Raw genomic sequence first — 72,089 nt, forward strand, 5'->3', positions numbered from 1 at the left:
TAAGGCCCTAACCTAACATAACCATAACTGTAGCAGTGCGAGAACCACTGATAGTTTACACAACATTGGGGAGGGGAAAACATCATCCTCGTGAGATTTTTTATATTTCCCATGCTGTGGAGACAGGAAAATATGGTTCCTGCAAATAGAGACAGAGAATAATGTTGAGGAGGACCCTGATTATGAGGCATCCTCCTCTGATGAGAATGAGACCCTCAGTGTTGACCCTTCTTTTGTCTCTCAACCACCAGCAAACACACTACCTTCCAAAAATGAAAAGTTATTATGGTTTGTCTCCCCACTTGAACAACAGGGTAGACTTAGTGCTGCTAATGTCATCAAAATGGTTCCAGGCCCCACCAAATACGCTGTATCAGCATAATCAGCATTTGGGCTCTTCATAACACCATCAATGAAAAGGATATACTTGAGATGACAAATTTAAAGGGGAGGTGTGTGTATGTGGACAGTTGGAAAGACTTGGATGTGACCCACCTGTAAGCCTACACTGGGTTGCTCATTTTGGCAAGAGTGTACAAGTCAAAAGGCGAAACAACATCAAGCCTTTGGGCTGCTGACACTGGAAGGGCAATATTTCCAGCCACCATGTCTCTAAACACATTCCATGTTTTCTCCCTTGGCATATGCTTTGATGACAGAGAAACAAGGCAGGGTCGACGAGAGCGTGACAAACTTGCAGCAATATGGGATGTATGGGACAAGTGGGTTCAGCGATTACCCGTTCTTTACAATCCAGGCCCCCATGTGACTGTGGATGAAGGTCTGGTTGCATTTCATGGGCTCTGTCCCTTCAGACAATACATGCCGATGATGATGATCTGTTTTACAAATAAAATCCTTCTAAATGTTTTAAATTGTTACTACACAATACATGTTACTACTACCAAATGTTATAGATAACAAAAATATGTTAGAAATTATATAAAGCCATTAAAAAATCAAAAAGATCTCTACGTCCAATTTTAGGTCAGTCAATGAGATTTTATAGTGATCTGCATATTTCTCCATAGTCGCGCAACAGGTATTCTGGATGTATGAGGGGGGGTGGAGGCTATTAAAGTTGTCAGTGAACAAGTATGTGACATAAACTTGGGTAACAATTTTAATTATAATCATTTTATGGAGGTTTAAATTGCTGGGGTCAAACTGACCCCAAGGATAAAAGATGTTAGTAAATTTGAAGGTAATAGGAGGGTTAAACAATTTATGCAATTTCTGCATCTGTTTTTTTTTTTTTTGTATTTACTGTAAGTGACTGATTGAACATGTTTCATTGTACAAAAGTTTTACTTATATTGTGTCATGTTGCACTGTATGTGGTCCGTGTTGAAATGCCACATTATAATATTTTTCAAACACTTAATTTAGGCATTCCCGTTGGATGTGATGGTTGTTGAACAAGACTCCAAGAAACCTTGTTGTTTATTTGATTGTTCTTGTACAGGAACCGTTATGATGATTTTGACTGTTGAGAGAGTGGATACCAGTGTGTTTTGAGGCACTTCTCCATAGATGGGTAAGACTTCTCAAGGCCAATGAGGGGCAACCTAAGGCAGGAGGGTGTCGACCACTGAGTGCCACTCAGGGCAAGTGTGTGTGGTAAGCAGTTGTGATGCTTCAGGGCCAAAAGCATCAAAGGGGTGACTGTAAGAATTACAACATGGACCCAATGATAACTAGTTAACCCCACTGCACTCAATGGCATTATTATCATAATCAAACGTGTATACCAGGGTGTCTCTTCCTGAAGTTGGGAACCACCTGGCTTAGTTTAGCACATGAAACAAGAACAGCAGAGACAGTTCTCACAGGTTCTAACCAACTTGAAAGGGATTATTATAATGAGTATTCAACAACCATCACAGAGGGAATCGGCCTAGACATGAAAGTGAAAAAAAAGCGCAAGCAAAAAAGTGCAAGCATAGTCATTATAGTGTTAAAGACAATTAGAACAATTAGGATTGAGGTGACAGTTCCATCTTGTCTGCACTGCTTTTGGGGTAATACACATCTGATACAGGAAACTCCTAAAAAGGCTAACGTAGGAAGTCCATATATGGTTCTTCTTAAATGTATATAGGTTGTGTGTTTTAACCATGAATTGTTCAGTCTAGCTTTGCTGTTCCCGAGAAACTGTCTATATAGGCAATATTAACTTGTAAATAACTTACAATCTGGTCAATAAAAAAGTTCTTTATTTGAAGCACAATTCTACAAGAAAGGGGGGAGGCACGGTGGCTAAGTGGGTAGCATGGTTATCTCACAGCAAGAAGGTCCTGGGTTTGATCCCCAGGTGGTGCTGTCCTTTCTGTGTGGAGTTTGCATGTTCTCCCCATGTCTGTGTGGGTTTCCTACGGATGCTCCCGTTTCCTCCCACAGTCCAAAGACGTGCAAGTGAGGTGAATTGGAGATACAAAATTGTCCATGACTGTTTGTAATAAACTTGTGTGAAATGATGAACCTTTTGTAATGAATAACTACTGTTCGTGATTAATGTAACCAAAGTGTAAAAAACATGACATTAAAATCTTAAGAAAAAGAAATTAATTTTTCATCCATGGGAGACACATTTGATTAGTTTTGCTGACTACACAGAAACACACGTTTAATGTTATCCAGATTAAAAATAGGGCTAACTGTGAAGATAAATCGGTGACTAAACAATGGCTGCTGTTATAGTATGTGTGTGTCTTTAAGAAAGGTGTCGGAGATGCTCTGTTCACAATGTCGCTATAAGTGAGTCATGAGTTGATTCATAAGATGTGAATCGTAAGTTTCTTTTCACAGTTATCTCTTTTACTGTTATAATGAATGTCGCTGTTTTAAAGAAACACTAGTTACCGGAACATTCTGTGTGACTCTCTTACCTTATAAAGCTCAGGCTTAATTAAACTGGTTATTACCACAGATCTGGAACCGAGTCAGACTTGTTCTGTCCATGGAGCTAAAAGTTTTCTGTCAGTCAGAGCAGATTTTTGCGCATGTGGGTGTGTGTATGTGTGTGCAAGATTGCGGTCGGCACATGTAGAGGGGCGCATGTCCCAAAAGGTTGAAAGCCCCTGGTTTAGACCACGATATGGGCCTAATGTGTGTCTGTTGTTGAACCACAGGAAGACTTTCAGAGTCGCGGACACTTTTGTTCCCCTCGAACGGCTGGTCGCACCGGTGTGACCTCAGATTTTTTTAGTCACACCATTGAGAAATTAGGTCGCACATGCAACCAAATTGGTCGCACTCTAGTGCCCTGCCTAGAAAAGCTCACAATTTGTGCATTATAGAGTTGCCTCGCTATGTCTACAGCATTAGATCCAGTCCCTTTTCTTTTTTTTTTTTTTTCTTTTTTTTTTTTTTTTTTTTTTTTTTTTGGGGGGGGGGGGGGGGGGGGGGGGGGTGTAAATTCCTGGTAAATTCCTGATAATAATATGGCTGATCTCTGTTCTAGTTTCCTTAATTTCACCTCCTCTTTTCTGTACCTTAAACAATAAGATTGTTACTGGTTTCATCTGAATCCCTCCCAGAAATGGTGCTTTACCACTACCAGTTCCAAATTGTCCGATTCTGACCAATCAGAGTAGTTGCATTACCCGGGGAGATTGCAGCTAATTCTGGATACGAGCTGTGTGATGCTGGAGGATCCTCCTCCTCTGTTACTATTTCACATCTACCAGTGATCAGTGAAGTCTCTCACATGCTTTCTGGCCATTTACAGTAACTCTTTTATGCTTATCTACTAATACTCACTCATACTCATTATGACTCTACTAATACTCACTCATGCTCATTATTACTCCACTAATACTCATTATTACTCCACTAATACATACTCATTATTAATCCAGTAACACTCACTCATACTCATTATTACTCTACTAATACTCATATTTATTATTTCTCCACTAATACTCATCCATACTCATTTTCACTCTACTAATACTCACTCATACTCATTATTACTCTACTAATACTCACTCATACTCAGTATTACTCCAGTAATACTCACTTATACTTATTATTACTCCACTAATAATGGGTCAGTGATAGCTCAGTGGTTAAGGTACTGGACTAGTAAACAGAAGGTTGCCGGTTCAAGCCCCGCCACCACCAAGTTGCCACTGTTGGGTCCCTGAGCAAGGCCCTTAAACCTCAATTGCTCATTGTGTAAGTCGCTTTGGATAAAAGCATCTGCTAAATGCTGAAAATGTAATACTCACTCATTCATTAATACTCACTCATACTCATTATTACTCCATAATACTCACTCATTATTATTTCCAACAAGAGATGTGTGAGGGAAGCCAGCAATATATCCTCTGACCCCACACACCCCAGCCACCTCCTGTTTCAGCCACTGTCATCTGGAGAGAGGTACCGTAACATCCGAGCCAGAACCACCAGATTTAAGAACAGTTTTTATCCATGAGCAGTTAAACTGTTCACACCTGCAATACCAAGCAGAACATGAACATACACAATACTATCTGTTACAATCCAACCCTGCACCCTAAATGTTACAGTTACTTAACATCTTTACACACCAAGCTCCACCAGCTCATGGAACTTTATATCTGAGCCGTATTTTAACAGAATCAAGTGTGTGTCTGTATGTAAAAGGGTTCTTCAAAAAGTTTCTGCACTTTTTAAAACTGTATTTATTTAAAATATAAAAAAACAAATAACATCACTTTTCTACAGTCACCTTCTGATGCATTTTTCCCAGCGTCGTAGCAACTTTTTAATGCCATCAGCAAAAAATGTTTTTGGTTCAGTGTGTAGCCACTGATGCAGCGCTGCTTTCACTTCATCACATGAAAATCCGCTTCCTCTTAAAGCTTCTTTGAGTGTCCAAAAAGATGGAAATCAGATGGTGCTAAATCCAGACTATAAGCATCTCTCAGTCTTGCAGACACGACTGATTACTACTCCTCCCACACTGTTTTCAGTATAAATTAAATGTGTGGAAACTATTTGAAGATCTCTCGTATGTATCTATGTGCTGGACAACACTCACAAATAAATAAGTAAACCCTGTATAAGCTTTGGTAATAGGGATTCAAACCCACAAATACAAAATTCAGCAGAAATTTTTAGAATTTACTTTGAATCATCAATTGAGTCAAAACAATTATGGCCAATTGTTAACAGTGTAGCTCCATCCAGTCTTTTGGATAACCTTAAAGGTGTAGTGGAGGTGTGATGGTGGTGATTCTTTTGAATTCTGCATTTATCTGAAAATAAGTAAAGATAAGCATAAAGGATATCAGGGTAAACATCAGAGAGAAAGCCATCATCACACATAGCAGACCAGGGGGGTATTCCAGAAAGTGGGTTTAACAAACTTCAAACTTAAACCTGAACTCCGAGTTGACTGATCTCACCGTGTCATAGCCGGAGTTTTCTGTTCCAGAAAAGCGGATCAGTGTTAGATTACTCAACTCTGAGTAGATTGAACCCAGCAGAAGCGCGTTCACGGTTAACTATAAACAGACATTCTCAATGGAGTGGCGATAAATGGATTCATCATGGACGTGAATGAAAGAAAAAGTAGTGCGTCATATTTTACACCAACAGAACTGTTCATTTTAATGTTTGCGTGTGCAGATCATGAAAATATTTTAAATGTAAAAGTAATACAGCAGTGTCCGTAAAAAAAGATGTCGCAAATGGCAAAAAAAAAAGTTAGTTAAATGTGAGTTAATGTGTGAGTTTAAATTCAATAAAAAAAACTTGTTGAAACATAATTCAACATTTAGCAGAAAGCTAGGGCAAAATGTTTAATATGTCAGTTTGTCACGATTTTACATGTTTTTTCCCTTTCATTTAATCAATCTAGGCGTAATCCAAGTGGAATCAGATCCCAGCTAGCAAAAAATGTATGGCCCAGTTCTGGGCCATATTCGGCATGCCGGAACTTTTTGTGTCGGCCCACATCCGGCAGCCAGATCTGGCCCAGTGTCAAAATGAATGACGGTTAGACCGTGGCCCGTATACGGCTGCCCGGATCCCAGCCATGACTGCCAGCAATATGCCAGCACTTAACCACCTGCTAGCCAGAACAACCATTATCGGGCCAATAATGGCCCAGTTCTGGCCTGCAGTAGATTTTTAAAAAGGCTTTCCCCAGCCATATGTAACCTTTAATGGTCACTGGGACTACTTCAAATGTTCTTGCTCTTTATTAATAAGTACAACTATTGCAAATAATGTATTAATAAGAAGACAAAGGTGAAGAATAAGAATAATAGTAACAAAAATTTACACATGTTTAACATATATGTATGTATGTCTTAAAAAAATGTCTTAAATAGTACTATATAGTACAGTTAAACCAGTAACAGAAAAAAAACTAATGTACACCAACATTTTTATCAAGTATTTTTATTTATTATAAGTTAATAATAAAAAATAATTATATAATAGCCATAATTTCCTGCCTCACACTGGTCTTCAATTCTGAAATGAAACCAAAAACAGAAATGAAAAACGTTGAATGTTGAAGAAAATAATGCCACAAGCATTATCCAGAACAGTACTTTAGCAAAACAGTGTCTTCAGTAGGTTGAATAACATAAGCACAAACTTAAGTTTGCCTACAAACTAGGGCCACTGTAAAAAAAAAAAAAATAAAAAAAAAAAAATATATATATATACGTATATATATAGTATGTAAGTTTCAGTTTTGAGAATAAAGTTGAAATGATTATAAGAATAAAGTCTAAAATATTTCGAGAATAAAGGTGAAATTATTATGAGAATGAAGTTGAAATATTATGGCCAAAGAGTGGTTGTTTGTATTGTACACTTCCACCCACATGACATTATGACTAAACCCGTCAATGCAACCATTTATAGCGATGCTGATCGGCTTTAGTTTATCGTACAAGTCCATAAGGCTCGAATTAAAATACTGGTGATGACGCAGACACCAAGCACACCGGTGGCGCACGTTCTTCTAAATAAATACAGTTTATTGCAAAGCTGTTTCATTGTCCTTTTACCAGGGGCGTCGTAGTGGGGTGAAAAGTGGGACTGAGTTACCAGGGTTCCAAGTCGGGGGAGGGCCCTTGAGGAGTCTAGAAAGAGTCTGGACTGAGGTGGAGGGGGCCCATGGGCACTGCTTGTGCATAGGGCCCAGAATTTGGTGCTACGCCCCTTACTTTTATTCAAACAAATTGGTGCTGATGTGCCAGGAGATCATGAACATCTCTCATTTTAACACAAGAAAGTTGCTATGGCCATAATATTTTGACTTTAATCTCAAAATAATATCAACTTTATTCTTGAAATAATATCAACTTTATTCTCAAAATGGAAAATTTTCTTTAAAGTGGCCCTATTGTATTTTATGTCCATATCATGCACCCCTATTTTTCAGTCCCTTGACATGCAGTGTTTAAGATATTTCATTTACTTACATTGGTTTGAGAAGATCAGTTCAGATGATTAAACAGGAAGTTGAAGCTGCTGATGAAAGAAGGACAGGTATAAGTACAGAAGGTAAAATAGGTGTATTATCAAATGATATAATTGCAAATTACTGTTTAAAAAGATACACAGTGGTATCAGGCAATCTACCTCATGTTTGACATCTGTACTATATTTGATCATTTAATTGATAATGAAGTCACTTACTTCAGGAAAGTGAAAATTTTGATGACAGGCAAAAAAGATAATAGATAGGATATTGCAGTTGTAATTGTATATGAGTCATAATTATTTATGTTTACTGTAGAAAAAAACAGATATTTAATACATTGAATGCATTTAATTAAAAACAATTCTCAGCAGTAAATGAACAATTACTAAGCAATAAACAGTTAAAATTTATTATAGTCAACTAAGGCCTTTAAAGTAAATGTGTAAAATATTCTGAACCAAATAAATAAGAGCAAAAGATACACTGTACTGATATTACTGTAATATTGTATTTACTAATCTAACACATTGAAAGTAATCGCTATTATATATCATTGTATTAAAAAAACACACTGTCATATAATTGTATTCCATAAATTACACGTTAAATTAATTAAAACCTTTCACTTGAAACAAAAAAATATATAATACAATTTTAAAAAATAATATATGGATACTTAATGAGTTAATGCAATTTAAATAGTTTTCATATTTTTTCATTGACATTTTTTTATTTAAGCTAGATAAACCCAATTAATTTCTTGTTAAACCCTTGTCTTTTTGTAGTGAAACTTCATTCAGTAACTTGACTATTCCTTTCATGTCTCTTTTCTCTGTCCTTTCTTCCTCCTTCCCTGTCCCCAGAAAGCTGAAGCCACCTTTTTATGTGTTTTTCTATTTCCCCATCCGTTGCGTTTGCAGTGAAACTGTTTCTCCTGACAGCAGCTAAAACATATTGGAAAACATACATAGTATACAAAAAGAACACAGTGTATCAGGTATATCTACACTGTGGCTACATTGTATTAAAACAACACCATCATTGACCATTTTGTCAGGTACACAGAAGGTGGATGAGTGAACTAGACTCAGGAGTGATAAACAATTATAGTCTAAAGCTCATTTGTTCCTGCACAATTTATCAGCCCCTCACATTCTGCTGTAACGTTTATAACATCTATGGTAGGGGTATATGATAAAATGACACCTCAGTGTATATAAATATTCTTTTAGTGCTCATTTTGTACTGTATATGTTCCAGTATGTATAAATATGTAAAATATTCTGTCTTTTACCCTGCCAAAACAAAGTCTTTTAAAACTTTTAAATTATGAATATTAATAAAAAAAAAAACCTACCCAAGATTATATCTTTCAGTTTGGTCGATTTAAATGGATTTTTTTCATTTGCTCCTGTCCAGTTTATTTTTTTTGCCAGGTCATTTGTTTTTGCATAATTCTCCAAACAGTTTCCTTCACAGTCATACCTCCAGAAAAACCAAAACACTCAATCTGTAAAAGAAAAAAAAACATTATTTTTTTATTTCAATAAACTGAAATTAAGAATGCGTAAATTTGACAAGTTTCTAAGATCGCCAAATATAATCCAAATTATCCCTAATTAACCCAAATGTAATCCATACTGCACATTCACTGAGCTAAACTGCACACAGAAATGGGTGATTGTCTGTTACTGCACCACAGTCAGTATACATACTGTAACCAAACGTATTTGGACACTTTACACCACACACTACACACACACACACACACACACACACACACACACTTTGACAAACACCCAGGACACAAAAGCAACAGTCTAATGGCACTTTAGCAACCATTTTAACATTATTAGCTGCATATTATAATTATTTCTTATAATGCAAAACATTTTACAGCTTTTATAGAAATATAAACAAATGCAATGTTTTACATTTTCTAATGTTGTGCTCACTAATAAAAGTCAAGAAGTTTTAAGTAAAAACAAAGTTATCTGCTCTTAAACATAGTAGAGGGTCACTTAAGAACACACCATGGTTAAGTAAATTGTCAAATTGTATCTTTTAAAGGTACTATAACAAAGTACATACATAACACGTAAAATTTAACATAGAAAGCACTTACTAGTCTCTTCTGAAGATCAGAGTCTGCCTTGAGGTTAATGTCAAATTGTCTGAACTGGGATTCGTTTGCAAGTGGAGCAGTAAATTCCTCAATTTGTTTTGGATGATTTTTTCCTAATGCAATTGTGATGGACCTAAGTAGGCCTAGCATTTCATTTTGTTGTTGTCGCAGAATCTCTAATACAGTTAAAATTTCCCTCCCGATTACTGTTAGTAAAAAATAACTTACAGTTAATAATTTCAATTTCTAAATACACACACACACACACACAAATTGTAAAACTACAAAGTGCTTCTATATGGTAAGTGGAGCTGATAAAATGGACAGTGAGTGTAGAAACAAGGAGGTGGTTTTAATGTCATGGCCGATCAGTGTATATCTACTGTATATACACAGTATATATATTATATATATATATATATATATATATATACAGTGTATCACAAAAGTGAGTACACCCCTCACATTTCTGCAGATATTTAAGTATATCTTTTCATGGGACAACACTGACAAAATGACACTTTGACACAATGAAAAGTAGTCTGTGTGCAGCTTATATAACAGTGTAAATTTATTCTTCCATCAAAATAACTCAATATACAGCCATTAATGTCTAAACCACCGGCAACAAAAGTGAGTACACCCCTTAGTGAAAGTTCCTGAAGTGTCAATATTTTGTGTGGCCACCATTATTTCCCAGAACTGCCTTAACTCTCCTGGGCATGGAGTTTACCAGAGCTTCACAGGTTGCCACTGGAATGCTTTTCTACTCCTCCATGACGACATCACGGAGCTGGCGGATATTCGAGACTTTGCGCTCCTCCACATTCCGCTTGAGGATGCCCCAATATGTTCTATTGGGTTTAGGTCTGGAGACATGCTTGGCCAGTCCATCACCTTTACCCTCAGCCTCTTCAATAAAGCAGTGGTCGTCTTAGAGGTGTGTTTGGGGTCATTATCATGCTGGAACACTGCCCTGCGACCCAGTTTCCGGAGGGAGGGGATCATGCTCTGCTTCAGTATTTCACAGTACATATTGGAGTTCATGTGTCCCTTAATGAAATGTAACTCCCCAACACCTGCTGCACCCATGCAGCCCCAGACCATGGCATTCCCACCACCATGCTTGACTGTAGGTATGACACACTTATCTTTGTACTCCTCACCTGATTGCCGCCACACATGCTTGAGACCGTCTGAACCAAACAAATTAATCTTGGTCTCATCAGACCATAGGACATGGTTCCAGTAATCCATGTTCTTTGTTGACATGTCTTCAGCAAACTGTTTGTGGGCTTTCTTGTGTAGAGACTTCAGAAGAGGCTTCCTTCTGGGGTGACAGCCATGCAGACCAATTTGATGTAGTGTGCGGCGTATGGTCTGAGCACTGACAGGCTGACCCCCCACCTTTTCAATCTCTGCAGCAATGCTGACAGCACTCCTGCGCCTATCTTTCAAAGACAGCAGTTGGATGTGACGCCGAGCACGTGCATTCAGCTTCTTTGGACGACCAACGCGAGGTCTGTTCTGAGTGGACCCTGCTCTTTTAAAACGCTGGATGATCTTGGCCACTGTGCTGCAGCTCAGTTTCAGGGTGTTGGCAATCTTCTTGTAGCCTTGGCCATCTTCATGTAGCGCAACAATTCGTCTTTTAAGATCCTCAGAGAGTTCTTTGCCATGAGGTGCCATGTTGGAACTTTCAGTGACCAGTATGAGAGAGTGTGAGAGCTGTACTACTAAATTGAACACACCTGCTCCCTATGCACACCTGAGACCTAGTAACACTAACGAGTCACATGACATTTTGGAGGGAAAATGACAAGCAGTGCTCAATTTGGACATTTAGGGTTGTAGTCTCTTAGGGGTGTACTCACTTTTGTTGCCGGTGGTTTAGACATTAATGGCTGTATATTGAGTTATTTTGAGGGAAGAATAAATGTACACTGTTATATAAGCTGCACACAGACTACTTTTCATTGTGTCAAAGTGTCATTCTGTCAGTGTTGTCCCATGAAAAGATATACTTAATTATCTGCAGAAATGTGAGGGGTGTACTCACTTTTGTGATACACTGTATATATATATATATATATACACACACACACATTTACATTACATTTTCAGCACTTAGCAGACTCCCCGGCAACCTTCAGATTACTAATCCAGTACCTTAACCACTAGGCTACCACTGCTCTCTCTCTCTCTCTCTCTCTCTCTCTCTCTCTCTCTCTCTCTCTCTCTCTATATATATATATATATATATATATATATATATATATATATATATAATTTATTGGATATTGTGAGTATGTGACACTTACCTGCACATACTGGGCTTGGTTGTTCCTGAACGGTTTGCTGGTGAATGACTGAAGGTATTAAAACTGAAGTGACAGGCCTATTCATGTCTGGTGGAGTCACCTGTGGTGCCTCTGCAAAGTGAGGCCTGGCTCTTTTGGCAGGAGGTTTATAAGCTTTCTTTTCACCTTCACTTTCACTGTCAGATTCGAGAAATCTTCTATTTATCCTACAAATTAAGGTTTATTATTTATTAAGTACATATTTTCAGTATTCACGTATAATTGAACTTACATAGTAGACATACTACTACATACACATTGCTTGCAAAAACAAAATGTTATACAGTAACTCCAAATACAACCTGTACACTACAGCAATTACAGTGTGGCCATTGAACCATATATCTTGTAATGCATTTTTATATGTGCCCCTGAAACATTAATCATTATAAGAGTACCTTCTGATTCTTTTTTTTACAGCAGGTACATTATCTTCTTCTGCTGTCTGTAGATCTGACACAATTTCTGCTCTTGGCAGCTTGCTTCTAGCAGCTTGGAAAGACTCTAATAAAATAGAAAAATATATGTAAATTATGTGGACAAAGATTCACTATATATATATACTTTTTTTTTGTAAATATTTTTAAATCCAGATATATAGCATATATGTCACAACAATGATTTCATAACTAGTGATTATTTAGTTGTAGAAATGGGGTCAGAACTGGTTATATGTAATGTATTATGTATAATGTATACAGTAGCAAATTATTAAATGTGTTGGAACAGACCTTTAGAAACAAAAAAAAATTAACTTTTAAACCAAGCAGGTTTTGTCTAAAGAACAGAGAATCCATTTAGGGACTTGAGTTAAAGTAAAGGACAAAGTGCTGTAAAGAATTTTATATATCTTTTAAAGCCTCTGTGACACATACGGTAGCACAGGGAATTATGGGTTAATATAACAATGTCAAGCTGCCATTACTGGTCATGACTAGGGCTTTAGGTCGGACAGTCCGGTTTTTCAGCTACCAGTCTTCCGCCCACGCAACGCTAGGACGGACACTTATTAATCCTCCTTTTGGAGTGAACTGGTTACATTTTTGATCAAAATTATCTGTCATTGGCTACATGTCAAAACAAATGCTTTGTATTACATTGGTTTAACAGCCTCATTTGACTGCGTATAGTGCTACCTATCGTGGCTCACCCACCACTGGCCAATCGCAGAAGGTCCGCCCTCTAAATGCTAGTCTGTGATTGGGTGGTTGAATTTCGCCCGCCCGCTCTGTTCTGCATACACCTCTACTTGGGTCAATTAGTAAACTTTTGGAGGCAGCGAGGAACAGACTTAAATATCAAAAGTAGACACAACATATGGTGAGTAAGACAATAATTTGTTTGTTGTTATCTTGCTTAAATTGGTCAAAAACTGTGTTATTTGGGTTTGGGGGTGTATTGTCTTCCTTTTTGTTTACGTAGTTTACCTGTACATTTTGTGACACAACTCAAATTTTCAGCGGCAGGCTGAGAAGGGTCCACCACCCAAATATTACACAGTCAAGAGAGGCTCTGTGGTCAGAAACCGACCAAAATTAAACTGGTACTAAATAAGTATTTATAAAATGAAATATTAACTTGTTGGCCTATTACACTCACTTACCACTTGTATATACACGGACAGCAAATGTATCCCAGTCTACAGTTGGTACTTCTTTGGAAATTACAGCAGCCCTCATTCTTCCCCTATTTTAAAATTTTGGCCATCTGCATATATCATTATTTACCCAGTTGTCTGGTACAACCTCTACTTCCTTTGTTGTATTAAATTCAACAATGTGATACATATCTGTATAACAGACAGGAAAACAGCATAAAATATGAATTTATTAGATACATATTATTATATTTTTACACAATAGATATACAGTGTATCACAAAAGTGAGTACACCCCTCACATTTCTGCAAATATTTCATTATATCTTTTTATGGGACAACACTATAGACATGAAACTTGGATATAACTTAGAGTAGTCAGTGTACAGCTTGTATAGCAGTGTAGATTTACTGTCTTCTGAAAATAACTCAACACACAGCCATTAATGTCTAAATAGCTGGCAACATAAGTGAGTACACCCCACAGTGAACATGTCCAAATTGTGCCCAAATGTGTCGTTGTCCCTCCCTGGTGTCATGTGTCAAGGTCCCAGGTGTAAATGGGGAGCAGGGCTGTTAAATTTGGTGTTTTGGGTACAATTCTCTCATACTGGCCACTGGATATTCAACATGGCACCTCATGGCATAGAACTCTCTGAGGATGTGAGAAATAGAATTGTTGCTCTCCACAAAGATGGCCTGGGCTATAAGAAGATTGCTAACACCCTGAAACTGAGCTACAGCACGGTGGCCAAGGTCATACAGCGGTTTTCCAGGACAGGTTCCACTCGGAACAGGCTTCACCAGGGTCGACCAAAGAAGTCGAGTCCACGTGTTCGGCGTCATATCCAGAGGTTGGCTTTAAAAAATAGACACATGAGTGCTGCCAGCATTGCTGCAGAGGTTGAAGACGTGGGAGGTCAGCCTGTCAGTGCTCAGACCATACGCCGCACACTGCATCAACTCGGTCTGCATGGTCGTCATCCCAGAAGGAAGCTGACGCACAAGAAAGCCAGCAAACAGTTTGCTGAAAACAAGCAGTCCAAGAACATGGATTACTGGAATGCCCTGTGGTCTGACGAGACCAAGATAAACTTGTTTGGCTCAGATGGTGTCCAGCATGTGTGGCGGCGCCCTGGTGAGAAGTACCGAGACAACTGTATCTTGCCTACAGTCAAGCATGGTGGTGGTAGCATCATGGTCTTGGGCTGCATGAGTGTTGCTGGCACTGGGGAGCTGCAGTTCATTGAGGGAAACATGATTTCCAACATGTACTGTGACATTCTGAAACAGAGCATGATCCCCTCCCTTCGAAAACTGGGCCTCATGGCAGTTTTCCAACAGGATAACGACCCCAAACACAACCTCCAAGATGACAACTGCCTTGCTGAGGAAGCTGAAGGTAAAGGTGATGGACTAAACCCAATTGAGCACCTGTGGCGCATCCTCAAGCGGAAGGTGGAGGAGTTCAAGGTGTCTAACATCCACCAGCTCCGTGATGTCATCATGGAGGAGTGGAAGAGGATTCCAGTAGCAACCTGTGCAGCTCTGGTGAATTCCATGCCCAGGAGGGTTAAGGCAGTGCTGGATAATAATGGTGGTCACACAAAATATTGACACTTTGGGTACAGTTTGGACATGTTCACTGTGGGGTGTACTCACTTATGTTGCCAGCCATTTAGACATTAATGGCTGTGTGTTGAGTTATTTTCAGAAGACAGTAAATCTACACTGCTATACAAGTTGTACACTGACTACTCCAAGTTATATCCAAGTTTTATTTCTATAGTGTTGTCCCATGAAAAGATATAATAAAATATTTGCAGAAATGTGAGGGGTGTACTCATTTTTGTGATACACTGTACATACATACGTATTCCAGCATTGATCATGTACACAAAAATATTTATATCATATGCAATAAACATAAAAAAAATCATTAACAATAAACAATCAGCAGTAATGGCAATATAAATGTATTTACATATTTATGAGAACTACAACAAAGATTTATACATTCTATTATTTACCTGTACTAGTTCACAAAGTAGCATATGAAAAGTGAGTAATGAATATTTAAGTTGTGGACCTTAACAAGTGATTCTGTATAATTCAAGTATGCATTTATTTAATGGATGTTTAAAAAAAAAAGTTTAGGTGTTTGATGCTGTACAATTTGTATTCAAACATTCTAGGTAACATCAAGCAAAGGAATTGCTACATATTTTTGATGAAGAGGAAGAAGTACATATTTCTGTAAGCTGTCACTGACAACGGAATATTTGAGTTCAGGAACCAAACAAGAGACTGTATAGATTCCAACATCACAAGATTTCATTGGATAATGAAAAAAAGGTTCTCTGCACATGAAATTTTGATAAACAAGAAAAGTGGTTCCCTCACTGACAACAATATTTAAAACTAATGAAATGTCACCATTAATTCTCACACAGTTGTCCGGTGCTACACATCTGATGTATACCTTGTTTAGACATATTTCTTTGTACTGGTCGGTCACTGATGTAAGATCTGTTGGAATTGGACCATTTTGGTGTTTCTTTTTGCACATTCCAACATGAGTATCAACAGTGTCTTCAGTCAAATTACTGTCCATTTCAGACACCCGTCTTACAATCTGAGATACAGCATTTTTGGGATTTCTGATGAGTCTTTTTAGTTTACTCAAATAATTTTCAAAGGGAAATCCTGAAAATATATCTAAATGGCCATGCACTTTCACATCATTGCTTAAGTGAACTAGACTGTGTACGTTGTATACTAACTTATCAGCCCCATAAAGCTCACTGAAATGTTCAACAAACAAATTCAATAAATTGTTAGCAAAATCAACCATTTGAACACTCAGTGTTGGACATGCTAAAATATGTACAGCCACAGAAAGCAACATAAAATTATTGTACATCTGAGGGTGTACACTGTCTTTGAGAACTACCGGCCCAGTGTATAAGAGGAACTGACGAAACTCAGTTGCCTTCCACCTGTATCTGTCTTCAAGTAATCTAGGTTTCCTAGCAAATTCTGTCGGAATGAAAGGTCCAAAACTGACAAGATGCTTAGAAATTTCAGTCACTGTCCTAGAAGACATTCTACAGTGTAGTGGTCCATTAGTCCATTGTTCTAATAAATTCCGTGTAACACCTAAGCAAACCAAATGCATGTAGTCATGGGGAAACTGAGATACCATTCCTACTAATTCTTGGAAAGGAGAAATGCTAAGATGATGATCTTGATCTGTCATTTCCCGGAAACTTTCATCTGTTCTCAAAGCTGCATGTTTTTGTGGGAAAGTCATTCTATGCTGAATATATACACCTGACTGGATACATTTATCACACCCAGAATAACCTGTGTGGGACTTAATACCCTTGACAAAGGCTCTTTCTGGTGCATCACAGATAACTGCACTCACTTTTAGGAACAATCGTTTCCCATTATGCATAAATCCTGATTGTAACTGTTTCAGCTCTGCAACAACCTCTCCCAAATAATCAGTTAAAGATGTTGGCTTCGAAACTCCACCATAAAGAGCTATTAGGAAAGGCTGTCTATGTAATTCATGCACTAGTCCTAAGACAGGCCAAAGCTGGTATTTAGAGCTTTTGAAAAGTGGCAGACCATCAATGTTTATTTGCATTTTAAAAATGTGGTTGTTCTTTACATGTGTCCCAAATCGCATTAGAAATGACATTAAGGTGGTCAGAAGCCCAAAGTAGTGATAGACCCCTCCTGCTTTCCTTTGAATCACATACTTTGTCTTTGTCCCAAGTAATGTCCTAGCATCCTTTGGCAAGTAAGGATGGTGAATTCTAAGAATAGACAGGAGGGCAGAAAGGGCAACTAATGTTACACCAAATTGTACTGCCCATTTTGCCAAGGATGCAACTAGATCAAGCCCGTGGTCCTGTCCATCAAAGTCATCCTCACACTCACTAACTGAGTCTTCACTGAATTCATTATTTAGATCATCACGACCTGAGCCATTTCCACATTCATTGTTTGTGTCAGGGTCTACTGGCATAATTTCATTTATGTCAGTGTCAACATTGCTAGCTCTATCAATAGCTGTAAAAAGGGTCTCATCCTGCATTTGAGAAAATAATGTTTTTAAACGTTTTGCTACATGTTGACGGGATTTATGTCTCATATTTGAAGCTGAATTGTAATTTGTCATGTGAGGCTCCATGTTTGTGTCTCTCGCTGCAGCAATCAAAGACAATAGAGAAGTATTTGTACACCATCACCAGGATCTGAGAAAAGTCAATACACTTTGTTTCACATTTTATGTTTTACTCAACAATGTTCATGTTTGCACTGAAAGCTGTTATTCTAACGTACTAACGGGGAAAGGGGTGAGGAAGATATTGTAATGATGTTTGTAACTAATTAAATTAGTTATTAATGTGTTATTTAATGTATTTACATATCATAAAATATCTACTTTATACACTCATCAAAAGTCTTTGGACTTTTTTGTGTTATCCCTTACTGTTTCTGTTTTTTTTAAGAGGCACTGCATCTAGAGAGGGCTGAAGTGCTTGTTATGTTTTAAAATATGAAATGGTTTAAAAAAATAGTTGCACCAAGAAAGAATCAACCTACAGTAATGAAACTTGGTATGTAAGATTGACATGGTGAGGAGGACATAAGAATAATTCCAGTTTCACGCTCGGCCGTGCATGTGACGTCAAAAGGAGGAGCCTTATCGCTGTACCTGACTACGCAAGGTCATCTTGGTGCATGTGCTTATTTTTCCCTCCCGACTCGTGCTGTTATGTTGGTTGCATCTTTTGTAAGCAAAGTTAGTCTTGGTGAAGAGTTCAAAAGCAATTGAAAATGTGTGGAATGCTATTGGACATGCTATGAACACTCCACCCCTACCACATAATCTGCAGGAATTGCATGAAAATATTTGAGTTGCACACTATTTGGAACCTCTAAACTCCATGCCGAGACATTAAATATTTAAGCATTTGTTGTTCCTGGTGACCGTTATCTTCCTTCAGAATATTATTCAATCCTACACTTCCTCCTGGGTGCAATATTTTTATGGTGATGGGTGTTATTTCTAAGTAGAAAACTTATTTTAGAAATAATAATGTATGTTTTTGTAAACATCTTACCAAGGTCAGTGTTGGTCAAATGACTCCGGAGTGCACAAAGAGTAACTGCAAAAATGTAAACACTTAATTAGTTCAATCACTCAGTCAAGGAAATCCATAAAGACGTGTAAATATAGGCTTTAGACATGATACTGTGCTTTGTCTTTGTAAACATGTTTTCTGGATTCATGTATGCCAGCCAATGACTGTAAAAAGTTTTTGTAATATTGTCTACTGCCAAAAAGAGGGCGCTAAATCCAGCCTTTTAAATACATCACACCCCTTACTCAAAGGAGAAGGATCACCAGCTCCATACAGCTGTAGCTGTGACGTCTTCCCTTAACGCCGGCACAGGTAACTAATGTAATCGTTGTGAAATCGTGTGTTTGTAATTTAACTTAGCTATGTTGTTAGATGGTTTATATCGTATTCATAATAATAATAATGTTACCTTTAGATGTATGTTTTAAGTTATTTCTGATAGCCTTTTGCTAAGTATTGCTGGCTATACAGTTAGCTTAACGTACCTACCAAGTTAGTCTTTTTGGCTAACGTTAAAACATAACTATAATTAAATTGTTAATGATAAAAAACACAAAATAATTTGATTATATCTATTGTTCTGTTACTACAATATATCAGTATTATTAATATAATGTTTTCGTATGTTTTTTGTCCTAAAGAGCAGCTGTTAACGTTACCTTGAAATCTTCAGTGAATAACTGAAAAAGATAACGGTTTTTTATTTAAACTCTACTACATGCGCGAGGAGCTCCTCACACTTGCCTTCAGGTACCTTTTATATTGAAGAAGTGAAGTGATTCTGTCTGACACCACCATGTATTAACGTTAGAGAAAAAGTTAAAAATCACTTGCCAGTACGTACACCTGGTTCAAGTCAAACAAGCTTATCAATCGACTGTAAAATACTTTTACACATACATTAACAACTATTAAATTGTATTTAAAAATTGAGAATACTGACTTTTGTTTGTCTAATAGTTTACATGTTTATGTATTTTGTAACAGTGAATATGAATTTATTACAGTTCACATCTGCGCTGAGGTTGCATGGTCCAGGTTTTCAAGAATGAGTTCACTACGGATGAGCTGCGCACGTCTCCAGGTAATCTATAAAGAGCTTTTTTGGTGATTTTTTTTGTGGAACAGTTTAATTAAGCATCGATAAAATAAGAAAAAGCCAACTTTTAACTGAAGTAAATTTTTTCTGAGGTGTGAAAGGCCCTTATCATGAGAAATAAACAACATTTGAAGTGATGAAAAGTAACTTCAAAAATTCACACACAGCGAGTTGACATGATTAGTACATGACATGGCTTTTAATGCACTTAAAGGGTCAGGTATGTGGATGATCCATGAGTAAAGATTAAAAGCAGTGAATGAGTTCTATGTAAGTGTTAAGGAGGCTCTGGGACATCACCCGTTCCCAGCTGGGTTAAAACTGTTCCTTGGCGCTTGATGGAAAAAGCAGTGTGGTGGAACTCTTCCTGTCAGAAAGCAAACTCAGACAATTATTTTTCAATCACAAACATCAGTGATAAAATTTTACAATAATCTCAGGGATAGTTTATATAATGCTCAAAACATGTTATTTTGGCTTGTTCTTTTACTGCGTCTGTGCAGATATCCACATCAAGGGGTCTTTTCCCTAGCATGTTGACCCTACTCCATGCTAAAGGGCAGACACATGTATACATGCACACAATTCTGAGCTACAGTTTGTAAACTATGTTGCTCGTTGCCATTCATAAAATGTAATAAACATAATAAGTTGTATTTCACACTCACGTTTGTTATGATCCCACCTTGTATCTAGGGGTATGTGGGACCAATAACGTGGCAATTTGCTAAAACCAAAAGTCAGAGAAAATAATAAAAGTTTTTTATTTACAAAAGAGCCATTAAAAACAGTCACAAATGCTAAAATTGTTGTTCTCTAGTACCAAACTGGACGGCACCAAATAAATCAACAGAACATAACACTGTTCTACTCTGAGTAACAAGACAGATAGCTACAAAATAAATGAAAGAAACAAACAAACCCTAAGCTTCCCTGTAGATGCAGGTAAAATACCCAAACTGAAGTATTTCCTAGCAGAAGAGATTAAAACAGCTACAACTAAAAACACAGTGCATGGGTTGACACCAATCCCCCCCCCCCCTCTCTCTCTCCATCTATCAGCCATCTTGATTTCCTGCTTTTAAATGGTTGCCTCCCCAATTACTCCAACCAGGACTCTCAGTGGGCAGCTAATTCCACCTGATTTGGCTGGGGTAAAGAAAAAAAAAACAGAACAGTTGTACATACAAACATATAGATGCATTTAAAATAACACTCAAGTTTGAAAATCAAAAACTGAACTGTTGGGCCTCTGAACAGTACTGATCATGTTCCTTTTGTAGTGTGTGTGCTTAGTTCTTAACCTGCTGTAATTTCAAGATCTGTGTCTTTTGCCTCAGATGTGACAAGTTGATTTGTGGTATTGTTTAACATTGCTTTTTTGTCTAATGTTTTTTTTTTTTTCAGTGAATTTTGAATTTTACATGGTGATCAGCTGCATCCTATTATCATCAGCTTTCCTGCTACTGCCATGGGGATTACTCTTAAAGTTTCAAACTAAGTATGATATAGTTGTGTTCATTGAACTAAGAGTTTATAGCAAACAATTATATTGTGCCCATATCAATATATAAATACATATGTGTACTTTGTAGCTGTACACTTTTAAAGATTATGGCTTACAAATTAAACTGTCCATCATTATCAATTACCAGATATTATTTTCCAACAAGAGAGCCACTGTTGGCTAAACCTTTTTTTTTTGATAGACTAGTATTCTGAACCTATATACCTATATAATATTCTCTCTCCTTCCACCATGTCAAAAACTGTATATAAACAGTAAATTCCGATGTCGACAGTGTGTATGTATGTAGTGTGTGTTGGGGCAACAAATATGTGAAAATGCCCAGCAGTGCGTCCTCAGAAGCAAGATAAGTAAGCATGTTAATTAAATTTAATTTAGTTGGGTTTATTTATTCATAATACATAAACAATTTTGTTTTTGCACACATTAAACTTATGGTGTCAAAATATATAATGCATGTCCTATAATAAAATAATTTATCCATATTTCTTAAATGTTTTGTGGTCTTTTGCATAGTTCAGCTTGCCAAAATGTGCACAACTGCTGTGTGTTTAATCATTTTATGTTTACATGGTTTTAATATGATCATAAGAAAGGAACATGGATTGAAGGAAAAACTTCAAATTCATGAAAAAAGTTCTGGAAAAACTGAAACTCATAAAGTGCATGTAAAAGCTTTTTTAGTTTATCAAAACAAAAAAAAGCTATCAATGCCATTTTCATACCTCATTTCCTAAATGACTATGTGCATCGAATAGCCAAGACCAATGCAAGAGGTTCCCGTAAGCCATTTATTTATTAAAATTGTATTTAGTTATATAAACATATATGGTTTGTTAAGCACCTAGAAACTTTGTCAGTGTGAGCCATGATGATTGCAAAAGACAGCGAGTAAAAGGTTCTTTTACATTTATTCCAGTGTTAAAGGGAAGTTGCAAGCTTGCTAAATAACTTATTCTTCAATTTAAAAACAATCTCTGATCAGTGCATGGTGCTAAAACTTGGCAATAGCATCGCCTCAGTCAGCCGACTATGCCGACATGCAGCCGTAATCGGGCCAGATGCGCGGTGCCGCAATGTAGCCGAGGCTCAGTCAGCCAACAGTGCCGACATGCAGCCGTAATCGGGCCAGATGCGGAGTGCCGCAATGTAGCCGAGTATCAGTCAGCCGACTATGCCGACATGCAGCCGTTATCGGGCCAGATGTGGGGTGCCGAGCCGACAGACAGCCGACACTGCCGAACCGGAGCCGGAATCGGCCCAGATCTATCTTGCTAGCTGGGAATCCGATTAACAGTGTTGCTAGGCAACGTGAGGGCGAAAATAACATTAACTTTCTCTATTCAGTGGCGCATTAATATGGAATGATGTGAGCTGGTCCTAGGTGTGCGTTTATTGGGGATTTTACAACGGCTTCGAACGCGGCTCAGCCAATCAGATTTTAGGACCGGAACTATCCGTTTTATAATACATGGTTTAGACGCGCAGTAAAACATTTAGTGTAGATGGCGCAGTGATAATTCAACAAAGTTCCACTATAAACAAAGTTCAACTATAAACAAAGTTACACTGTAAACAAAGTTTCAAAAATATCACGTGTTTATATAAAAATGTGAGATTTAATCATGAAGAAACCCAATCAGTTCCGCTCAATTCATTCATTTAGATAGATCGGTTCAAATGAATCGGTTCATCACTACTGAATCATGTGCAATACTAACAGCGAGGAGCAGATAATACTTTCTTTAAATAAAAGTGGAGTTAAAGCTCCTCAAATTCTCAGTGATGTTTTATTATGAACTCTAGTTTTATTATGAATTAAAGTTTAGTTATAATGAAATATAAGGGTTATAATTAAATACATATTTTACTTACAGATGAGGCTCTACAGTACAAACACAGCAGCTTCTTGTTCTTCTTATGATAGTTAATGGCGGATGGCAGAACAAATTAAGACGCACCAGCGTCACCAACTGGACTGGAGTTGAACAGCAGCTCAGCAGTAATAAATCTCCATTAGCCCTGTATCTCTCAGCTAGATTTAGAGAGGACTACTAGTGGTGTGTGATACTGCAGAAATTGGTATCAATCCGATACCAAGTAAATACAGGGCTAGTATTGATCTGATGCCGATACTTTTTAATGATTAAGGTTTATGCATCATCAAATTGCTAAATCTGAATGAATTTTCATGACTTTTAGGTGTATTCTTGTAATACATACATTTTTGTAAGTAGCTGCTCTCAGTAGGGTTGTAGATAAATTAAGATAAAGCTCAGATTTCTTGTTTATGGTGCTTTACTTTCTTATAACGTTATCATCATATCAACTCATACCACGTAGTTGTGTTTGCTGGGTAAATACATTTGTACCATTTTAATAGTGACCGAATACACTGTAATATTCATGCATGATTGCACTGAATATGTTGTATGATTAAGTCTCATTATTAAGAGTCAGGGCTGGACTGAGAACAAAATTCAGCCCTGGACTTTTTTCTGGACCAGCCCACTACAAGCACATCACGCTAAACATATCAAACCCCCATCCCACATATGCACATTTCATTTTTATATTTGTATAAATAATTTATAATTTATTATATTATATTTTATTTATCGCATGTATAAATACTTTAATATGTTCACAAGGGAAATGAACCATGAAAAGAAATGTTTTGTACTGTTAGGAAGTACCCTAAGTAGGGCATAGACGACATTTGAGATGGGCCCACAGTCTCTTCTTAAACGGCGTTACTAACGAAGCAGAGGCGCTGGACTATTTTTCTGCTCTTTGGCTATGCTGTAGTTCCTCACTGCCAAACAGGTTGTCCAGTTTCCTGCACTTTTCTGCATCTGCTTGCAGCTCTCTGAAGTTAGGGTGCCAGTAAGACTGCAGTTAAGATTTACTTCGGTGGCCAGTTACAGCCATCATTTCCCTCGCCTCCAACCCTGCATCAGAAAGTTTCTGAACTGACAGTGCAAACTGACAGTGGCGTATTAATATGAATAATGTGAGGTATGCGTATATCGGGGATTTTACAACAGATCTGGCGTGGCTCAGCCAATCAGAATTTAGGACCAGAACTATCTGTTTTATAATATGTATTTTTTGATTACAGTTCATCCTGGGGGAAGGACATATCTGTGATTGGCCAATGGACAAGCAGTCAGGATACTGTGGTGGGCCAATGCACACTTATTCAGGAATATTTAAAACAGAATTATTTTTCACTCTCTCAGCGGCCCACATACAGAGCGGCCCATCGGGAAAACTCCCGACCCTCCCAATGGCCAGTCCATCCCTGGTTAGAGTTGATTGCATATTGAAGGGATGCTGTGATTGGTTAATGAACATGCTAATTTGCTGTGGGTGGGACATAAGGGACAGTTGTTAGTATAATGGCGGAATAGTAATGTGATATGTAAATGTGCTGATGTTGAATAAAATACACTTAAACACCAATAACTCGTCATCCTGAATCTATTTAAAAACAAAAATCAAACATACACGTGTCCTTGTTCATTTAAAATAAAAAATCAACGCTATTCTGTTTACATGTATAAGCACAAAGTCAAAAGATAAGAGCCTCACTACACATGCTCCGATTCATGTGAGTAGGCTGTGCAAACTGCGTAAGGTGCATCTGTACTTTACGTACGTATAGTTTACACTATTATTTCCATAAACTTGCCCATATTTTTGTATCTGCAAAGCAAAGTATTCAAACACTTACAATCTTCCAATGCCTACCAATGTACCGATGTGTGTTAGGATTTTAACAACATAACAGCATGATGGTACCACAGTAAACACAGCAGAGCTGGAGGTGAGGAGTTAAGCTGAGCATGTAAGATGTGAGAGGAACGAGTCTCTACACACATGATCTTTACTTTCGGGATAAACGTGCTGCATGTAGCGAAGAAATGTAAAACTAAAGTATTGATCCCATCACACTAGTATTGATCCGATATCAATACCAATGTTGGTATCGATAATATCCATAGTTGGTTCGATCCGCCCACCACTAAGTAGTACTACACTCTGTCCTAGACGTTCTTCCAAGCAGTTTCTCTAATGTCATGTTTAGTTTTACAGCATGCTTCTCTAACTCTGTTCTTTCTTTCTGATATCTTTTACAATCTGATCTTCTGAGTTTGACTGTTTTATGTGTATTACAGTGTTACAGAGTCAAAAAGTACCCCAAACTATTACTTCATGCTGAAGAAATATTTGTTCAAGGGGATGTAGCTGTCAATGTAGCTGTATACAGAATTTCAGTTAGCAATCAATGCTAAAAGTTTTTTTACCAATATACCCAAGAACTGAGGGAAATGTTGATATTCTCAGTATAGCTGAACACAGAATTTCAGTTAGCGACCAATGCTAAGTGTAATAATTGATATATTAGCAACATACCTGAGTGAAATGTTAATGTTTCCAACATATCTGAACACAGTATTTCAGTTAGTAGTCAATGCTAATTGTAATTACTGTCATATTAGAAATATGGAAAAGTATTTCACTAATGTACCAACATACCTGAGGTAAATGTTTATATTCTTGATGTAGCTGTATACAGAGTTTCAGTTAGCGTTTAACGCTAAGTGCTAAGTAGTAATTGATATTTTAGCAATATGGAGACTTCTTGTTTAAATGTACCAGACATCCCAAGTCTCCCGGAAGTTCCCGGAATCTCCCGCATATACATAGCGGCTTTCTGATACCCGAAAGATAAAATACCCGTCAGATAAAATCTCCCGGAATCTAGAATGAGTGGCCAAGAGCGCACACGCACGTGTAACAGTGTAAAAATATGCTTATGTTTATGTGTATAGTTATGAAATTCTTGCAAATGAGTTTAGCGCCATCTTTTGGTCACATGCCGCCAGCACGTTTTTCTATATAACCAGTTGAATGCTGGGAGATCCACAGCAGATAGACGGAGCACTGCTGTGGGCTGGCTGGCTGGCTGATCATTCTTTGTAATATCTATGTGGTTGCTGAACTCATTGTAGGCAGATGAATAAAGAAACCCTTCATCCACCAACCAGTGTCATGTGATAAAGGACAGGACGAGACACTAAAGGTCACATTGGTGCCGTGACTCGTGACTTCATTCAAGAACTGGAGGTCGTCCTGTCATCACTTCAGTTGGAAGCCAAGCTCACAGCATTAAGTGGCCTGTCACGTACAGTTCTCTTCTATTTTTATTTGGGTGTTTGTTGTTACCAATTTTGTCTTAAGTCAGAAAGATGTATTCTAGTCCTGGTAACCAGCCTATTTTAAATACACCAGCGCCATCTGTTGGTAGAGGGAAGGGAAGGAAGAAATTTACACCGATACCTTTTTCTGTTGGTAACTCTGTCAACCATATTGATGTACCTGATCTTGATGAAGTGCCTGTAGCAAGCAATGTTAGCATACCCTCTGCATCTCACAAAAGTAGTGTTCCACGTACTTTAGACCCTGTAACTGCATCCACACCAAACTTAATGCATGACTACTCCGGTTTGGTTGATAGCATGAGCAGCATAATACAGCAACTAGGTCAACAGTTAGCTGATAGCATAATAGCTCACATTCCAGCTCCTAGCCCAACAGCTTCTCATTCTGACAATGCACAAGTAGACTCTAGCCTTAGGTCTCAGTCCATGAACAGTCAGGTTATGGATCTGTCTCAGGTTCATTTAGTCACACCTAGGAAAATTAAAGAACCTCCAACCTTTAAAGGAGATGGCTCAGATGCTGTTTCTATACAAGAATGGGAGGATCTTATGAAAACCTTCATTAAAAGAACCAATATAAGTTTGGGGGAGCAGGCGGAAGAAATCCTTGTGCACCTGCAGGGGAAAGCAAAAGATGTTGTAAGGTTTGGAATTCGTAACAGCAATCTTAACATTCAGAGTAACCCCGATGTAATTTATAGTGTCCTGAGGAAACACTTTAGCTGCACTAAGTATTCTTCCGTTCCTCTGGCTGACTTCTACACAACATTGCCTAAGGACAAGGAAAATCCCTTTGACTACTGGTTAAGACTGAACAAAGCTGCTGACACTGCCACAGAATGTCTGAGCGAACAGGGTAAGACACTAGATAACCCAACATTAGAAGTGACGCGCATGTTTATCAGAAACTGCCCAAGCAAAGACTTAGCCCTTACTTTTAGATCCAAGCCCATTGATAAGTGGTCAGCAGAAGAAGTACAGGAAGTGTTGAATGAATATCATGCCGAAACTAGCTTTTCAGCTGCTGCACCTGTGTTCACTGGAGGGAAGGTGAGCGTTGCTGTAAACAAGGTAGAGGTGGGTCCTAACCCAGTCAATAATTCAAGTGATCAGATTTCACAACAGACGCCAAGCCCAGACCATGCCAGTTTAACTCGTGTTGTGGAGATGCTGGAAAAGATTTTGCTTCGTGGCACTGACGTACAGTCTGGCTTTCGGAGAGGAAATGCCTACAAGCTACCGAGACTTGAAGGCTTTGACAAAACACCTTGTTCAATTTGCAATTATGCCACTCACTCTGCCCTTTCTCACTGCCGTGAAAAGAAACTGTGTTTCCAGTGTCATTCAGCTGGCCATGCACGCCGCAACTGCCCAGTGAAGACAAGCGTTATCCCTCAGCATCAGGAAAACGAACCAGTCTGCACTTCAGGGAGGGCAGCGCAGACAAGCATGATGAGCCTCCCAATGAAAACACAGGATCTGTTGAGTATCACGATTGTGATTCGCTTTCTGAATTAAGCAGTACTAGTTTAGCTTCATCCAAAACTGTCATTTTCCTTGGTTCTCAGAAAATCGCTACAGCTGATAGCTTGTTCTACACACAGGTGACTCTGCACAATGGTCCCAATTTCAGAGCTATGATAGACAGTGGATCAATGGCCTGCACCTTAAGTGAAGCTGCTGAGGCAAGCCTTTTATTACATTGTCAAGTCAAGTCAACTTTATTTATATAGCGCTTTTTACAATATACATTGTCTCAAAGCAACTTTACAAAATCCAGGACCAACAGATACAAAAACCCCTGTTGAGCAAGCCGAGGGCGACTGTGGCAAGGAAAAACTCCCTGAAAATTACAGGAAGCAACCTTGAGAGGAACCAGACTCAGCAGGGCCCATCCTTCTTGGGTGGCCTGGAGGATACTTTAAATAAATACACGATTTACACAAATCATACAAACACAGAATTAAATGATCTAAAAATCATAACTGGTAATAAATAGATAAATAAACAATTAAATAATAATAGAGTTGTTATCCGCTCTAGTCTTCAATAAAGTCTGTAGTGATTTCTTGTCGTTGCAATTACTCCAGACCCGTCACATCTGACAGGAGCAGCATCGTTGTCCCGGCAGTCTCGACTTTAATCCTTAACCTCGGCGGGTAAACAGGTTTCCATCAGAATGCCCTCCTGACATTCTGACATTCTGACATCAACATTGTCCTGACATTATCAAGCAAGTTTCTGAGGATATTGTCATTGTTGGCTGTGGGGGTCACCATGTAACTCCTAAGGGCTTGTATGATCTTGATGTTACTGTCTATGGGTGTAGAATGGTTATTCCTGCACTAGTTGTACCAGGCCAAACAGAGCAGATGATCTTGGGCAGCAATGCAATCAAGCACCTGTTAACGTCCTTGAAAGACACTGATAGTTATTGGAAGTTAATGTCCTTACCATGCAGTGATCAGAATGATGAGCTCTGTCAATTCATGTCTCTGTTGTCCAATACAGAAAGATGGAGGTGTGGTCCTGTTCCTGATAAGGTGGGCACAATACAGGTTAAAAAATGTGTGACGCTTGAACCACAGAGTGAACATCTTGTCTGGGGCAGGTTACCTAATTCGTCTTCAATGTCTGCAGGCAGCACAGTAATTGTTGAACCTACTCAGTCGAAAGCCTGGCCTAAACACATCTTTGTTGGGAGGGTTGTTACACCTTTATGGGGTGATAGATGGGTGCCTGTCAAAGTAATCAATCCCACTAATCACGCCGTAGTTTTAAAGAGAAATGCAAAGATTGCTGATGTTTCCCCCTGTATTGCAGTGGAAGATTTATCCAGTCCCACTGAAGTCCACTGTGGCACGCAGTGCACGCAAAATGTACAGTTACAGCCCAGGTCAGAGGAGGACATGGCACATGTTTTAGAGACGCTGGGATTAATGGATCTGGACTTAAAATCATGTGAGGTGTCACTAGAGTGCAAGGACAAACTGCTTCGACTCATTAAGCAGTATGAATCAGTGTTTTCCAGACACAAAATGGACTGTGGTGAAGCCAAGGGCTTTGTACATCGCATTCACTTGTTTGATGATAAACCTTTCCGATTGCCATACCGACGCATTCCTCCGAGTCATTACGGAAAGCTGAGAACTGCTTTAAATGAAATGGAAGAAAGAGGTATTATACAAAAGTCACACAGTGAATATGCATCACCACTCGTTCTGGTGTGGAAGAAAAACGGTGATCTTAGAATTTGCACTGACTTTAGATGGCTTAATGCTAGAACAGTGAAGGACGCCCACCCACTACCTCATCAAGCAGATTCTTTAGCTGCACTTGGTGGGAACGCATTCTTCTCCACCATGGATCTCACATCAGGCTTTCATAACATTCCGCTACATGAGGACGACAGGAAGTATACTGCATTTTCATCTCCCTTTGGGCTGCATGAATATACTCGTCTTCCTCAAGGTCTGTGTAACAGTCCTGCTACGTTCATGCGTATGATGATGTCTATATTCAGTGATCAGAACTTTACAAGCCTGCTTTGTTACTTAGATGATCTTTTGGTGTTTGGTCCAACTAAAGAGACTGCACTTCAGAGGTTGCAGATGGTGTTCTCCCGTCTTGCAGAACACAACCTAAAATTTGCACCTAAAAAATACAAAAACCCCTGTTGAGCAAGCCGAGGGCGACTGTGGCAAGGAAAAACTCCCTGAAAATTACAGGAAGAAACCTTGAGAGGAACCAGACTCAGCAGGGCCCATCCTTCTTGGGTGGCCTGGAGGATACTTTAAATAAATACACGATTTACACAAATCATACAAACACAGAATTAAATGATCTAAAAATCATAACTGGTAATAAATAGATAAATAAACAATTAAATAATAATAGAGTTGTTATCCGCTCTAGTCTTCAATAAAGTCTGTAGTGATTTCTTGTCGTTGCAATTACTCCAGACCCGTCACATCTGACAGGAGCAGCATCGTTGTCCCGGCAGTCTCGACTTTAATCCTTAACCTCGGCGGGTAAACAGGTTTCCATCAGAATGCCCTCCTGACATTCTGACATTCTGACATCAACATTGTCCTGACATTATCAAGCAAGTTTCTGAGGATATTGTCATTGTTGGCTGTGGGGGTCACCATGTAACTCCTAAGGGCTTGTATGATCTTGATGTTACTGTCTATGGGTGTAGAATGGTTATTCCTGCACTAGTTGTACCAGGCCAAACAGAGCAGATGATCTTGGGCAGCAATGCAATCAAGCACCTGTTAACGTCCTTGAAAGACACTGATAGTTATTGGAGGTTAATGTCCTTACCATGCAGTGATCAGAATGATGAGCTCTGTCAATTCATGTCTCTGTTGTCCAATACAGAAAGATGGAGGTGTGGTCCTGTTCCTGATAAGGTGGGCACAATACAGGTTAAAAAATGTGTGACGCTTGAACCACAGAGTGAACATCTTGTCTGGGGCAGGTTACCTAATTCGTCTTCAATGTCTGCAGGCAGCACAGTAATTGTTGAACCTACTCAGTCGAAAGCCTGGCCTAAACACATCTTTGTTGGGAGGGTTGTTACACCTTTATGGGGTGATAGATGGGTGCCTGTCAAAGTAATCAATCCCACTAATCACGCCGTAGTTTTAAAGAGAAATGCAAAGATTGCTGATGTTTCCCCCTGTATTGCAGTGGAAGATTTATCCAGTCCCACTGAAGTCCACTGTGGCACGCAGTGCACGCAAAATGTACAGTTACAGCCCAGGTCAGAGGAGGACATGGCACATGTTTTAGAGACGCTGGGATTAATGGATCTGGACTTAAAATCATGTGAGGTGTCACTAGAGTGCAAGGACAAACTGCTTCGACTCATTAAGCAGTATGAATCAGTGTTTTCCAGACACAAAATGGACTGTGGTGAAGCCAAGGGCTTTGTACATCGCATTCACTTGTTTGATGATAAACCTTTCCGATTGCCATACCGACGCATTCCTCCGAGTCATTACGGAAAGCTGAGAACTGCTTTAAATGAAATGGAAGAAAGAGGTATTATACAAAAGTCACACAGTGAATATGCATCACCACTCGTTCTGGTGTGGAAGAAAAACGGTGATCTTAGAATTTGCACTGACTTTAGATGGCTTAATGCTAGAACAGTGAAGGACGCCCACCCACTACCTCATCAAGCAGATTCTTTAGCTGCACTTGGTGGGAACGCATTCTTCTCCACCATGGATCTCACATCAGGCTTTCATAACATTCCGCTACATGAGGACGACAGGAAGTATACTGCATTTTCATCTCCCTTTGGGCTGCATGAATATACTCGTCTTCCTCAAGGTCTGTGTAACAGTCCTGCTACGTTCATGCGTATGATGATGTCTATATTCAGTGATCAGAACTTTACAAGCCTGCTTTGTTACTTAGATGATCTTTTGGTGTTTGGTCCAACTAAAGAGACTGCACTTCAGAGGTTGCAGATGGTGTTCTCCCGTCTTGCAGAACACAACCTAAAATTTGCACCTAAAAAATACAAAAACCCCTGTTGAGCAAGCCGAGGGCGACTGTGGCAAGGAAAAACTCCCTGAAAATTACAGGAAGAAACCTTGAGAGGAACCAGACTCAGCAGGGCCCATCCTTCTTGGGTGGCCTGGAGGATACTTTAAATAAATACACGATTTACACAAATCATACAAACACAGAATTAAATGATCTAAAAATCATAACTGGTAATAAATAGATAAATAAACAATTAAATAATAATAGAGTTGTTATCCGCTCTAGTCTTCAATAAAGTCTGTAGTGATTTCTTGTCGTTGCAATTACTCCAGACCCGTCACATCTGACAGGAGCAGCATCGTTGTCCCGGCAGTCTCGACTTTAATCCTTAACCTCGGCGGGTAAACAGGTTTCCATCAGAATGCCCTCCTGACATTCTGACATTCTGACATCAACATTGTCCTGACATTATCAAGCAAGTTTCTGAGGATATTGTCATTGTTGGCTGTGGGGGTCACCATGTAACTCCTAAGGGCTTGTATGATCTTGATGTTACTGTCTATGGGTGTAGAATGGTTATTCCTGCACTAGTTGTACCAGGCCAAACAGAGCAGATGATCTTGGGCAGCAATGCAATCAAGCACCTGTTAACGTCCTTGAAAGACACTGATAGTTATTGGAAGTTAATGTCCTTACCATGCAGTGATCAGAATGATGAGCTCTGTCAATTCATGTCTCTGTTGTCCAATACAGAAAGATGGAGGTGTGGTCCTGTTCCTGATAAGGTGGGCACAATACAGGTTAAAAAATGTGTGACGCTTGAACCACAGAGTGAACATCTTGTCTGGGGCAGGTTACCTAATTCGTCTTCAATGTCTGCAGGCAGCACAGTAATTGTTGAACCTACTCAGTCGAAAGCCTGGCCTAAACACATCTTTGTTGGGAGGGTTGTTACACCTTTATGGGGTGATAGATGGGTGCCTGTCAAAGTAATCAATCCCACTAATCACGCCGTAGTTTTAAAGAGAAATGCAAAGATTGCTGATGTTTCCCCCTGTATTGCAGTGGAAGATTTATCCAGTCCCACTGAAGTCCACTGTGGCACGCAGTGCACGCAAAATGTACAGTTACAGCCCAGGTCAGAGGAGGACATGGCACATGTTTTAGAGACGCTGGGATTAATGGATCTGGACTTAAAATCATGTGAGGTGTCACTAGAGTGCAAGGACAAACTGCTTCGACTCATTAAGCAGTATGAATCAGTGTTTTCCAGACACAAAATGGACTGTGGTGAAGCCAAGGGCTTTGTACATCGCATTCACTTGTTTGATGATAAACCTTTCCGATTGCCATACCGACGCATTCCTCCGAGTCATTACGGAAAGCTGAGAACTGCTTTAAATGAAATGGAAGAAAGAGGTATTATACAAAAGTCACACAGTGAATATGCATCACCACTCGTTCTGGTGTGGAAGAAAAACGGTGATCTTAGAATTTGCACTGACTTTAGATGGCTTAATGCTAGAACAGTGAAGGACGCCCACCCACTACCTCATCAAGCAGATTCTTTAGCTGCACTTGGTGGGAACGCATTCTTCTCCACCATGGATCTCACATCAGGCTTTCATAACATTCCGCTACATGAGGACGACAGGAAGTATACTGCATTTTCATCTCCCTTTGGGCTGCATGAATATACTCGTCTTCCTCAAGGTCTGTGTAACAGTCCTGCTACGTTCATGCGTATGATGATGTCTATATTCAGTGATCAGAACTTTACAAGCCTGCTTTGTTACTTAGATGATCTTTTGGTGTTTGGTCCAACTAAAGAGACTGCACTTCAGAGGTTGCAGATGGTGTTCTCCCGTCTTGCAGAACACAACCTAAAACTTGCACCTAAAAAATGCTCCTTCCTTAGACAATCTGTGAGGTTTCTTGGCCACATCATATGTGAGGATGGTGTTCAAACAGACCCAGAGAAGGTTAAGGCCATTAATGACATCCAGGCAACTGACCTCATGGAAGCTGACATGAAAACACCATGTGCAAAGAAAATCAGGTCATTTTTAGGTATGGTCATGTATTATCAGCACTTTATTGAGAGATGCTCTGCAAAGGCCAAGCCCCTTTTCAAGCTCACTGCTGAACCAGGCAAACATAACTCTGGGAAGGGAGGGCGAAATGCACCTAAGAAGGCAGGACACATCAAATTGTCTCCTTCTGATTGGTCTACAGCAGAGGTCACTAACAGGCGGACTGCGGTCCGGATCCGGACCCAGAAGCTGTCCCATACGGACCCGGACCTACAGCCAAAACAGAAAGTTATTATTTGAAACCTGACGGAGCGCTTCTATTTTAACCGGCGCAGCTTTTGTAGTCTTTACGGTAGCGGTTTAGCGGATGAGAAAACGCACAGACCAATCACGTGACACCCCTCAGCCAATCAAGTCTGTGCATTCCAGCCGGTAAACACTGCGACTCTACAGTGCAGACAGATGAGAGAGTTAGAGGCGAGTTACATGTGGAAAGACGGTGGAAAGAAAAAGAAAGATAGCGAACGTAGAAAAAACGAAGGGAGAGATACAGACGACTGTGCAGGAGAAAGTTGAGAAAAAGACGAGTGAGACAGAAGACAAATGGCGCTCTCCAAAAAAGAAACGTGTACAGCAAAAATACAGCATTTAATCCGTGATGGAGAGACTCATTTCTGTTCTTACTTCCCACTGGAGCACAATTTATTTTTATTTTCTCTTAATTTGATAAGAGAAAGGTTTGATAAGATGGGGCGGCCCGGGTCCTCTCTGTGTGGAGTTTGCATGTTCTCCCCGTGTTCGCGTGGGTTTACTCCAGGTGCTCCGGTTTCCTCCCACAGTACAAAGACGTGCAAGTGAGGTGAATTGGAGACACTAAATTGTCCATGACTGTATTCGATATAAACTTGTGACCTGATGAACCTTGTGTAATGAGTAAATACTGTTCCTGTCATGATGTAACCAAAGTGTAAAACATGACGTTAAAATCCTAATAAACAAACAGACATCTGATTTGACAGTCAGTTATTGATTACATGCAGATGTTGATACAACTACTAGGCTATTTATATATAATATACATCAATATATATGTTATATATACTGTATATATATATATATATATATATATACAGTATATATATATAGTTAAACATTCCGGACCTTTGCTTTAAGAAATTTTCTCTAACTGGACCTCTTTACATTTTAGTTGAATACCCCTGGTCTACAGAATGTCAAGAGGCATTCGAGTCTCTGAAACTTGACATCGTGACAAGTGTCACTCTGGCCCATCCTAACTTCAATGAGCCTTTCATTTTGGCTGTGGACGCTTCATTTGATGGAATCGGAGCTGTCCTCTCTCAAATGTCACCTGGTGCAAAAATAGCTAGACCCGTGGCTTTTGTGAGTAAAACACTGTCCAGATCTCAGATTAACTACCCTGCACATAGGCTTGAATTTCTTGCGCTAAAATGGGCGATTTGTGACAAATTTAGCCATTGGCTAAAAGGCAGACACTTCATAGTTTGGACTGACAACAACCCCTTAACATATATTCTGACCAAACCTCGACTTGACGCATGTGAACAATGGTGGATATCTAAGCTTGCTTCCTACAGCTTTGACCTGAAGTACATACCTAGTCCCAAGAATGTTGTTGCTGATGCCTTAGATCGGGAGCCATTTGTTCAGTCGTGCGTCAGTCATCGCCTGGTATCAGAGCCCTATACTGCTCTTCTCAACCAAGTTAATGGTGTGAGTGGTGGAACTGTCCAAGACGCCTTCAGGTTCTCCAACAACTGTCAAGTGGTTCAGAACTCAAGTGATAATTCAGCTGAAGGGATGGTGGATGAACCTACACTGCCTGTTGCAGAGGGCTCAATAGCAGCAGGTGAGATTGATGCCTTGTTCAGTGCACAGTGTACTGGTGGTGTGAGTCAAATGATTGGAACAGGCCCAAATGTTCCTACACTTCAGAAGGAAGATCCGAGCACTACTCTTCCACAAAGCCGACTGCTCACTATGCAAGAGCAAGATGGCGCTATAGGCAGAGCCATGTTTTACGGGCAGAGACACAAGCGTCCCACCAAGCGTGAGCGAGCTGCTGAGCCTCGTAGTGCCATCAAGCTTCTTAGACATTGGAAGAAATTTACCATTAGGAATGGTATGTTGTATAAGACAAGAAAAGACCATCGCACAAACAAGAAGCTTTTCCTGTTTGTAGTCCCTGACTCTTTGAAACAAGAGGTTCTACGTGGCCTACATGATGCAGCGGGTCACCAAGGTCAGTCTCGCACACTGTCCCTAGCCAGGCAAAGATTTTTTTGGAGTGGCATGGAGCGTGATGTTATGAACCATGTTAAGTCCTGTGACCGATGCATTGTGGGAAAGACACCAGAACCACATGCTTGTGCTCCACTCACAAACATCACTACCACTGAGCCAGTGGAACTAGTCTGCATAGACTTTTGGACTGCAGAGCAAGGTAATAAGTCTGTGGATGTGCTTGTCGTTACAGATCACTTTTCCAAGATGGCACACGCTTTTCCTTGCAAGAACCAATCTGCTAAACAAGTTGCACGGCGTCTTTGGAATGACTTCTTTCTCGTTTATGGTTTTCCAAAGCGCATTCATTCTGACCAAGGTGCCAATTTCGAAAGCAAACTCATAAAAGAACTACTTGAGATGGCTGGAGTTCAAAAGTCACACACAACGCCTTATCATCCTATGGGGAATGGCATTACAGAAAGATTTAACAGGACACTTGGCAATATGATCAGGTCTTTGCCTTCACAGTCCAAAGCAAAGTGGCCCAACATGCTGAATCTTTTGACTTTCTGTTACAACTGCACAGAACACGAAACCACTGGGTTTGCGCCATTCTATCTTATGTTTGGGAGGATTCCTAGACTTCCCATTGACGTCATGTTTCAGCATGCCGTTGACAGCAATGGTGACATAGTCAGTCATCTTGAGTTTGTGACTCATCTAAAGAGAGACTTGCATGAGGCAGCTCAAATTGTGCAAAAGAACACCGTCAAAGAGCAGACACGTCATGCTAAGCTGTATGACAAGAAGGTGAAAGGTTCTCCCTTGGCAGTTGGGGATAGAGTGCTTCTTGCCAACAGAGGTGAAAGAGGGAAGCGTAAGATTGCAGACAAATGGGAGTCAACCCCATATGAAGTCATGTCTGTGAGACCAGCCATCAATGTCTACAGAGTTAGAGATTCTCTGACAGGCAAAGAAAAGGTTGTACACAGGAACCTTATGCTACCTGTTAATTTCTTACCTCTGGATGGTAATGTAGATGCGCAGTCTGATGATAAGACTTCCATTAATGAACAAGATGCTGCTGTGCCTAATGAGGTAGAAGGAAGCGGTGATCGTACAATGTCATGGCTCATGCAATGTGATGATGATGGTGAATCACATGTGAATGATGACACAGAGCGTCAGTGCTTACCAGACCAACTCGATGAAGCACCTGACACAGCGTCTTCCTTTGACTCTTCACTTAGTATTTCTAACCAGTCAGCTAGCAGTCATCATAGTGTTGACAATGTTAACAACTCGCCTCAGTCATCCCTTGTTTCTCTTGATCACGTTCAGTCACATTCAGACACATCACACTCTCAGGAACTTGTGATCTGCACACAGCCTACTACAGCTTGCACTAGGGTTGGTAGAATCGTTAGACCTCCCAATCGTCTTATTTGTGAGATTTTTAGCTTTGCATAGCTCGAATTCTACTGTCAGTACTTTGTTTACTTTTACAGTACTTTGTTTACTTTTCTGAAGGATGTACTTTCAGTATATATCAGTATATATCTCCGGTTTTGGGTACGCTGTGCGCTTGTGTTGCTGATGCTCCATTTTCGGTTTCTCATAGCTGGATTTTCTTTTCTTTTTTTCTTTTTTTCACTCTTTTTCGGATATTTCTCAGTTTTTTTTGCTGTTTTTCATGTAGCTTGGTACTTAACGGCGATACCGCTGTGATACCGCTGCCGCTACTGTTTGTTTACGTGGGCATGCTGCTATTTCGTGCGGCTGAAGTAGCGGCTGAAGTAGCAGTTCTACCAGTTTTACCAGCTATGGCCCTTTTATTTTTCATCTCTGCTGCAACTGACATCATCTGATGACCACTGCTACCTGCTGAGTAGCCAGCTGCTGCGCTTCCTCTCAGTTAACCTCGCCGGTGACTGTGCTTGGCTGTCTGGCTGCGAGCCTTCTCCTAGGACGTCCTGCATAAGCCTCAACTGTGGTGAGTGGGTCATCTCTCGTTCACTCGTTTGTGTGCTGTCAGCTTTCCCTCAGTTATATCGCTAGCTGAGCGACTGTTTGATTGTATGTGGGTACTTGCCACTAGGTCGGCTAACGTAGTTTTTCCAGATTTTGCCATCAGCTACTTTCACCTGTGTAGTGTGACTGTGAGGTTGTGCTGCTGCTGCAAACTCTTTTTTGCTTAATTTCTGTTTTGAACTGTTATTTTGGCTACTGACCTTTCATATATGGTGCATTATGCCATCTGCTGGCTTTATGCTCTTCGCCATCTCCGTTTTTTCATTGTTTGGTCACTCCATTGCAATTCTTGGAATCCCAGACTGCAATAACTACGCTGCTTCCTCCGATGGCTACTTCCATGTTTATTCTTCAACTGAACTTCTTCACCTACGATCCTGCTATCACCTTGATTCTGCAACTTATAGCTTCTGCCGTAGTATTGGAATTCTACGGCGCCCACGCTATATTCATCGCGGCCGTAGGAGGCATCACTCTCAACGTGCGACCCTGTTTCACAGCTATCAATCTTCTGTCTCGGCTATTCCAGTCATCTGGTCTACGGTTCGCCGGCCTAAGAAGAGCTCCAAGTGGTCATCGCAGCGTGCGGCTCCGAGGGTCCTTCGCGAGTTTCCTCGATCTGCCACATCCTCGTCACCGCATATACCCTCCCAGTCCACAACATCCCAAAATAGACTGTTTACCCTCGCACTTTTCAACTGTCGATCACTTTCGGACAAAGCTGCCTTAATCTGTGATCGCATTGCTCATTACCATGTTGATCTCCTGTTCCTCACCGAGACTTGGCAATTGCCAGACGAATACTTTCATCTGAACATTGCTACACCATCTGGTTTTAGACATTTCTCGTCACCAAGATTAACTGGTAGGGGGGGAGGTCTAGCTGTGTTTTTTCCTAACAGTGTCAATGTAAGGCTATGCGAGTCCCAGTTGGTCTCGTCTTTCGAGTACATGATCGTTAAGATCCTCGGTCGTATCACAACATATATAGTATTGGTATACCGTCCTCCCAAGAACTCTATCTCTGTATTTATGTCTGAGCTGGCTGAAGTTCTAAATTTCATCAGTGCAACCTCTACTTCCATAGTCCTGTTGGGTGACTTTAACATCCATCTCGACGTTAACTCTTCCCCCGCTGCCGCAGACTTTTTGTCACTGTTGAATTGTTTTGATCTCCAGCAGTATGTAACTTTTCCAACACCTAAACAAGGCCACATTTTAGATCTCATATGTGCAACTGGCAATGTTGTCAGTAATGTGTCTGGTCATATTACTGGTGTCTCTGACCATCTTTTTATTACTTTCTGTCTCTCTCTTCCTATTACCAAATCCTCTCCGAAGACATTAATTTCCTATCGAAATTATTCTGCTATCAGTCCTCAATCCCTCATGGCTACTCTGGAACACTCAAACTTTACCAGTATTACTTCTGTAGGCTTACTGGTGGAGGCTGTCTCACTTTACCATCAATCGATCGCATCTGCCATTGAGGTCCTAGCTCCGGTGAAAACCAGGTATGTTCCACGGTCCCACTCCTCTCCCTGGTTCTCCCCGGAACTACGTGTATTAAAAACTACTGGTAGACGGTTAGAGCGTCTATACAGGAAAACCAGGTCATCCGTGCATTCCATTGCTTTTTCTGCTCACCTAGACAAATATAAAGCGGCACTTAATGCTGCTCGAACTACTTACCTTACTGATAAATTTAAGATAGCAGGACAAGACCCCTCTCACTTATTTTCTACTGTCAAGAGGCTACTGCATCCCCCATCTGACTCTTCTCCCGCTTCACGGGAGCTTTGTAATTCTTTTTTGACATTTTTTGAGGATAAGGTCTCTACTATTTATAAGACTTTATCAAATTCTACAAATCAAACTCTGTTTACTGTTCCTTCACTCTCTTCTCCTAGTTCTCTGTCATCTTTCACTGCTGTCGATTCTTCTGCTATTTTAAAGATCTTGGCCGCTTCAAAGCCCACTACCTCATTTCTTGACCCCGCTCCTACTTATCTTCTGAAATCCTGTGACTCGCTCTTAGCTGCTCCTATCTGTCATCTTGTCAATCTCTCACTCTCTTCTGGTTCTGTCCCTTCTGATCTTAAAACTGCCGCTGTCACTCCCATCCTAAAGAAACCGGGTCTGGACAGATCTGTGTTAAACAACTTCAGACCAATCTCGAATCCTCCATTCCTTTCTAAGGTTCTCGAAAAAGTCGTAGCTTCTCAGCTTCTTGACTTTATGAGCACAAATAATCTGTTTGAAACTTTCCAGTCAGGTTTTCGTTCCCAACACAGTTCTGAGACTGCTCTACTCTATGTGCTGAACGATCTAATACGTTCCTCGGACTCTGGTTTTGTCTCGTCTCTTCTTCTTCTAGATCTCTCTGCTGCCTTCGATACGGTTAACCACAACATCCTTCTGTCTCGTCTGTCTGATATTGGGATTTCTGGCATTGTACTCTCCTGGTTCAAATCCTATCTATCTGACAGGCATTTTTTCATTCGCTTGGATAATCATGTTTCCGACACTGCTTTGGTGAAACAAGGGGTACCGCAAGGCTCTGTACTGGGGCCTCTTCTTTTCATTATTTATATCATTCCACTTGGTTCCATCATACGCAGACATGGTCTTAACTTTCACTGCTACGCAGACGATACCCAACTCTACCTTGCCTTCAAACCATCCATCTCTTTTCCTCCCGCCTCGCTCACCTTGTGTATCCAGGAACTTCAATCCTGGCTGCATTCAAATTTCTTGCTGCTTAATCCCCTTAAGACTGAGCTTCTTTACGTGGGCACTAAAACTTCACTTTCCTCTTTCACAAACTCTCCCCTCCTCATTGGGAATGTTTCCATCACACCTTCCAGCTGTGTACGCAATCTTGGTGTTCTGTTTGACCCTCTGCTTTCATTCGGTCCTCATGTGAAATCACTATCCAAATCAGCCTTCCTTCAGCTTCGCAATATTACTCGTCTCCGTCCATATCTTTCATTTGAGGTGGCGGAAACACTGATACACGCTTTTGTCACCAGCCGTTTGGACTACTGCAATTCTTTATTGCACGGACTTCCCGCCAAAACCCTCCGTCCCCTGCAAACCATACAAAATGCAGCTGCTCGGGTCCTGACATTTACCCGAAAGTTTGACCACATCACCCCTGTTTTGGAAGAACTACATTGGCTGCCAATTTCCATGCGCATTAAATATAAAATTCTGGTCATGACTTTTAAAGCACTTCATGGTCTCGCTCCCGCCTATCTTACTAAACTCCTCACACGCCACACACCATCACGCAGACTAAGGTCATCAGACAAAAATCAGCTCTCTGTTCCTAGATTTAGGATGTCCACTATGGGTGGCAGGTCCTTCAGCGTTGCCGCCCCAACACTCTGGAACTCTCTGCCCTCGACTCTTCGCTCTATTTCTTCTTTTTCTGCTTTCAAGTTTTAGTTCAAGAGGTGTATAGGGCATCTTTTGTGTCTGTGTTGAGTAAGGGGCTAGGTACCACTTCTTGCTCACACACTCCTTTAAGGAGAATTTTTCTAATTGACTTGCAAACAGATATGTTCCATAGTGTACACATTTTGTTGTATTTCTTTCTTTCGTCAGTTATGTCACGACAGTTTTTTTCTCTCGCTTTGTCATAATGTTTCACCCATTTGCCAGAATTTCAGGCGGGTGTATGTAACAGTGTAAAAAGATGCTTATGTTTATGTGTATAGTTATGAAATTCTTGCAAATGAGTTTAGCGCCATCTTTTGGTCACATGCCGCCAGCACGTTTTTCTATATAACCAGTTGAATGCTGGGAGATCCACAGCAGATAGACGGAGCAGTGCTGTGGGCTGGCTGATCATTCTTTGTAATATCTATGTGGTTGCTGAACTCATTGCAGGCAGATGAATAAAGAAACCCTTCATCCACCAACCAGTGTCATGTGATAAAGGACAGGACGAGACACTAAAGGTCACACACGCACGCGTGCACTCAGGTGACACAGTCTTTTCCCGATCGTGTATTAAATCCGTTATCTGATATACAATCTAGCGCACTGTGTAGGGAACATAAATCAATTGTCTAATATACTGTCTAGTGCTCTAAGTAGGAAACATAAATCTATGACCGAATATACAATTTAGTGCACTATGTAGGGAACATAATTAATTATGTAATCCACTATCTAGTGCACTATGTAAGGAACACAAATCATCATCTAGTTATACTTTCTAGTGCACTATGTAGTGAAAATGGATTCGTTATCTAATACACTATCTAGTGCACTTTGTAGGGAACATAAATTCATATCTAAAATACTACATAGTGCACTATGTAGGGAACATAAATCCGTTATCTGATATACAATTTAGTGCACTATATAGGGAACCTAAATCCGTTAAATAATGCGCTACCTAAAACATTATGTAAAAAACATAAGTCTATTATCTAGTACACTATCTAGTGTAAGCACTAAGTAAGGAACATAAATTCTTTTCTAATATACAATCTAGTGCACTATGTAGGGAACATAAATCTATTATCTTGCACACGATCTAGTGCACTATGTAGTACACATTAATTTGACGCGAACAGTTAGCTTAGTAGCTCATTTAGCAGCTCCTAAAAGTTCTGTTATCACCCATATCCTTTGGTGTGTGCGAGAGGTTTTTTATGTTTTTTTGAGGAGGGGGGGGGGGGGGGGGGGTTGTCTGATGTGCCAACATACCTGAGAAAAATGTTAATGTTTCCAATACATCTGAATATCAACAATACAATATCAATACAGAATATCAACAAACTACCAATGCTAAGTGTAATTAGCAATATAATATCAATATGGAGACTTTTTAACGAATGTACCAACAGAACTGAGGAAAATTTTATATCCTTGTAATGACGTCATTGATCACGCAGTCATCCCATCTGCACTTTACTTTTATACACAAGCACGCTACAAAAGCGAATTCAGCTCACCTAAAGATGCACACATTGCAGCTCATTGTGAGAGAGAAAGGAGAAGGTCTGTTCAGACGCCATAAATAGGACTGTGAATGTAAGTGATTCTGGTGGTAAAGAATCCCAGTAGTCCTGGTGAACATTTTCACCCAGCTTGTAAATATTGTATATATGTTTGTAAATAGTATTGAGTAACTTGGAGCACCTGTAAATAGTGAAAGTAAACACGTCTGGTTGGAACAGAAGTCCCTTGTGCAGTGGTTTTCCTCGCTCCTGTCCTTGACAGCTATGACTATGCAGTTCACAACATCACAATCCTCAATGGAGCTGAACACAGAATTCCAGTAATCAATCAATGCTAAGTGTAAAAATTGATATATTATGATATCACTAGCTGTTCACCCCTTCCCCAGCGTGAACGTGAAGGATGCATTGTGTGAAATATATGGAGCTATATAGGAATAAGGTTCAACATGTAGATATTTTATTAACAAACAAGTAATAACAAGCAAAATACATAAATGACCATATGAAAACATCAGATTGTACCAAACTAATTGTACCAAGTTATATAAGCCTAACCATGAAAATGTGTGAAAAAAGTTATATAAGTAACATCTGCGGCAACATATAAAAAAAATAATAAATTTTAATACATTTATTGGCGCCTTTGAAAACACTCAAGGACACCTATAAATACAAAACATCTGTACATAATTAATGACAAAGATTAAGGGTAGGCTAGTTTAAAGAAGTACGTTTAAGGTATGTTTTGAAACTAGGGAATGAATCAATGGTGCGAATGTCAGGAGGGAGAGAGTTCCAGAGATGTGGGGCAGAGTAGCCCCAATAGTAGACAGACCAAAGGAGTAGATAATTGGACAGATGAAGATCTGAGTGTACAGCAAGGAGTGTAGACATGAAGAAGATCAGAGAGATATGGAGGTGCTAAATTATGGAGGAGCTTTGAATGTAAGGAGGAGGATTTTAAATATGATGTGATACTGGACAGGAAGCCAGTGAAGCTGCTTGAGAACTGGAGTAACATGTTGAGTGGAAGGTTCTAGAGATAATACGAGGGGCAGAATTCTGAACTAACTGAAGTTTATGTATAGCTTTATGAGGTAGACCAAAAAGGAGAGAGTTACAATAATCAATTCGGGATGTGACCAGGGCATGAACAAGAACAGCAGCACTTCTAGGAGAAAGGAATGGACGTAGATGATTTATGATACGTAAATGGAAATAAGCAGATCGTGTGATATTGTTAATATGTGCATGAAATGAAAGATTGTGAGTGGAAGAAGAGACGAGTTCTCTATCATCACTGAGAATTTGTTAGAATTAGAAATAGAATATTTAAAAAATAACAGAGGCCCCAGGACAGAGCCCTGAGGGACACATAACAGGAGATGACTGTGAATGAAAGTTTCTGAGTTGAACATACTGTACACGTCCAGAAATGTATGAAGAAAACCAATCAAGCACAGTAAGTAAGCATCACTAAGACCAATAAATGCTAGCTGATCCAATATCTTTTTTTTTCCAATTCACTTCCACTATTAGCTGATAGCATTCACTTACATCAGGCTCTAAACCTCCTGGTTCTACCCATTATTCACTCCACTACAGATAATCACATATTGTTTTTCAGTAATAGTTTAACCTAAAGATTTATACTTTTATTATTACTATTTTCTTTAATAATGTAATAAGTTAATAACTTAATAATTATGTAATTTTATGTTTTATGTGTTAAAAGTTCAATAAATATTTGAATGATTCAGAATATAGCGCTGTGAATTTGATTCCCTGAGTGAGAGAAATAATCGACCTAACAAACTGATCTGTTATAAATCTGGATTTCCTGGTAATTTCCCTAAAAACTGACAGTGGTGCCCTGTAATTAATTATTAGCTATTAATTTATTAATTTAGCTTGTTTGGTACAATCTGATATGTCACACTTGTGTCTAAACACTGATAAATGAGCAAAGCAGCTCCAACACTGACAGCATCATTTCTGTGAAATGTGAATGCACTGGTGTTTTTTAAGATATTCCTGTCTATTAAAGCTCTTCTTACACTCTGAGCACTGATATGGTTTTACTCCAGTGTGAATGCGCTGGTGTATTTTGAGAGTACTCTGTTGATTAAAACTCTTTCCACACTGTGAGCACTGATACAGTTTCTCTCCAGTGTGAATGTGCTGGTGTCCTTTGAGACCACTCTGGAACCTAAAGCTCTTTCCACACTGTGAGCATTGATACGGTTTCTCTCCAGTGTGAATGCGCTGGTGTATTTTGAGATTACTTTGTGTAATAAAACTCTTTCCACACTGTGAGCACTGATACGGTTTCTCTCCAGTGTGAATGCGCTGGTGTTTTTTGAGATCACTCTGTTCAATAAAACTCTTCCCACACTGTGAGCACTGATACGGTTTCTCTCCAGTGTGAATGCGCTGGTGTGATTTGAGATGACTCCGATAATTAAAACTCTTTCCACACTGTGAGCACTGATACGGTTTCTCCCTAGTGTAAATGTGCTGGTGTTTTTTAAGTTGACTCTGACAATAAAAACTCTTTCCACACTGTGAGCACTGATATGGTTTCTCTTCAGTGTGAATGTGCTGGTGTCTTTTAAGTTGACTCTGACAATAAAAACTCTTTCCACACTGTGAGCACTGATACGGTTTCTCTCCAGTGTGAATGCGCTGGTGTTCTTTGAGAGCACACTGTGTATTAAAACTCTTCCCACACTGTGAGCACTGATATGGTTTCTCTCCAGCGTGAATGCGCTGGTGTTTTTTGAGATTACTCTGTTGATTAAAACTCTTTCCACACTGTGAGCACTGATACGGTTTCTCTCCAGTGTGAATGCGCTGGTGTATTTTGAGAGCACTTTGATGATTAAAACTCTTTCCACACTGTGAGCACTGATACGGTTTCTATCCAGTGTGAATGCGCTGGTGTATTTTAAGTTGACTCTGACAATTAAAACTCTTTCCACACTGTGAGCACTGAAATGGTTTCTCTTCAGTGTGAATGTGCTGGTGTCTTTTGAGTTGACTCTGACAATAAAAACTCTTTCCACACTGTGAGCACTGAAATGGTTTCACTCCAGTGTGAATGTGCTGGTGTTTTTTCAGATCATTTTGTTTATTAAAACGCTTTCCACACTCTGAGCACTGATATGGTTTCTCTCCAGTGTGAATGCGCTGGTGTCTTTTAAGAGCACCCCGGGTACTGAAGCTCTTCCCACACTGTGAGCAGACGTTTCCTTCTTCCTGTGTGGGACTGAGAGACGTGTTAATGCTGACAGTACCAGAGGACGTTTGCTGATTACTGGAGCTTCTGGTGGGCGTCAGATCCTCATGTTCAGTCTTAATCTTCACCAGAGTCTCATATTTAACATGGTTGCAGCTCTTGATGTGATTGTGGAGGTGATTTTGGGTTGTAGAGGAACGTGGACACGAGGAGCAGCAGAAATCCTTGTTCAGTTCTGAAGCAGAAAATAATCAAATACATTTATAACATTATAAATAATAAAATACATTTATAACATTATAAATAATCAAATACATTTATAACATAAATAATCAAATACATTTATAACATTATAAATCATCAAATACATTTATAACATTATAAATCATCAAATACATTTATAACATTATAAATCATCAAATACATTTATAACATTATAAATCATCAAATACATTTATAACATTATAAATAATAAAGATTGTTAGTAAATGTTAAACTGAGATCTGATGCTAAAGTCCTGTAACGTGATTCATCCTGTATTCATCATTTCCTGCTCACACTGATCTGCATGAGCACAATACAAGCTTTCACTGTATGATGCTTCATCCCAGCTGCCTCTGATTCTATTCAATCAAAATCTTATTTTACTCAAGATAAAAAATATCTTACTGAGTTCATCTTCATCTTCAGCTTCTTCCTTCTTCACAGATTTCATCTGGAAACCTCCACACTGTTGGTCCACTGGGGTGAGGTGTTCCTCAGGGATCGAGGTTCCTTCACCTGAAATTTCTTTGTTTTGTGAAGAAAAAAATAAGGTTGTTATTGTTGGTAGTAACGACCAACTTCTTCATTAAGCATTTAAGTTAGATCTAACAGACACGTACTTCTATACTATCTGTCAAAAAAGACGACCTATAAACCTTTGTTCACACAGGGTTTCAGCAGATTTAATAATAATAATAACAATACAACCCCAAATAAAAAAAAACTTGGAACAGTATGGAAAACAATAAAACACAGAGTTTCTTACACTGTCTTTGACTTTTATTTGATGTCAGACAGGATGCAGCTGAGATATTTCATCTTTTATCTGCTCAACTTCATTTCATTTATTAATAAACATCCATTCCTGCATTTCAGGTCTGAAACACAGTCCAAAAAAGGTTGAGACTGTTCTCTATTGGGGACAGGTCAGGACTGCAGGCAGGCCAGTCCAGTACCCGCACCCTCTTATTCCTCAGCCACGCCTTTGTAATGTGTGCAGCAGGTGGATTTGCATCGTCTTGTTAAAAAATGTTGGACATCCCTGGAAAAGACGACGTCTTGAAGGCAGCACATGTTGCTGATAACAGTCTGGATTCTTATCGTCTTTGGTCCAGATCACACACTGTCCATTTTTCCATAAAAAGACCTGAAATGCTGATGGACATTCATTTATACCGCTTTAAGTGTTGGTTTGGACCGTCCATTCGAATTCAACCAGCTACTTCCAGAGGTGAGCAGAACACCGCGTCCAAGCGAGCTGATAAAAATCTGAACCCTGACACAGAAGAGGATCATGGACTGCAGCTAAACCACAGCGTGGTGGAACTGATGAAGAGCTTCTGTGGTGATGTTTGCCTTTATGTAAACAAAACCTGCTGCATGGACTCTGTCATAGTTAATACCTACTGCTCTGCTGACCTGGAATACCTGGTTATAACGTGTAGACCCTTTATAACCAGGTATTATAACCACCAGAGGTTTCCTGCATTGTTACTGCTGCAGTTTATATCCCTCCAGATGCTAATGCTAATGCAGCTATAAAAGACCTTTGTGAACCCAGATGGAGTCTTTATTGTTTCTGGGGACTTTAATCACTGCAGTTTAAGATCTGGATTCCAAAGTTTCATCAGAAGGGGACTCAAAATTTTGGACCAAGTTTACACAAATGTTGCTGATGCCTACAAAGCTACCCCCCTCCCCCACCCGGGTCAGTCTGATCACCTGTCTTTGTTCCTGCTCCCCAAGTACACCCCAGTCATCAGACGTCTGATACCCACAATAAGGACAGTTAAGATCTGGACAGAAGCTGCAGACTCATCTCTCCAGGACCATCAGCACAAACAATCATGTATATATTAAATACAGTGTATCACAAAAGTGAGTACACCCCTCACATTTCTGCAGATATTTAAGTATATCTTTTCATGGGACAACACTGACAAAATGACACTTTGACACAATGAAAAGTAGTCTGTGTGCAGCTTATATAACAGTGTAAATTTATTCTTCCCTCAAAATAACTCAATATACAGCCATTAATGTCTAAACCACCGGCAACAAAAGTGAGTACACCCCTTAGTGAAAGTTCCTGAAGTGTCAATATTTTGTGTGGCCATCATTATTTCCCAGAACTGCCTTAACTCTCCTGGGCATGGAGTTTACCAGAGCTGCACAGGTTGCCACTGGAATGCTTTTCCACTCCTCCATGACGACATCACGGAGCTGGCGGATATTTGAGACTTTGCGCTCCTCCACCTTCCGCTTGAGGATGCCCCAAAGATGTTCTATTGGGTTTAGGTCTGGAGACATGCTTGGCCAGTCCATCACCTTTACCCTCAGCCTCTTCAATAAAGCAGTGGTCGTCTTAGAGGTGTGTTTGGGGTCATTATCATGCTGGAACACTGCCCTGCGACCCAGTTTCCGGAGGGAGGGGATCATGCTCTGCTTCAGTATTTCACAGTACATATTGGAGTTCATGTGTCCCTCAATGAAATGTAACTCCCCAACACCTGCTGCACTCATGCAGCCCCAGACCATGGCATTCCCACCACCATGCTTGACTGTAGGCATGACACACTTATCTTTGTACTCCTCACCTGATTGCCGCCACACATGCTTGAGACCATCTGAACCAAACAAATTAATCTTGGTCTCATCAGACCATAGGACATGGTTCCAGTAATCCATGTCCTTTGTTGCCATGTCTTCAGCAAACTGTTTGCGGGCTTTCTTGTGTAGAGACTTCAGAAGAGGCTTCCTTCTGGGGTGACAGCCATGCAGACCAATTTGATGTAGTGTGCGGCGTATGGTCTGAGCACTGACAGGCGTATGGTCTGAGCGCTGACCCCCCACCTTTTCAATCTCTGCAGCAATGCTGACAGCACTCCTGCGCCTATCTTTCAAAGACAGCAGTCGGATGTGACGCTGAGCACGTGCACTCAGCTTCTTTGGACGACCAACGCGAGGTCTGTTCTGAGTGGACCCTGCTCTTTTAAAACGCTGGATGATCTTGGCCACTGTGCTGCAGCTCAGTTTCAGGGTGTTGGCAAACTTCTTGTAGCCTTGGCCATCTTCATGTAGCGCAACAATTCGTCTTTTAAGATCCTCAGAGAGTTCTTTGCCATGAGGTGCCATGTTGGAACTTTCAGTGACCAGTATGAGAGAGTGTGAGAGCTGTACTACACACCTGCTGCCTATGCACACCTGAGACCTAGTAACACTAACAAATCACATGACATTTTGGAGGGAAAAGGACAAGCAGTGCTCAATTTGGACATTTAGGGGTGTAGTCTCTTAGGGGTGTACTCACTTTTGTTGCTGGTGGTTTAGACATTAATGGCTGTATATTGAGTTATTTTGAGGGAAGAATAAATTTACACTGTTATATAAGCTGCACACAGACTACTTTTCATTGTGTCAAAGTGTCATTTTGTCAGTGTTGTCCCATGAAAAGATATACTTAAATATCTGCAGAAATGTGAGGGGTGTACTCACTTTTGTGATACACTGTATATCAGCTTATATACTCGACTTTATTTATTCTCATTCATTACCCAATCATTCAGCCACTTGTATTCACCTGGCATTACTCTGTAATTATATACTAGTCTACACACTGTACAGTTGTCACACTGCTAGCCTCGGTGTGCTCATATGTGCCACGCCCCTCTTCTCTGTGTGCACACTCACTCCCCTGCCATGCCTCACAGGTGATTGGCTCCCTGAGCTAATCAGCCCCAGCTGCTCCTCATCAAGGAGCATTTATAAGGAGAGCTGGGGCAATGGGCAGGTTGGAGACTATTGCATGGTAACTCTGTCTGTTTGCTCCTGGTAACTCTGTCTGTTTGCTCCTGGTAACTCTGTCTGTTTGCTCCTGGTAACTCTGTCTGTTTGCTCCTGGTAACTCTGTCTGTTTGCTCCTGGTAACTCTGTCTTACCTTCCTCCTAGCTCCTGTCGGTCAGTTTAGCCTGTTCCTGTTATGGTAGCCTGTTTAGTCTGTTCATGCCTTGTTTAGTTCTGTTCATTCCTTGTTTCATCTGTTTAGTCCTTGTCTAGCCTGTTTAGTCATGTTTGCCTGTGTAGCTTTGTTAGCCTGTTTAGTTTAGTCCCTGTTTAGCCCCTGTCTATTAGCCTAGTCCTTGTTTGTTAGCCTGTGTGTACTAGCCTCCGTTTAGCCTTTGTTTAGTCCTGTCTAGTTCTTGTTTAGCTTAGGGTTTAGGTTTCCTGTGTGTTTAGTTTAGCTTTAGTTAGCTTAGCATAGGTTGTGTGTTTGGTTTTGTGTACCCTTGTCTTGTTCTACCCTGTCCTGTCTTATTATTAAAATATACCAGTCTGTCTCACATCTCTGCGTTTGTGTCCGCCCCTCCTGTCCGTCTAGCCCACACACCGTTACAGAATAGTCTCCCAAAGAGGACACAGCGAGATGTTTTTTGTCCATGTTTTTCCGGACTTCGGCTCCATGAGGTTTCCTCAAACCTTCCCGCTTAGTAGGCCAGCTCCATATGATGGAAGCGACTCAGGCGTCGAAGGCTTCCTTCTACAGAGCCAGCTCTACCTGCAGAACCTTCTGGACCCCCAGCCAGCTGAAATCGACAGGGTGCGATTTATGATGTCTCGGCTGAGGGGTGCTGCTCGTGAGTGGGCTAAGCAGCTTTGGTCTGACAGGGGAGTTGAGCTGAACTCGGTTAAGGTGTTTGAGGGCCTCATGAGAGCAAAATTTTCCTGCAGCAAAGCGCCAACTGCTAATGTGGTCCGGGTTCCAGTGTCTCCAGGGTCCAAACAGCTGACTTCTGACGCATATCCAGGGTCCAAGCAGCTGATTCCGGACGCCTCTCCAGTGTTTTCGCAGCTGACTCCAGTGTCTCCAGGGTCCAAACAGCTGACTTCTGACGCATATCCAGGGTCCAAGCAGCTGATTTCGCACGCCTCTCCAGTGTTTTCGCAGCTGAGTCCAGTTTCTCCAGGGTCCAAACAGCTGACTTTTGACGCATATCCAGGGTCCAAGCAGCTGATTTCGGATGCCTCTCCAGTGTTTTCGCAGCTGAGTCCAGTTTCTCCAGGGTCCAAACAGCTGACTTCTGACGCATATCCAGGGTCCAAGCAGCTGATTTCGGACGCCTCTCCGGTGTTTTCGCAGCTGAGTCCAGTGTCTCCAGGGTCCAAACAGCTGACTTTTGACGCATATCCAGGGTCCAAGCAGCTGATTTCGGACGCCTCTCCAGTGTTTTCGCAGCTGAGTGACTTTTCTCCAGTGTTTTCGCAGCTGAGTCCAGTTTCTCCAGGGTCCAAACAGCTGACTTTTGACGCCTCTCCAGGGTCCAAGCAGCTGATTTCGGATGACTCTCCAGTGTTTTCACAGCTGAGTCCGGTCTTTCCAGGGTCCAAACAGCTGACTTTTGACGCATATCCAGGGTCTAAGCAGCTGATTTTGGATGCCTCTCCAGTGTTTTCGCAGCTGAATGACGTTTCTCCAGTGTTTTCGCAGCTGACTTCGGGTGCCTCTCCAGGGTCTTCGCAGCTGAGTGACGTTTCTCTAGTGTTTTCGCAGTTAACTTTGGACGCCTCTCCAGGGTCCTCGCAGCTGAGTGACGTTTCTCTAGTGTTTTCGCAGTTAACTTTGGACGCCTCTCCAGGGTCCTCGCAGCTGAGTGACGTTTCTCTAGTGTTTTCGCAGTTAACTTTGGACGCCTCTCCAGGGTCCTCGCAGCTGAATGACGTTTCTCCAGTGTTTTCGCAGCTAACTTCGGACGCCTCTCCAGGGTCCACGCAGCTGAATGTTTCTCCAGTGTTTTCCCAAGTGACTTCGGACGCCTCTCCAGGGTCCTCGCAGCTGAATGATGTTTCTCCAGTGTTTTCGCAAGTGACTTTGGATACCTCCCCAGGGTTCTCACAGCTGAATCAAGGAGATTCTCAAGGATTTGTGCAGCTGAGTAATGACGTTTCTCCAGTGTTTTCGCATGTGACTTTGGACACCTCTCCAGGGTTCTCACAGCTGTTTCAAGAAGTTTCTCAAGGGTTTTTGCAGCTGATTCCGGACGCCTCTCCAGGGTCCTCACAGCTGAATCAAGTAGATTCTCAAGGATTTGTGCAGCTGATTAATGACGTTTCTCCAGTGTTTTTGCAGCTGACTCCGGACGCCTCTTCTCAAGGGTCCACGCAGCTGACTCCGGACGCCTCTTCTCAAGGGTCCACGCAGCTGACTCCGGACGCCTCTTCTCAAGGGTCCACGCAGCTGACTCCGGACGCCTCTTCTCAAGGGTCCACGCAGCTGACTTCGGACGCCTCTTCTCAAGGGTCCACGCAGCTGACTCCGGATGCTTCTTCTCAAGGGTCCTCGCAGCTGGCTCCCGAAGCCTCTTCGCCAGGCTCACCGCAGCTGACTCCCGAAGCCTCTTCGCCAGGCTCACCGCAGCTGACTCCCGAAGCCTCTTCGCCAGGCTCACCGCAGCTGACTCCCAAAGCCTCTTCGCCAGGCTCACCGCAGCTGACTCCCAAAGCCTCTTCGCCAGGCTCACCGCAGCTGACTCCCGAAGCCTCTTCGCCAGGCTCACCGCAGCTGACTCCCGAAGCCTCTTCGCCAGGCTCACCGCAGCTGACTCCCGAAGCCTCTTCGCCAGGCTCACCGCAGCTGACTCCCGAAGCCTCTTCGCCAGGCTCACCGCAGTTGATTTCTGTTCCCGAGTTGGTGTCCTCCGACGGCACTTCTGTTCCCGAGTTGGTGTCCTCCGACGGCACTTCTGTTCCCGAGTTGGTGTCCTCCGACGGCACTTCTGTTCCCGAGTTGGTGTCCTCCGACGGCACTTCTGTTCCCGAGTTGGTGTCCTCCGACGGCACTTCTGTTCCCGAGTTGGTGTCCTCCGACGGCACTTCTGTTCCCGAGTTGGTGTCCTCCGACGGCACTTCTGTTCCCGAGTTGGTGTCCTCCGACGGCACTTCTGTTCCCGAGTTGGTGTCCTCCGACGGCACTTCTGTTCCCGAGTTGGTGTCTTCCGACGGCACTTCTGTTCCCGAGTTGGTGTCTTCCGACGGCACTTCTGTTCCCGAGTTGGTGTCTTCCGACGGCACTTCTGTTCCTGAGTTGGTGTCCTCCGACGGCACTTCTGTTCCTGAGTGGGTGTCCTCCGACGGCACTTCTGTTCCTGAGTGGGTGTCCTCCGACGGCACTTCTGTTCCGGAGTTGGCGCCCCCTGATGGCGCTCCTGTTCCAGAGTTGGTGTCCTTCGAAGGTGCTTCTGTTTCCTCATCGGCACCCACCGACGGCGCTCCTGTTTCCTCGTCGGCACTCCCAGATGGCGCTCCTGTTTCCGAGATGACGCCCCCAGATGGCGCTTCTGTTTCCGTGTTGGCGCCCCCCGATGGTGCTTCTGTTCCCACATTGGCGCCCCCCGACGGCGCTTTTGAACTCTCGTCGGCGCTCCCCGACTGCGCCTCTGGATTTCTGTCGGCAGCCTGCGTCCCACCATTTTTATCACGCCTGCCTGAGGACATTTTTAATGACTTCAAATTTACCCCGCAGGGCCCAGGACCTCCTTGTTTTTGTTTTTTTAGGCACTCCAGGTGTAGTGCCTTTGGGAGGGGCATCTGTCACACTGCTAGCCTCGGTGTGCTCATATGTGCCACGCCCCTCTTCTCTGTGTGCACACTCACTCCCCTGCCATGCCTCACAGGTGATTGGCTCCCTGAGCTAATCAGCCCCAGCTGCTCCTCATCAAGGAGCATTTATAAGGAGAGCTGGGGCAATGGGCAGGTTGGAGACTATTGCATGGTAACTCTGTCTGTTTGCTCCTGGTAACTCTGTCTGTTTGCTCCTGGTAACTGTCTGTTTGTTCCTGGTAACTCTGTCTGTTTGCTCCTGGTAACTCTGTCTGTTTGCTCCTGGTAACTCTGTCTGTTTGCTCCTGGTAACTCTGTCTGTTTGCCCCTGGTAACTCTGTCTGTTTGCTCCTGGTAACTCTGTCTGTTTGCTCCTGGTAACTCTGTCTGTTTGCCCCTGGTAACTCTGTTTTACCTTCCTCCTAGCTCCTGTCGGTCAGTTTAGCCTGTTCCTGTTATGGTAGCCTGTTTAGTCTGTTCATGCCTTGTTTAGTTCTGTTCATTCCTTGTTTCATCTGTTTAGTCCTTGTCTAGCCTGTTTAGTCATGTTTGCCTGTGTAGCTTTGTTAGCCTGTTTAGTTTAGTCCCTGTTTAGCCCCTGTCTATTAGCCTAGTCCTTGTTTGTTAGCCTGTGTGTACTAGCCTCCGTTTAGCCTTTGTTTAGTCCTGTCTAGTTCTTGTTTAGCTTAGGGTTTAGGTTTCCTGTGTGTTTAGTTTAGCTTTAGTTAGCTTAGCATAGGTTGTGTGTTTGGTTTTGTGTACCCTTGTCTTGTTCTACCCTGTCCTGTCTTATTATTAAAATATACCAGTCTGTCTCACATCTCTGCGTTTGTGTCCGCCCCTCCTGTCCGTCTAGCCCACACACCGTTACAACAGTCAGCATGATCTGTTTAATATTCTTTACTTCTGTCTGCTCATTTCACTCACCTGCTCACTTATGCACTAAAAATACACAAATATTACAAGTAATTCAGACACGAGCAAATTAGGAGAAATTATTTTATAAAAACGTTATAAAAATATCTTACTGAGTTCATCTGTATCTTCAGGTTCTTCCTTCTTCACTGGCTTCATCTGGAAACCTCCACACTGTTGGTCCTCTGAGAAGAGCAGTTCCACAGAAGCAACAAGTTCCGGAGGGATTAAAGTGACTTCACCTGAAATTCATCAATATGAGAAGAAGAAACTCAACAACTGGAGGAAACTGAAGGTTGTGGGTTTGATTTCCAATCACAAATAAATCCTAGTTAGATTAAAACTCAAATCCAGACTGGAGTGTAGCAGCACAGAACAGTACGGTACAGTACAGGTTCTAATCCCACTACCCACATTCTCTTATTACTGATTAGTGACTCCAATAAAAACCACACTGTATCTCAATGTACTGTACCACACTGTACTGTACCACACTGTACTGTACCTCAATGTACTGTACCACACTGTACTGTACCACACTGTACTGTACCATACTGTACTGTACCATACTGTACTGTACCACACTGTACTGTACCTCAATGTACTGTACCACACTGTACTGTACCTCAATGTACTGTACCATACTGTACTGCACCATACTGTACTGTACCATACTGTACTGTACCACACTGTACTGTACCACACTGTACTGTACCATACTGTACTGTACCTCAATGTACTGTACCACACTGTACTGTACCACACTGTACTGTACCACACTGTACTGTACCATACTGTACTGTACCACACTGTACTGTACCTCAATGTACTGTACCATACTGTACTGTACCACACTGTACTGTACCACACTGTACTGTACCACACTGTACTGTACCATACTGTACTGTACCTCAATGTACTGTGCCACACTGTACTGTACCATACTGTACTGCACCACACTGTACTGTACCATACTGTACTGTACCATACTGTACTGTATCATACTGTACTGTACCACACTGTACTGTACCACACTGTACTGTACCACACTGTACTATACCATACTGTACTGTACCACACTGTACTGTACCATACTGTACTGTACCACACTGTACTGTACCACACTGTACAGGGTGGGCCATTTATATGGATACACCTAAATAAAATGGGAATGGTTGGTGATATTAACTTCCTGTTTGTGGCACATTAGTATATGGGAGGGGGAAAACTTTTCTAGATGGGTGGTGACCATGGCGGCCATTTTGAAGTCGGCCATTTTGGATCCAACTTTAGTTTTTTCAATGGGAAGAGGGTCATGTGACACATCAAACTTATTGAGAATTTCACAAGAAAAACAATGGTGTGCTTGGTTTTAACGTAACTTTATTCTTTCATGAGTTATTTACAAGTTTCTGACCACTTATAAAATGTGTTCAAAGTGCTGCCCATTGTGTTGGATTGTCAATGCAACCCTCTTCTCCCACTCTTCACACACTGATAGCAACACCGCAGAAGAAATGCTAGCACAGGCTTCCAGTATCCGTAGTTTCAGGTGCTGCACATCTTGTATCTTCACAGCATAGACAATTGCCTTCAGATAACCACAAAGATAAAAGTCTAAGGGGGTCAGATCGGGAGACCCACGACTGGCCCACAACGACCAATCCACTTTCCAGGAAACTGTTCATCTAGGAATGCTTGGACCTGACACCCATAATGTGGTGGTGCACCATCTTGCTGGAAAAACTCAGGGAACGTGCCAGCTTCAGTGCATAAAGAGGGAAACACATCATGTAGCAATTTCAAATATCCAGTGGCCTTGAGGTTTCCATTGATGAAGAATGGCCCCACTATCTGTGTACCCCATATACCACACCATACCATCAATTTTTGTGTTCCAACAGTCTTGGAGGGATCTATCCAATGTGGGTTAGTGTCAGACCAATAGCGGTGGTTTTGTTTGTTAACTTCACCATTCACATAAAAGTTTGCCTCATCACTGAACAAAATGTTCTGTGTAAACTTAGGGTCCTGTTCCAATTTTTGTTTTGCCCATTCTGCAAATTCAGTGCGCCGATCTGGGTCATCCTCGTTGAGATGCTGCAGCAGCTGGAGTTTGTAAGGGTGCCATTTGTGAGTAGCTAATATCCGCCGAAGGGATGTTCGACTGATGCCACTCTCCAGTGACATGCGGCGAGTGCTACGCTGTGGGCTCTTGCTGAATGAAGCTAGGACAGCCACTGATGTTTCTTCATTAGTGACAGTTTTCATGCGTCCACATTTTGGCAAATCCAACACTGAACCAGTTTCACAAAACTTGGCAAGCAGTTTGCTAACTGTAGCATGGGAGCTGGGTGGTCTCGTAGGGTGTCTTGCAATGAAATCTGCTGCAATGACCTGGGTACTGCGTTCACCAGACATCAACACAATTTCTATCCGCTCCTCACATGTTAACCTCTGCGACATGTCAATGGCTGTAAACAAAGAGAAGCTTGTAAATAACTCATGAAAGAATAAAGTTACGTTAAAACCAAGCACACCATTGTTTTTCTTGTGAAATTCTCAATAAGTTTGATGTGTCACATGACCCTCTTCCCATTGAAAAAACTAAAGTTGAATCAAAATGGCCGACTTGAAAATGGCCGCCATGGTCACCACCCATCTTGAAAAGTTTTCCCCCTCCCATATACTAATGTGCCACAAACAGGAAGTTAATATCACCAACCATTCCCATTTTATTTAGGTGTATCCATATAAATGGCCCACCCTGTACTGTACCATACTGTACTGTACCATACTGTACTGTACCATACTGTACTATAACATACTGTACTATACTGTACTGTACCTCAATGTACTGTACCACACTGTACTGTACCATACTGTACTGTACCACACTGTACTGTACCACACTGTACTGTACCACACTGTACTGTACCATACTGTACTGTACCTCACTGTACTGTACCACACTGTACTGTACCTCAATGTACTGTACCACACTGTACTGTACCACACTGTACTGTACCACACTGTACTGTACCTCAATGTACTGTACCTCAATGTACTGTACCTCAATGTACTGTACCACACTGTACTGTACCACACTGTACTGTACCTCAATGTACTGTACCACACTGTACTGTACCTCAATGTACTGTACCACACTGTACTGTACCACACTGTACTGTACCTCAATGTACTGTACCACACTGTACTGTACCACACTGTACTGTACCACACTGTACTGTACCTCAATGTACTGTACCTCAATGTACTGTACCACACTGTACTGTACCACACTGTACTGTACCACACTGTACTGTACCATACTGTACTGTACCTCAATGTACTGTACCACACTGTACTGTACCACACTGTACTGTACCTCAATGTACTGTACCACACTGTACTGTACCTCAATGTACTGTACCACACTGTACTGTACCACACTGTACTGTACCACACTGTACTGTACCACACTGTATTGTACCTCAATGTACCGTACCACACTGTACTGTACTGTACCACACTGTACTGTACCACACTGTACTGTACCATACTGTACTGTACCTCACTGTACTGTACCACACTGTACTGTACCATACTGTACTGTACCTCAATGTACTGTACCACACTGTACTGTACCACACTGTACTGTACCACACTGTACTGTACCATACTGTACTGTACCACACTGTACTGTACCATACTGTACTGTACCATACTGTACTGTACCACACTGTACTGTACCATACTGTACTGTACCACACTGTACTGTACCATACTGTACCACAATGTACTGTACCACACTGTACTGTACCACACTGTACTGTACCTCACTGTACTGTACCATACTGTACTGTACCATACTGTACTGTACCACACTGTACTGTACCATACTGTACCACAATGTACTGTACCACAATGTACTGTACCACACTGTACTGTACCATACTGTACTGTACCACACTGTACTATACCTCAATGTACTGTACCATACTGTACTGTACCACACTGTACTATACCTCAATGTACTGTACCACACTGTACTGTACCTCACTGTACTGTACCTCACTGTACTGTACCATACTGTACTGTACCATACTGTACTGTACCATACTGTACCACAATGTACTGTACCACAATGTACTGTACCACACTGTACTGTACCATACTGTACTGTACCACACTGTACTGTACCATACTGTACTGTACCATACTGTACTGTACCACACTGTACTGTACCACACTGTACTGTACCACAATGTACTGTACCACACTGTACTGTACCATACTGTACTGTACCATACTGTACTGTACCACACTGTACTGTACCATACTGTACTGTACCATACTGTACTGTACCACAATGTACTGTACCACACTGTACTGTACCATACTGTACTGTACCACACTGTACTGTACCTCACTGTACTGTACCATACTGTACTGTACCATACTGTACTGTACCACACTGTACTGTACCATACTGTACTGTACCACAATGTACTGTACCACAATGTACTGTACCACACTGTACTGTACCATACTGTACTGTACCACAATGTACTGTACCACAATGTACTGTACCACACTGTACTGTACCATACTGTACTGTACCACACTGTACTGTACCTCACTGTACTGTACCATACTGTACTGTACCACACTGTACTGTACCACACTGTACCACAATGTACTGTACCACACTGTACTGTACCATACTGTACTGTACCATACTGTACTGTACCACACTGTACTGTACCACACTGTACTGTACCATACTGTACCACAATGTACTGTACCATACTGTACTGTACCACACTGTACTGTACCACACTGTACTGTACCATACTGTACTGTACCACACTGTACTGTATCATGCTTCATATTTACTTACTGAAGAAATCATCATCATCTTCATCCTCCTCCTTTCGTATTATTTTCTTCTGGAATTCTTCATTTTGTAAATCCACAGGGGTGACGTGTCCCTCTTCTGTTGACTGCATTATTAAAGCTCTAACAGATAGACAGAAAGACAGACAGATATGCTGTATTCATAATTAAAGGAACATTTTTAGACTGTAGTAACTGGCTGTTGTTATTGTTATGAACTGAAGCTGGTCTGTACAGAACCAAAGTGACACTTTGCTTAAGTTTGCTTAAATTTGCCATCACATTATTTATTACAGTAAAATGATCTCAAAATCACAAGATTAGTACTAGAGTAAATGTTCTTCATGATTTTAATAACAATTTGATTTGCTTATTTTATTGCTCTTCAAAAAGTGGTATTAACACAACCGAATAGACACTTCACATGAGTTTAAGATCCGATCACAACAAATTCCTCCAGTAAAAATGTCTGAAATGTATTTCATTAATAAAATAAATCTTGAATTGAGTGGATTTTGTGCATCAGAACACGGTAAATAATGTTTATTAAACTGTAAACAGCAGTTTTACCTTTAACACTTCGGGTACCGTAATACATGGTTTAGACGCGCAGTAAACAATTAAAGACGCTCGCTTACACTTTTCACCTGACTGTGTCTATAAAACTCTACAAACCACCTGTAAACAAAGTTCCACTATAAACAAAGTCTAAAAATATCACGTGTTTATATAAAAATTTGAGATTTAATCATGAAGAAACGAAATTGATTTATTTTGCTGGGTCGGTTCAAATGAATCGGTTCATCAGTACTGAATCATGTGTGATGCTAACAGTTAGCGGAGCAGCTAATAGTTTGTGTGTTTAAATGAAACTGAAGTTAAAGCTCCTCAAATCCTCAGTGATGTTTTATTATGAACTCTAGTTTTATTATGAATTAGAATGTAGTTATAATGAAATATAAGGGTTATAATTAAATCCATATTTTACTTACAGATGAGGCTCTACAGCACAAACACAGCAGCTTCTTGTTCTTCTTATGATGGTTAATGGCGGATTGCAAAACAACTTAAGACGCACCAGCGCCACCAACTGGACTGGAGTAGAGCAGCAGCTCAGCGGTAATAAACCTCCATTAACCCTGTATCTCTCATATATCTGTATCTGTATCTCTCAGTTAGATTTAGAGAGGACTACAGTGTGCAGTGTTGGGGGTAACACGGTACAAAGTAACACATTACAGTAATGTGTTACTTTTTTCTGTAACGGCATCGTGGGCGTCGTCGTCTGCACGCTTGGCATCGGCTGAGCTTACTCGTGTGTTTCAAAGTGATCTTGAGGTTACATTAAAAGTTGTGACACTAAGCTCTGTTTTTGAGGGTGTGTGTGAGTGTGTGTGTGTTTTCTTTAGGTTAAGTGTGTTGCTTTATTTGATATTTTTCTCTGTTATTAGTCTCGTCCATTTCATTCTTTTCTTTAAAGATTTGCTTAGAGCTGGATTTCTCTTTGTTGTTTTCATTGTTATTTAGAAATTTTATAAATAAATTGTGTGTTTTGGAAAAATTGTTTCCTCCTCATTATTTCATTATTGTAGTAGTACTATCACCCATAGATCACTACAGGATGTAACACTTATGTTAATGCTTTTTCATTGTGAATCCACTATGAGGGTTTACATTGTGCATTTGTGTTTGAATACACTGCTGCAGGGTTTACAGTGTTCAGTATTTGTTTTGATGTGAAACTGGTTTATGGGAACTAAGTTTATGGTAAAGTTTGTGCAAGTTCTTCAAGTTTTACAAAGCAAACTGACTAAAGCAATTTAGTACAACATTTCTGACTTTGCGTTTATAAATTTTTACATGTATTTTATTAGTATATTTGTATTAATAGATGTACACTTAACATTTCTATGATACATTTGAATGGAGTTCATTTTTATAAAGCAAGTTAACTATGGTACCATGGACTTGACTATGGTACCATGAACGTAATGAAATTGCTTCAGAGTTACAAAATATCTTTAAATTATGGCAATAAAAATGTAGCTGGCATTACAATTTGTGACATGAAAAAACTTGATATCAATAACTTGATTTTAAAGTAATGATAAATAATATCTTGCATCAACATGATTAATTTAAATAGTTTAATAATGCATGTATCTTACTCTAAATAAGGGGCTCATCTGTGAAAAATGGTGGTGCCTACAAGGGATACAAAAGATTATGACAAGCTACATCTTTGTACTCGGTTGAAACTGAGCATTAAACTAAGAAAGCTTCAATATCACATAAGGGAATTAACAAGATTGACAAAATGGGTCATTTAATATTTTATTTTACAATCAAAACCTCTTCAAGTAGTAAACATTATTTAAAAAAAAAACTATACAAACAAAAGAGCAGCTATAAACCTGTTCCAAATCCGAGATGCCTTACTAAGCTCACTACTGAGGCATCTTAATATTTCAACGTTATTTTTACTCAAGAACGAGTGAGAATCGGAAGCGTCCTTAGTGATGAAGGCAATCCCAGAATTCATTGCGGCATCTCCTCTCTCACAGAAAAGTAAACATGGCTGACGGTGCAGACAGGAAGTTAATTTCAAACGTAAATAAATAATTATTGATTTTTAACGAGTGTTTTTATTTGCAAGTTTGGGCTTGTCAGCAAATGTAACAGTTATCCGCACGAATCCAGATGTTATATTGACTTGTTAGCGCTGTCCCACCTCATTCCATTAGTTTTAATGGCAAGACGCTAAATGCTAAATGCGAAACCCGATGGAATCGCTAAGTAGCGCATCCGAATAACCTGCCTTATAAGTCGATGACTTATTAAAATCCTCTCTACTGAGGCAGCTGCCTGTGTAGGTAGTAAGACAGCGAGGCGGCTCACTAGGTTTTTGAACACACTGGTAGATATTATATGGAAAATGAGAACGATGTGAATTTTCGTTTTTGTGTCAAGCAGCAAAAAAGTTGTAGCATGACGTATTTGATTTAATTTGCATGAAGTGACATCGCACGTCCTGCGATGTGACTATTGCGCCTGCACACATCGCGATGACGATGCTGAAACGATATATCGTGCAGCCCTATTTGATTCTCATCCAGTTCTTGATGCTTACAGTTAGGTCATGAGTTCGATCCTCTCACTGGGCAAGAGCTTTGATGTACCAGTTTAGTTACTGTGCCTAATCTAAGCCTTTGATGTACCAGTTTAGTTACTGTGCCTAATCTAAGCCTTTGATGTACCAGTTTAGTTACTGTGCCTAATCTAAGCCTTTGATGTACCAGTTTAGTTACTGTGCCTAAGCTAAGCCTTTGATGTACCAGTTTAGTTACTGTGCCTAATCTAAGCCTTTGATGTACCAGTTTAGTTACTGTGCCTAATCTAAGCCTTTGATGTACCAGTTTAGTTACTGTGCCTAATCTAAGCCTTTGATGTACCAGTTTAGTTACTGTGCCTAATCTAAGCCTTTGATGTACCAGTTTAGTTACTGTGCCTAATCTAAGCCTTTGATGTACCAGTTTAGTTACTGTGCCTAATCTAAGCCTTTGATGTACCAGTTTAGTTACTGTGCCTAATCTAAGCCTTTGATGTACCAGTTTAGTTACTGTGCCTAATCTAAGCCTTTGATGTACCAGTTTAGTTACTGTGCCTAATCTAAGCCTTTGATGTACCAGTTTAGTTACTAGGGGTGTAACGATACACTCTGCTCACGATTTGATTCGATTCATGATACTGAGTTCACGATTCGATTTTCTCACGATTTTGTGTAAACAGTGCAAAACAATGCACATTTTCTTGTACATTTTTTAAACAAAAAAAAAAAACTTCAGTCCCTTGCAATTAAAGGTAATTACCAAGAACAGAGTACTTTACTGTAAGCTAACAGGTTTACCAAATTTAAGTTACTTATTGCCATCTTAAGTAATCAAACAAGCTCATTGAGCTGAGCTGAGTCTTTAAACAAATTTTCTTTGTTGCTTGAACTAATGTATTAACAAATTACATGTAAAATGAATTACTAATGTAAAAAAAAACATTGTATCAAATGTTTATTATTTAAATGGCTTTATTTATATACTCAACATGGAACAGAGTGCTACAACAATAAATTATAAAATACAAAAACAAAGACCCATCTCAATTAGACCAAAAGGTCTGATTGTGTATATTACTTGTAAATTTGCATCTAGAGTGAAAGAACACATCAACAAAGCATCACTCAACAAAATATAAATGAAAATGTGCAAAAGGAAAATCAGCATCAAGGTGACGGTATTTGTAAGTATTTAGTGAAGATTGGCATTCAGAAAAACCGAGCTCATCTTTGAGGGGTTGATCCTGTTTCTCCTTTCTGTTATGATCTGCCCTGTTTTGGAAAAGATTCTCTCTGAGGGGACAGATGTTGCTACAATACACAGTGACATGTATAAGATGTGGGTCTCAGTGGGTCTGAACTTCTCTGTTAAAGTGGTTCCTCGTGTCCAAACTTTACTGTTTCCTGTCACTCATTTTCCTCACCTTTCCAGCGTGTAATGTCTGGCTACGTAAAGCGCAATGTAAAACTTCATCAAGTGCTCTCTGTCTTTCTCTCTCTTTCACTCCCTCCTGTTCATGTGCACGCTGTCCGTGTGTGTGTGTGTGTGTGTGTGTGTGTAACCCCGCCCCTCCTGCTCAGTGTAAACACACAAACGTCACCACGCATCTTGACCAATCACGTGCGGCTTTAACGGAAAAAAAAAACCCGGGAAAAAAAACGAATCGGCTCTGGATGCTGCCGTTCATTTTAAAGAGCCGACTCTTAGAGCCGGATTGTTCGCGACCGACCCATCACTAATAAATTACAGAACGCACGTGCACTCGTACAATCGCGCAGATGTCCACGATGCACATCGCTACATTTTTGCATCGCGAAATCGTGAAACGATGTATCGTTATACCCCTATTACCCAGCTAGCCTTGTAATTGTGGCCCACTTCCGGCGCAGCTCCTGCCAGCCGAGCCTGACGCATCTGGTTCAGTGCCGGCAGCCCGTGTCGGCTCTGACTCTTTTTGAATGACTGGCCAGAATCGGGCCAAATACACTGACCCAAATCCGGATGCCGGATCTCCGCCGACTCTCCCATAACTGGGCCGGAATAGCCCCCGAAACACTACGATACCATTTATTTACCGTTTTCTTCTCCTTTACATCATCATAGATAAAATAGTAGATTTATATTACAGATTAACTACAGATTGTGCAGCAGAAAGTATTTTATTAAGATAATTGCAGCAAGTAGTATAATAATAATAATCAGAATATTATAAATAAGACCAATTATAAAAGTGAACCAAAATGACAGCTATATGAATACTATACATAGAAAATAACATATAATTGCATATAAGAATAATAATTATAAAAGTGAACAATATATAAAAAATATATATAAAAACAATATAAAGAAGTACAGTTTGTTTGTTTATTAGGATTTTAACGTCATGTTTTAAACTTAGGTTACATTCATGACAGGACAGGCAGTTAAACTCATTACACAAGATTAATCAGTTTACAAAGTTATATTGAACACAGTCATGGACAATTTAGTGTCTCCAATTCACCTCACTTGCATGTTTTTGGACTGTGGGAGGAAACCGGAGCACCCGGATGAAACCCACGCAGACACGGGGAGAACATGCAAACTCCACACAGAAAGGACCCAGACCGCCCCACCTGGGGATCGAACCCAGAACCTTCTTGCTGGATCTTGTGACCTTGGCTGATGATCTACGCCAGATGTTAGATGCTGCAGAGTAGTGTTCATAGTTTTTACTCATGTATGAGAGGTGAATAAGCAAATGTGGCTCAGTGATGGTAGTGGACACTTGAATATCTACAAAGAATACAAGGGACAACCTTTGGGTTATAAAATTATATACGATCAGCCATAACATTAAAACCACCTCCTTGTATGTATACTCTTTTTCTATCAGCTCCACTAACCATATAGTTTACTAACCATTTACTGATTTTCCCTATGGGATTAATAAAGTTATCTATCTATCCACGATTTTCCTGGCAACACTATGGGGGCTGCCATGACACCTCCCTATTTCCGTTTGCCGGTTTTTCGTTTCCGGTTGCATTAGATTTGCTGTAGTACTAACTACAACATTATTAAACTACTTTTGGTAGTTGCATGGTTCAAATATGCGCTCGGGCTCGACGTGTGCCGCTCTCGGGTGCCACAACAACTCAAAGAAATTGAAGCTGTCATTGGAAAGTTCGTGCTTTGAACACCAGCGGATTTGTAAACACTGTCCGTGCCCTGCGCCTTATGCGTTACAGTCCATAATAATATAATAATAATCATATTAATTATGTTAATAATATAATAATATTTATTAATTAAATAATAATAAAAAATTTATAATATCGTATAATGCAGTTTCACTTTGTATAGAAATAGGACAAATAACAATCAAATCCGGACACCCAGACAGTCCAAGTGAATCCTGAACGGGTGTAAATACCGTTTGTTGTTCCCAGTTTATTGTTTTAGTAAATTAAACAACGAAACGCATTTTATTCTGTCCCTTCAGCTCCCTTTTCCTGCTTTACATCCACTCATGAACCAAGTACAGTTATACACTGTTGTAGAAGTAAAAAAAAAAATCAACAAATTAGTCGTTATACATCGTTTATTATTTTCAGTGTTTCACAGCAGTTAGAATGTTCCTCGGCTCATCCATACCATAACCCTGCAATGCACGAGCAACCCACCGTCTCCACTACTCCACTTTTCCTCAGCATTACCCACGCCTGATGTTTACCTTCAGCAATTCCCATGCATGTATGCCTCTGTGCTTTTATACTTCTGTAGCTCCTCACCGTATACAGCTTCGGAAGACGAAATGGTTCATTATTATCAACATAGCTAACCTCATGTCATCTACCCACTCTGTAAGCGTGGAAGGGTGGGACACTGTCAGAACACGGTCACCACAGCTTCCTAAAACATCCTTACTGTCAAGTGCTAGGAATTAAGAAAGGACTCAGTTTTAACTAAAACAAAACTGCTTTATTGTTCGGAGCATCAGCTTGCAGAGACGCAGAACATGCGAGTGAGCAGAGTGCGTTCCAACAACACACCGAGAGGAGGGAATAAGGGTACACACTTCAAAAGTGCACTCGTCTAACAAAATGCATACATAAACAGTTGCTCTACACTTACTATTCAACCACATAGCGTTTTTGGCCATGTTTGTTAAAAAAAAAAACAGTTACGAATGACCACTACTTCTGTCGTTCAGAACGTAAACACTGTAACCGGAAGTCAAAAACCGGCTTCAGCTACGAATCACGGGAAAGGCCAAAGTTCAGGAAAATCGTGGATAGGTGCACTTTGTAGCTCTACAGTTCCACTGTCGTCCATCAGTTACTCTGCATACTTTGTTAGCCCCCTTTTACCTTATTCTCCAATGGTCAGGACCCCCAAAGGACCACCACAGAGTAGGTATTATTTAGGTGGTGGATCATTCTCAGCACTGCAGTGACACTGACGTGGTGGTGGTGTGCTAGTGTGTGTTGTGCTGGTATGAGTGGATCAGACACAGCAGCGCTGCTGGAGTTTTCAAATACCATGTCCACTTACTGTCCACTCTTAAATTATACACACCTGCTTTGTTGGTCCACCTTGTGGATGTAGTCAGAGATGGTAGGTCGTCTGTTGCTTATTATTGTATTACTATTATTGTTGTTGTTCTTGTTGCTTATTGTAACTTTTAAGTTTACGTTATCCACAGTATTCAGTGAGCTTCAATTATTTAGCAGCTGTTGTCTAATGCTAGAAACTGTTAGCCTTTTAGCTAACGTTATCTGAAGTGTTTCAGTTCAGACTACCAGTTAACCTGAAACTCACTAGATAACATTACCATAAACAGTTTTCATTTCCAAATTGCTCTCTTATAATATCTCTAATAGACTTTCTGCTTACTTTTTGCTTAGTAAAAAGTTGTTAAGATTAAACGTTTATTTACCTCACACGAACGAACGAGTCCTCTTTTTCAACGGCTCGCATCGCACTGTTGCTATGGTGACGCTGTTGCGTTTCTACGAGCACCAGCCGAACCCAGCTGTGGTAACAACTGGGCCGGATCTGGCTACATTGATTCTGGTCGATTCTGACACTCGGCCGAATGTGCCGATAGAAAAGTGGGAACTGGGCCAGATGAGTGTGCTAGCTGGGTAGTTACTGTGCCTAATCTAAGCCCAGTTAGCAGACTGGTTTTATGTCATTTTAGTGACTTTCATCAGCACTGTAAATAGAACAGGTAGTGAAGATACACTTACAGACAGAAGGGTGTGAGTTTGATTCTCATCCAGTTTTTGATGCTTACATTTAGGTCATGAGTTTGATCCTCTCACTGGGCAAGACCTTTGAGGGACCAGTTTAGTTGCTCAGCTTAATCTAAGCCCAACACTGTAAATTGAACAATTAGAGAGCCTTCTTACAGTCAGAAGGGTGTGAGTTTGATTCTCATCCAGTTCTTGATGCTTACATTTAGGTCGTGAGTTCAAGGCAAGGCCTTTGAGGGACCAGTTGAGTTACTGTGCCTAATCTAAGCCCAGTTAGCAGTTAGCAGTCATTTAGTGACTTTCATCAGCACTGTAAATAGAACAGGTAGTAAACATTCATTTACAGTCAGAAGGGTGTGAGTTTGATTCTCATCTTGTTCTTGATGCTTACATTTAGATTCTGCTTTTCAAAAATGTGCTTAAACTTCAGCCAATGAAACGGTCAGATTCAGATGTCTCCACATGTCTCTGTCAGCCGCGTTAGCACAGTAGGTAGCGCGTCAGTCTCATAATCTGAAGGTAGTGAGTTGGGTCCTCACACAGGGCAAGGCCTTTGAGGGACCAGTTTAGTTGCGGACTGGTTTTATGTCATTTAGTGACTTTCATCAGCACTGTAAATAGAACAGGTGGTGAACATACAGTCAGAAGGGTGTGAGTTTGATTCCATTTTTTTATGCTTAGATTTAGATTCTGCATTTCAATATTTAAATTTATTATCTAAACTACAACTACAAAAACTGCCAGATTCAGTCTAGACATATAGCTGTCAGCCTTGTTAGCGCAGTAGGTAGCACGTCAGTCTCATAATCTGAAGGTAGTGAGTTCGATCCTCACACGGGGCAAGGCCTTTAAGGGACCAGTTTAGTTGCAGACTGGTTTTATGTCATTCAGTGACTTTCATCAGCACTGTAAATAGAACAGGTGGTGAACATACACTTACAGTCAGAAGGGTGTGAGTTTAATTCTCATCTTGTTCTTGATGCTTACATTTAGATTCTGCTTTTCAATATTGTGCCTAAACTTCAGCCAATGAAACGGTAAGATTCAGATGTCTCCACATGTCTCTGTCAGCCTCGTTAGCGCAGTAGGTAGCGCGTCAGTCTCATAATCTGAAGGTCGAGAATTCGATCCTCACACTGGGAAAGCCCTTTGAGGGACCAGTTTAGTTGCAGACTGGTTTTATGTCATTTAGTGACTTTCATCAGCACTGTAAATAGAACAGGTAGTAAACATTCATTTACAGTCAGAAGGGTGTGAGTTTGATTCTCATCCAGTTTTTGATGCTTAGATTTAGATTCTGCTTTTCAATATTATATTCAATTTAATATTATATTGAGATGTCTCCACATGTCTTTTTCAGCCTTGTTAGCGCAGTCGGTAGCGCGTCAGTCTCATAATCTGAAGGTCGTGAGTTCGATCCTGACACGGGGCAAGGCCTTTGAGGGACCAGTTTAGTTGCAGACTGGTTTTATGTCATTTAGTGACTTTCATCAGCACTGTAAATAGAACAGGTGGTGAACATACAGTCAGAAGGGTGTGAGTTTGATTCTCATCCAGTTCTTGATGCTTACATTTAGGTCGTGAGTTCAAGGCAAGGCCTTTGAGGGACCAGTTGAGTTACTGGGCCTAATCTAAGCCCAGTTAGCAGACTGGTTTCATGTCATTTAGTGACTTTTATCAGCACTGTAAATAGAACAGGTAGTAAATATTCATTTACAGTCAGAAGGGTGTGAGTTTGATTCTCATCCAGTTTTTGATGCTTAGATTTAGATTCTACTTTTCAATATCATATTCAGTTTAATATTATATTCAGATGTCTCCACATGTCTTTTTCAGCCTCGTTAGTGCAGTCAGTAGCGCGTCAGTCTCATAATCTGTAGGTCGTGAGTTTGATCCTCACATGGGGCAAGGCCTTTGAGGGACCAGTTTAGTTACTGTGCCTAACCTAAGCCCAGTTAACAGACTGGTTTCATGTCATTCAGTGACTTTTACCAGCACTGTAAATAGAACAGGTAGTGAACATACACTTACAGTCAGAAGGGTGTGAGTTTGATTCTCATCTTGTTCTTGATGCTTACATTTAGATTCTGCTTTTCAAAAATGTCCTTAAACTTCAGCCAATGAAACGGTCGGATTCAGATGTCTCCACATGCCTTTGTCAGCCACGTTAGCGCAGTAGGTAGCGCGTCAGTCTCATAATCTGAAGGTCGTGAGTTCGATCCTCACACGGGGCAAGGCCTTTCGGAGACCAGTTCAGTTACTGTGCCTAAGCCAAGCCCAGTTAGCCGGCTGGTTTCATGTCATTTAGTGACTTTCATCAGCACTGTAAATAGAACAGGTGGTGAACATACACTTACAGTCAGAAGGGTGTGAGTTTAATTCTCATCTTGTTCTTGATGCTTACATTTAGATTCTGCTTTTCAATATTGTGCCTAAACTTCAGCCAATGAAACGGTCAGATTCAGATGTCTCCACATGTCTCTGTCAGCCTCGTTAGCGCAGTAGGTAGCGCGTCAGTCTCATAATCTGAAGGTCGAGAATTCGATCCTCACACTGGGAAAGGCCTTTGAGGGACCAGTTTAGTTGCAGACTGGTTTTATGTCATTTAGTGACTTTCATCAGCACTGTAAATAGAACAGGTAGTAAACATTCATTTACAGTCAGAAGGGTGTGAGTTTAATTCTCATCTTGTTCTTGATGCTTACATTTAGATTCTGCTTTTCAATATTGTGCCCAAACTTCAGCCAATGAAACGGTCAGATTCAGATGTCTCCACATGTCTCTGTCAGCCTCGTTAGCGCAGTAGGTAGCGCGTCAGTTTCATAATCTGAAGGTCGAGAATTCGATCCTCACACTGGGAAAGGCCTTTGAGGGACCAGTTTAGTTGCAGACTGGTTTTATGTCATTTAGTGACTTTCATCAGCACTGTAAATAGAACAGGTGGTGAACATACAGTCAGAAGGGTGTGAGTTTGATTCTCATCCAGTTTTTGATGCTTAGATTTAGATTCTGCTTTTCAATATTATATTCAATTTAATATTATATTTAGATGTCTCCACATGTTTTTGCCAGCCTTGTTAGCGCAGTCGGTAGCGCGTCAGTCTCATAATCTGAAAGTCGTGAGTTCGATCCTCACACGGGGCAAGGCCTTTGAGGGACCAGTTTAGTTACTGTGCCTAACCTAAGCCCAGTTAACAGACTGGTTTCATGTCATTTAGTGACTTTCATCAGCACTGTAAATAGAACAGGTAGTAAACATTCATTTACAGTCAGAAGGGTGTGAGTTTGATTCTCATCTTGTTCTTGATGCTTACATTTAGATTCTGCATTTCAATATTTAAATTTATTATCTAAACTACAACTACAAAGCCAATGAAACGGTCAGATTCAGATGTCTCCACATGTCTCTGTCAGCCTCGTTAGCGCAGTAGGTAGCGCGTCAGTCTCATAATCTGAAGGTCGTGAGTTTGATCCTCACACGG

At 40.8% G+C, this 72,089-nt stretch overlaps 3 long non-coding RNA genes, 5 other non-coding genes and 1 pseudogene across 12 annotated transcripts in view; 6 read left to right on the forward strand and 3 right to left on the reverse strand.

Annotated features, from left to right (window-relative positions):
- Window positions 1-6,380: 6,380 nt before the first annotated feature.
- LOC134329117 (uncharacterized) lies at window positions 6,381-19,389 on the reverse strand. Of its 4 annotated transcripts, XR_010014770.1 has the most exons (8): window positions 19,339-19,389; window positions 18,659-18,703; window positions 13,524-13,709; window positions 12,319-12,424; window positions 11,882-12,087; window positions 8,793-8,945; window positions 7,434-8,379; window positions 6,381-6,471 (listed from the first exon to the last, which is right to left on the reverse strand). It is a non-coding gene; the product is annotated as an uncharacterized LOC134329117 (long non-coding RNA). The 4 variants fall into 4 exon arrangements; XR_010014771.1 differs by lacking the exon at window positions 19,339-19,389 and having other exon boundaries at window positions 8,793-8,920; window positions 18,659-18,711; XR_010014769.1 differs by lacking the exon at window positions 19,339-19,389 and having other exon boundaries at window positions 18,659-18,711.
- Window positions 18,930-21,791, forward strand: LOC134329139 (uncharacterized). The gene is made up of 4 exons (XR_010014794.1): window positions 18,930-18,991; window positions 19,321-19,429; window positions 19,687-19,763; window positions 21,186-21,791. It is a non-coding gene; the product is annotated as an uncharacterized LOC134329139 (long non-coding RNA).
- Window positions 19,950-23,222, reverse strand: LOC134329175 (uncharacterized). 2 transcript variants are annotated; one of them, XR_010014829.1, is made up of 2 exons: window positions 23,182-23,222; window positions 19,950-20,145 (listed from the first exon to the last, which is right to left on the reverse strand). It is a non-coding gene; the product is annotated as an uncharacterized LOC134329175 (long non-coding RNA). The 2 variants fall into 2 exon arrangements; XR_010014830.1 differs by lacking the exon at window positions 23,182-23,222 and adding an exon at window positions 20,447-20,505.
- Window positions 23,223-45,076: 21,854 nt separating this feature from the next.
- LOC134328906 (zinc finger protein 420-like) lies at window positions 45,077-46,428 on the reverse strand (annotated as a pseudogene).
- Window positions 46,429-69,376: 22,948 nt separating this feature from the next.
- Window positions 69,377-69,449, forward strand: trnam-cau (transfer RNA methionine (anticodon CAU)). Its single transcript has one exon. It is a non-coding gene; the product is annotated as a tRNA-Met (tRNA).
- A 517-nt stretch (window positions 69,450-69,966) lies between these two features.
- On the forward strand, window positions 69,967-70,039 carry trnam-cau (transfer RNA methionine (anticodon CAU)). The gene has a single exon. It is a non-coding gene; the product is annotated as a tRNA-Met (tRNA).
- A 729-nt stretch (window positions 70,040-70,768) lies between these two features.
- Window positions 70,769-70,841, forward strand: trnam-cau (transfer RNA methionine (anticodon CAU)). Its single transcript has one exon. It is a non-coding gene; the product is annotated as a tRNA-Met (tRNA).
- Window positions 70,842-71,678: 837 nt separating this feature from the next.
- trnam-cau (transfer RNA methionine (anticodon CAU)) lies at window positions 71,679-71,751 on the forward strand. The gene has a single exon. It is a non-coding gene; the product is annotated as a tRNA-Met (tRNA).
- Window positions 71,752-72,020: 269 nt separating this feature from the next.
- trnam-cau (transfer RNA methionine (anticodon CAU)) overlaps window positions 72,021-72,089 on the forward strand; it is a 73-nt gene continuing 4 nt past the window's right edge. Inside the window, exon 1 of the tRNA in view lies at window positions 72,021-72,089. This exon is cut by the window's right edge and continues 4 nt beyond it. This is a non-coding gene — a tRNA (tRNA-Met).

Source organism: Trichomycterus rosablanca, chromosome 15, assembly GCF_030014385.1.
Source record: "Trichomycterus rosablanca isolate fTriRos1 chromosome 15, fTriRos1.hap1, whole genome shotgun sequence".
Classification (NCBI taxonomy): Eukaryota; Metazoa; Chordata; class Actinopteri; order Siluriformes; family Trichomycteridae; genus Trichomycterus; species Trichomycterus rosablanca.